General features: G+C 45.4%; 1 long non-coding RNA gene across 1 annotated transcript; it reads right to left on the bottom strand.

Annotated features, from left to right (window-relative positions):
* Positions 1 to 17,704: 17,704 nt before the first annotated feature.
* On the bottom strand, positions 17,705 to 56,086 carry LOC121278433. Its single transcript, XR_005943146.1, has 3 exons — positions 55,935 to 56,086; positions 40,625 to 40,779; positions 17,705 to 18,174 (listed from the first exon to the last, which is right to left on the bottom strand). It is a non-coding gene; the product is annotated as an uncharacterized LOC121278433 (long non-coding RNA).
* Between the last annotated feature and the right edge of the window lie 16,003 nt (positions 56,087 to 72,089).

Here is a 72,089-nt window from a genome sequence, read left to right as displayed (position 1 = left end):
TGGAATCTCACCACCCAGAGCACATTCCTCCAAACTTGCCTTGACCAATGGCTTGACCCCAATCATTGGCAGCCCAACTTCAGGACCTCCTTCTCAATCAGTGTCTAGATGGCCAGATTTGGCCCTTGTCCTGTCCCTCTCTTTGTCACTATGCAACCTCTTCTCCTGCAAGAAGAGAGGAGGCAGGAGGAGGCATTGGTGTAGTGACATTGTCACTGGGCTAATAATCCAGAGATCCAGGGTAATGCTCTGGGGACCTGGGGTTTGAATCCCACCACGGCAGTTGATGCAATTTAAACTCAATAGAAATCTGAAATCAAAAGTCTAATGATGACCCTGAAACCATTGTTGATTGTCGTGTAAACCCATCTGGTTCACTAATGTCCTTTAGGAAAGGAAATCTGCTGAACTTACCTGGTCTGGCCTACATGTGACTCCAGACCCACAGCAACATGGTTGACTCTTAAATGCCCTCTGAAATAGCCAAGCAAACCACTCATTTATACCAAACCACTACAGAAAATTGGATAAGGAATGAAACTGGAAGGACAAGTTGGCAACAACCTAGGCACCGGAAACAACAACAGCAAACTCAGCCCTGTCAACCCCGCAAAGTCCTCCTTCCTAACATCTGGAGGTTTGTGCCAGAATTGGGAGAGCTGTCTCACAGACTAGTCAAGAAACAGTTTGACATAGTCATCCTTACGAAATCATATCTTACAGATAATCTCCACAACACCACCATTGCCATTCCTGGGTATATCCTCTCCCACTGGGAGGACTGACCCAGCAGAGGTGGTGGAACAGTGACATACAGTCCAGCGGGAGTTGTCCTGGGAGTCCTCAACATCAAATCCAGACCCCATGAAATCTCATGGCATCAGGTCAAACATGGGCAAGGAAACTGCCTGCTGATTACCACGTTCTGCCCCCTCAGCTGATCAATCAGCGCTCCTCCATGTTGACATCACTTGGAGGAAGCACTGAGCGTGGCAAGAGCATCGAATGTATTCTGGGTGGGGGACTTCACCAAGAGTGGCTCGATAGTACCACTACTGACCAAGCTGGCTGAGTCCTAAATTACTTAGCTGCAAAACTGGGTAAATGGCAGGTGATGAGGGAACCAACAAGAGGGAAGAACATACTTGGCCTCATCCTCACTAACCTGCCTGCTGCAGATGCATCTGCCCATGACAGTATCGGTAGGAGTGACCATGGGACAGTCCTTGTGGAGACAAAGTCCCACCTTCACATTGAGGATATCTTCTATTGTGTTGTGTGGCACTACCACCATATAAATGGGATTGATTTCAAACAGATCTAGCAACTCAAGATTGGGCATCCATGAGGTGCCGTGGGCCATTATCAGCAGCAGAATTGTACTCAACCACAATCTGTATCTTCATAGCCCCAGCATATCCCCACTCTAACATTATCATCAAGCAAGGGGATCAACCCTGATTCAATGAAAAGTGCAAGAGGGCATGCCAGGAGCAGTACTGGGCATACCTCGAAATGAGGTGTGAACCTGGTGAAGCTACACAGAGGAGAACTTGGACTACAACACTGGCATCCAGCTGGCAATATGGGAAATTGTCCAGGTGCGTCCTATACGCAAAAAGCAGAACAAATCCAAGCTGGCCAATTATCACACCATCAGTCTACTCTCGATCATCAGTAAAGTGATGGAAGGGGTAATTAACAGTGCTACCAAGCAGCACTTGCTTCGCAATAACCTGCTCACTATGATCAGTTCTGCCAGGGTCACTCAGCCCCTGACCTTATTACAGTCTTGGTTCAAACATGGAACTGAACTCCAGAGTGAGGTGAGAGTGACTGCCCTTGACGTCAAGGCAACATTTGACCAAGTGTGGCATCAAGGAACCCTAGCAAAACGGCAGTCAATGGGAATCAGGGGGAAAACTCTCCATTGGTTGGAGTCATACCTAACACAAAGGAAGATGGTTGTGATTGTTTGAGATTAATCATCTCAGTTCCAGGACATCACTGTAGGAGTTCCTCAGGGTTGTGTCCTAGGCCAACCATCTTCAGCTGCTTCATCAATGACCTTCCTTCCAGTATAAGGCCAGAAGCATGGGATGTTCACTCATGATTGCACCAATGTTCAGCACTACTTGTGACTCCTCAGATACTGATGCAGTCCATGTCCAAATGCAGGAAAAACTGGACAATATCCAGGCTTGGGCTGACAAGTGACAAGTAATATTTGTGCCACACAAGTGCCAGGCAATGACCATCTCCAACAAGAGAGAATCTAACCATCACCTCTTGACATTCAATGGCATTATCATTGATGACTCTCCCACCACCAACATCTTGGGAGGTTACAATTGACCAGAAACTGAACTGGACTAGCCATATTAATACATTGGCTACACGAGCAGGTCAAAGGTTAAGAAACCTGTGACGAGTAACTCACCTCCTGACTCCCCAAAGGCTGTCCACCATCTATAAGGCACAAGTCAGGAGTGTGATGAAATACTCTCCACTTGCCTGGATGAGTGCTGCTCCCACAACACTCAAGAAGCTCAACACCATCCAGCACAAAGCAGCCCACTTAATTAGCACCCCATCCACAAACATTCACTCTCTCCACCACCTATGCACAGTGGCTGCAGTGTGTACTATCTACAAGATGCACCGCAAAAACTTATCAAGGATCCTTAGACAGCAACTTCCAACCCCCTGACTGCTAACGTCTAGAGGGACATGGACAGCAGTCAAATAGGAACACCATCACCTGCAAGTTCTCCTCCAAGAAACTTGCCATCCTGACTTGGAAATAGATTGCCATTCCTTCACTGTCACTGGGTCAAAATCCTGGAAATCCCTCCCTAACAGCACTGTGGGTGTACTTACACCACAGCTACTGCAACAATTCAAGAAGGCAACTCACCAACACCTTCTCAAGGGCAATTAGGGATGGGCAATAAATGCTGGCCCAGCCAGCGAAGCCCACATTGTGTGAATCATTAAAAAAAATGAATAATTATTTTGATGATGCTGTACTGCAATCATGCCTTCAAGTGCACAACTAATGTATACTTTGTTGACTGCCAACATTTCGCAATGTTCCTTGCCAAATAACATGTGTTGAATCCACCCCCATAACCCCTGTTGCCATACAGAGATACAGAGTGGCCTGTGTGCAGCACTCCGCAACACAAGACAATCCCATAATTGTCCCACATCGTACCCTTCCATATATGTCCATCTCCAGAATGGTAATGCACTCACCCTTGCAGATCTCATGGGGTCATTTAGCTTTTTTTTGGCACTTTAACCAAGTTCGTTGGATGGCCCCAAAGCTGCTGACCTCCACTGCGTCCATTTGCAGGCTGCTCTTGTCTGGCTGGGAGTGATTCTCTTCCAGTTCAGAGGGCATAAGGACCTCCTACCCATCACTTACAGCCTGAAGTAGGTCTTGAAAGGAGTCATTGTCAAACATTGAGGCCGCCCTTGATCTGCGGCCCTCCCTGCTCCTGGATCTATTCTCTCAGCCATCTGTGGAAATACAAAGAGAATTTTTTGAATATTTTCCTGAATATTTGCTATTCATAAGGGGAAAGGGTCAGCTGTATTCAAATGCTCTTTCTTCCCTGACAAAGTTCCTTCAATGCTTCAAAACATGCAGAAAGTCATACACATTTAAAACCAAACTCTTAACTCCTGCAATAGTTCACAGGGATTTAAATTCTTTCTCAGAAATAGCTTCCAAAGTATGCTTTCTGGTGCAGCCAGACTACGTACCACACTACGGTGCCAGGGTTGCCTTTAAGTGGATGGTGGTGACTGAATTCCAATCACTGAATTCCTGCCCTTTCCAATCGCTGATTTTTAAAAAAAATTCATTCACAGGATGTGGGCTTCACTGGCTGGGCCAGCATTTTTTGCCCATCCCTCGTTGCCCTTGAGAAGGTGATGGTGAGCTGCCTTCTTGAACCACTGCAGTCTATGTGATGTAAATACACCCACAGTGCTGTTGGGAAGAGAGTTCCAGATTGGGTGCGCTGCCGACTCTTCCTGCATGTAATTGGCTGCCTTCCCACCAGGTGGTGGTTAATTGGCTGCTACATGCATTATCTAACGCCTTCCACAGACGGGGTTGGGAGTTGGCGATTCACGCACTCCGGGTCGGACTCCCGCCCACTATTCACTAAGATATTGGACACAAATGTTTGCTAAGAACACGTTAACTAGTGCTCCAAAAATAGCACTGAGAGGAATTTCAACTCCATAGTGATTATCGAGCATAGTCATGTCTTGGCCTTCCCAAATGTGATGCATTTCATTGGGAGGAACGGTGAGTTGGGGGTTGAATGTAATAAAATATATATATAGATTACTATATATTGATAGATAGATACACGCTGCATGCCTATGGCAGCAGGACAAAGGATTTTTGCAAAGTATCAAAATACCTAATGTGCCCATCTGCATAATGAACTGCACATATAAAAAGGGGAATAATATCGATGTTAAGATCATAACATATTTCCAAGGAGTATCACACGTAGTAAACCCATTGTTAAGTATCCTTGGATACATTTCACCACATTTATCTAAATATGTTGTCCTGCCCTGTGCAGGCATATCATATGAACTTTCAGTCAAAACTTCTAAAAATTGGACACAAACAAGTTGTCAGGATGGCTGCCACAATTCACGTGCCTTTTGGCATTTGGACTACAGGTAGTATTAATCCTCCAGCAAATATCAAATTAAGTATTGTTATGATCCTAGGCCAGACCCCAAGGTTTTGGTAAGATTTGGTTAGGGACCAATAATGTTTTGTTTAAGGTAGACAAATTTTGAGATTCAAGACACACACTAAGTAAATAAAGCCATAAGATTCTATGGGTTTAGAACAAATAACAATAAACTTCACTATACAAGGGCACATAGATAAAACAATTTACAATATTTATCTTATACTCTAATATTCAGGGTAAGTACATGTGAATTAACAGGCAAACTGAGGTTGAACACACAGCATCGCACAATAAATGGCAAATACAACCAAGGCAGGGTCCACGGATTTCTGAAGAACCCACCCAGATGTCAATAACATTGTGAGTTAACCAAACTCACTGAAACTCCATCTCTCTCACGAGGGATTCCAGTCTTTACCTTTGAAAATCTAACCTGGGAATTCTCTCCAATTCGGAATTCGCTCTAACCCAAATGCCATCAATAACAGCCCAGCTCACAGGGTTTCAATCTCATCTCCCAAGATTCCGTTCCCCAGATTCCTGAGTCTGCATTCAAGCACAAGGTCAGATCTTCGGTCATGTCAAGCAGAACACTATTGCTCCAAAGGGGTGCCTTTACCCCTACAGCTTGCAGCAAAAGGTCACCAACCTTTGGCTGCCTTCTTCACTTAAAGTCTGCTCTCCTCAGCCCTTTTTCTATTTGGAGCCTGTTTCTCTGCTCCTCTCTTTTTAAATGAACTGAAACCTCTTCCTGTCCCCGTCACCTGTCTGGGACTATTGTTGCGTCCTCTCTCTGACTTCTCTCCCTTTGGAATCTCTCCCTGTCCCTTCTCCCTATCCCTTGCCTAGGACACTAGACTTCCATGGTGCTCCGCTCTCAGTCACATGACCTGAGTTTTAACAACCTTTTTCTTCCTGCACAGGTGCATTGAGCCCAAAGAACATAAAAATTACAGAATAGTGCATGTGCAGCCCATTCACAGTCCATGCATACACAAGAACTCCAATGTCTGGCAGGAGTTGAAACTCCTGGCCCCCACTCTCAATGACAAAAGTATAGTTTTCATAGCAATGTGGACAATATAGGTGAGGGTACCTCACAGCCATTTATGGAATTTACACATCTCATTGTTTAAGGATGGGCCAACACCTAAAGACTGTGCAGTTTCCAGACTGCCAGTCTCCATGTCTTATGCTGGACAAAAGGAAAGATCAAAACTCACTTGCCACTATCAACTTCCCATTGCATCACAATGGCCTCCCCATGCAAACTTTATTGGGTGGGCTGCAGATGTGTTTACCCAGTGGTCATTTGAACAAAACTGGCTTCGGAGACTACCCCTATATTACCACTGGATCCAGCAGATCCATTAGAATAATCAGTCATCAGCCAGTCTGAGAACTTTGAAACTAGTTGCAAGGCATCAACCAGCCAAAGTACTTAACCTGTTCCAGTTTCAAAGTTCACTTGAGAACCAACCTCCTAAATATTCAACTCCAAGAAAGCCCACAATCTGCTGGAAACCATTTACTTTACAAGGTACCCACTTCAACTTTAAATTATTGAATACGTTCAGCAAACCATAGGCCTACCATATGACAGACCAGAAATTATAAATCAGAGGCTAAATTAACTGTAATCTGTCAAAATGTCCTATCTTTATCTATATCCAATCATTGTGTGCATGTGTATGTGAATGAAGTAAAGTCAGGGCAAGTGTATAAGAATAAATAACCTTCCTTATTTTTAAACTTATGAAAGCTTGCTGCTGAAAATTTTCAAAGGTACCTTATTCCAAAGGTAAGAAAATACACAATTCTTTCCAGACAAAACATATTGGTTACAGTAGTAAGATAATACAGAAGTTCTATGATCTGAATTCAAAAATATTCCTTTCATATTTGTTTATATCTATATTTTTTCTTCATTTGCTGACTGTTTCTGCACCTTAGCACATCCCCAGGAAGAAAGTCTTTGCAACTTTTGAAGTGTAGTAACAATTGATATGTAAGAAACCAATTAGTATTCAGCAAGGTTCCAAAACAGAAGATAAATGAATGATTAATAATGAAGTTTTTGTTGTATTGTTTGAGGGAAGAAAGTTCACCAGAGCAGCTGTCTGCTCTTCTTTGATTCTTTCCATGAAATTTTTATGTCCAGATAAATAACTAAACTGGACCTTGGTTTAATATTTCATCATTAAGCAGCTTTTCTTATTATTGCACCTGAACATATTGGATCAGCCATGGGTATTGCAGAGGAAAATTGGAAGGGGATGATTGGCTATTAATGGAGTAAAAATCAGGCATACAAAAAGGAGATTAGGCCATTCAGATATTTGAGCTTATTCTGCCATTGAATTGATCACGGCTGATTTGTACCTCAAATCTAACACGTCCACATATTTATGTCCACAGATTTATTTAAAAAATGGATACTTTATTTTTAAAAAGCAGAGTAGAAAATAAACAATTTTTACCTTGAAACAAGATAGAGTCAAGGTGTTCGGGTCCCTTTCCAAAACTATGTGATACTGTCCAATGCTGGTGGTGGCCTCCTTGGCTGGAAAGGACATTTTTTTTATGACATTTAATTGAATAAACATTAAAAATGCAACAGATCTCTGCTGTAAAGTTAACAGCTACTATTGTTTACATGATTACAGAAACTAATGTACAGTGGCCACCCAGACATAATGTCTGCAGATTGAAATTTCATAAAATGGGTCTGAAGAAAAACTGTCCTCGCACAAGATGATGCAAATGGCCAACATTTAAATTCCATTGTGTATCAATGTTAACATTATCAGGGACCATTTGTATGGACATTGAGGACACCAATACTATGGTCACCTGCTGAAACCAGCTGTGATAAGAAACATTTTATTAACACACACTGTGAGAGCACTCAGAAAGTCAGTCAGTCTGGGAGACCAAGAGACTTACAGAGATGAGATCCCACCCAGCAAAGGAATAACTCTGCTTACAAATTTATCACAGGCAGAGAAGTGGGGCTATCTTTTTACCAGCAGATTTACAGAGCCTAGCCATATCTTTTCCACAAGGGCTTGACTACAAATTCAACTGGAACAAAGCCAGAAGCATGGGGCAGGATTGTCTGGCCCAGCCTGCTGCCAGGATCATCCGGTCTCACTGAGAGTAAATGGACTTTTGGCTGGCCCATTGAATCTCCTGTGGCGTGTCCTACCACAGCGGAGCCAGAAAATCCTGGCCATACTGTTGCAAGGAGTCAATATTTGCAAATTCTTCACCAGAAAGTTCCAATTTCCATTTTCTTCAGTGAACCAAAAGGAAATCCTCAGGCCTGTAGCATTTCCAGCTTCTATCTCAAAAGCCAGTGTAACGTTGACTTTTTGGACTCTTTAAACGTCCAAGTGCATGCTACCTCTTTTGTAACCATTTCTTTTTTATATGTGTGTGAGTGAGTGAGTGGGTGCTGTTGCAATTACATTTTGGGTGTTGAGAAATAAACATATATTATTTCTTTTAATTTAAACTTAATGAGAAAACCTGTTTTGTGTAGTTTCTTTGAGAGTCGCAGCACTGAAGGGGTTAAAACACATCTTTAAAACATTTAAAACATATCTTGTTGTAGTTAGTCAAGATGTGGAAAAACAGAAGTGCCATCCTACCATCTCTCCCCTGTCCATAACAAAGCCAGTTACTTGCCTTGTTTCCATATCCCTTAATACCCTTGCCTAAACAAAACCTATCAGTCACAATTTTGAAACTTTCAATCATCCTCTCCTCAACAGCCTTTTGATAGAGACTTTTTAATACTCTTTGTATGAAAAAGTTCTTTCTGACTTCAGCCCTGAATGGTCAGGTCTAATTTTGGCATTATGCTCCTTTGTTCTCTGACCGCCCCACCAGATTTCTCTCCATCTGTCCTATCAAATCCTTTAATCATCTTAACCGTGTCAATTCAATCGCCACTTAGTCTTTGATACTTTAGGGAATACAAGACTACATAACCTGCCTTCATAATTTAACCCTTTTAATCCCATTATATTTCTGGCGAACCTGACCTGCAACCACTTCAAGACCGATAAATCTTTGGTGCAGCACTCAAAACTCAATACAGTACTGCAGAAGTAGTATAATCAGGCCTTTATACAACTGAAACATATCTTCCAACCTTTCAATTCCAGTCCCATTAAGCTAAAAGCTAGTATTCCATTAGCCTTGTAATCATTTTTTGCCTGTCCACTTAAGTGATTTCTGTACATCTTAAATCTCTCAGCTCATCTACAGACCCTCGGCCTGAATTTTACCTTGGGTGGCCACGCGTGATCGGCGGACCCCGGACCGGTCGGGAAACGGGCACCCGACCGCGATCCCTCCCCCTGACCTCGATTTCACGTTGGCTGGCCAATTAACAGCCAGCATGAACCGTGTGCTGAAAAGCTCAGCGCTGCCGGGGTGGGGGTGGGAAGAGGGTGGGTAATAACGTTTCCACAGGCAGGGGTGGGAGCTGCGAGATAGTTCCCTGAAGGCAGGCAGCTAATGCTAAAATAAAGCTATAACAAGTTGCAAAAAAATCAATGCATTACAATCACCTGAAAATATCGCTGATAAAAATGCAGTTCACAGATATTTTTAATTTATTTCATAACGGAAATTTCATCCCGCCCTTGGCTAAGATTTGATGAGAAATAGAAAGGCTGCCTGGCTGTTTTGCCCGTCCACCAACTGTAAGGTTGGATGGGCCACAGAAATTCCGAGTCCATTGCACCGTTAATGGTCTTACTTGCCCTGTTAATTGTCGGGATGACCAGGCGCGATTCCGACTTATGCATGCACCCGCCTAGTGAAATATTGTACAAGTGTGCTATGATATCAGGACGCTCACCTGATGTCTTCTTGCGTGATTTTATGCTCGATCAGGTCGGGTGCGTGCCCACCCATGGGATGTAAAATTCTGCCCCATCTCCTGGCTATTTAGAAAATAATGTGATTTACCTTTGCTAGGTGCAAAATGGATGACTTCACACTTATCAATATTTAACTCCATCTGCTAAAGTTTCTGCTTCCATCTATGTTAGTTACTGTGCCACCTAATGTAGTATCATCAGCAACTTGGATATACTGCCCACTATTCCTTAATTTAAGTGATTGATAAATATACTGAAAAGCTGAGTCTTGAGAATATATTCCTGGGGACATTATGAGTCACATCCTGCCATGGAGTACATACCCACTATCCGCCTCCTAATATATTCCCTAATCATATCAATAGGTTGCCCCCAATTCAATGCACTTCCATTTTTATTAACCATGGTAGATTTCCTATAGCTATGTAAACTTACCCATCTGATTTTCCTCTCTGCACTATACCTTCAACTGCACTGAAGTGCAACAGTAGGAAAATCTGCCCTAGCACTCCTGACAATATAGCATTCCCTCAGTACCTCGCCGAAGTGTCATCATAGATCATCATAGTGATAAAAGTGATTGGTAGGAGGATTAAAGTGGACATGAGGAAAAGCATTTTCACCCTGAGGGTGGTGGGCATCTGGAATTCACTGCCTAAATCAATGGTTGAGGCTGCAACACTCAACTCATTTAAAAGGTACCTGGATCTGCAACTGAGGTGCTGTAACCTGCAAGCCTTTGGACCAAGTGCTGGAAAGTGGGATTAAAATGAGCGGCTAGTTTCTTTTTTCTCTTTGGCCAGCGCAGACACAATGGGCTGAATGACCTCTTTCTGCTCTGTAACTTTTCTATGGTTCTATGGTTATATCATGCACCTAAATTTGTAGAGGGACTTAGAGATAAGAATTCTAACATTGAGACATTGCGATAAGCAGATTGTTATGTGAGAACACATTGTTTTCTTTATTGCAATTTCAGAATTAAGCAATCCTAGGCCATACATAATAGTTCCAAAGAAGAGTCATATTGGACTCAAAACATTAACTCTGTTTCTCTCTCCACAAATGCTACCAAACCTATTGATTTTTTCCAGAATTTCAGATCTCCAGTATCTGCAGTATTTTGCTTTTATACATAATGTAATATGGATCAGAAGACATAATTCTGAGTGACAGCTGAGACTGATCTGTTGACATTTGTTCAATCCCATTTTATATGAATATAACCTTGTGAAGGCATTGGTGAGTTTTGAATGTGTAGGGATATGTTCGTTTTTAACGGCGTTTCATTCAGTCAACATAAATTTCAATAAATGTTGTTGAATAAAACATGTAGTCGAATACCAGTATTAGATGAATCCAATACAATGTGGTAACATTCTAAATGAATCCATGATCTCCATTCCCCGCTGCTACTGGGGATCTGTTTAAAGTCCCTCATTGGCAGGAAAGGTTTAATTTTGCCATCCACAAGCAGATGGCATGGAAGCATATCTAAATAACATTGTTTGTGTGGGGACAAAGTTGAATATTCATATTAGCTGCATGATTTATTCATGAAAAAAGTAACATGTACCAAATTGAACCCATGAACTTAATAACACCATTCCTTGTAAGAGACCTTTCAAAATGGCAAAGATCTGGAGAAAAATGAAAAGTAACTCACTCAACATAATAGAGTATTGAAGAGAATTCCACAGTGGTGTGGTGTTTGTGGCTGGAGTATTTGAACTTACAAAGGATTTCCTGAATTTAAATTTTTCTGAAGCTTAAAGCAAGTATATTATTTAATTTTGTCAAAAACCTTCTTAGCATTCAGGAATATTGTTACAAAGAACACTTTTGAGTTCCTTCGTGCTGAGGAAAATCAAGAGATATGGGACAATAATGGCAAGTACAGGGCACACTTCTGTCCATTCCAATCTATCATGCACTCCACCTATACCTAAAGGGCAAATGAAAAATATGTAAACATTGTTCAAAAATGGCTTCATTTGAACAAGTAGAAGACATCAATGATGATATCCAGCTTCTTCTCAGTATGTAAATAAGCTATTCATCCATAAAGGAAGATTTTATTCAGTCACGTACTGTGCAAAAGAGTTAAAATTTTCCGTTTATTGTAACTGTTTATAATTCAGCAACTCAAATATTTATTTTGGCGGGATTAATGTTTCACACTACATTTTCATTGTCCTTTATGAGAAAATCAATAAAACTTGTTTATCAACACGAAAATCACATGAGTATACAGGTTTCCCTAGACAACTGAAAACAGAGCTACAATTGCCATTAGATCTTCAGGGTGCCTGAAAATATAGCTTCACATTGTCAAGGACTAAATATGGTCCTCAGGGCCAATGAACCTGTAAACATAATCAGAGAGCATAAATGTCGACGTAACACCAGCTATCAGGCAAAATTGACATAATCTGGAAATGCCAGAGAAAATTGATGTATACTTTCCAGATCAATGCACCAAATCCAAAATTTGAATGTTAACAGGAGTCTAATGCCACTTGTCCCTCAGTTAGATCACCAAGGATTAGCTGCATCTTGTTAGATTGCCGGATAGAACCAGAAATAATTTTTCTATTTGGCTGTACAAAAATGAAATCACCGCTTGCAGAAATTATTGTGGCTCCAGCTCACGACCTCAACACACTAGATTCATCATTTAACTACACACTGAGATTCACACACACCATGGGCTGAATTTTACAATCTGAAAACAGGGCTGCTGTAGTCCTGCAGTGGCGTAATATATGGCGTAATGACGTAAAATTGCAACCCTGATGTCATCGTGCGGTCGGCAGTAAAACAGTGGGTGGGCGGCCTCCAAAATCAGCAGCCCCCTTGACATTTTGAATTTTCTAATTAATGCCCACTAAAGCTTGTTAGCAGTCCATTCGATGTCTCCGAAGCCATAATATGTAGCCTGCACCTCAATTCTTTTCATTGATACTGAGAAAGGCAGATAGAAAAGCTAAAGGTGGTCAATGCCTGACTTCTGCAGGAGAAGCAGCTAACAGGCATTTCACTGGCAGATCTTTGATGTGCATGAACCTTTTACCGTTATCAAGGGTATTACTCAGTACAGTGTCTGCAAAACTGTTGACACTGGAAGCTAACATCATTGCAGAATTGGTGCTGAGTCCAATCTGGGCATAGTGTATTCTCTTGGAGATACCTCCTCCAGGATAGAGGAGAGGGGGAGGAGAGGGAGTAAGCCAGCTGGACAGGAACAGGAGCCATGTGAAGTGGAGGCTGGAGACTCCTGCCCCTGCTCAGCTGGCCTTCCCCCTCTTCTTCTCCTCCTCCTCTTCATTGAAGAAGATGGAGGACAGCCTGATAAGGAGCGAGAGGCCGCTGAAGGCAGGCTGCAGCAGGTACAGAGATGTGATCAAAGGCTACATCTTGCCAATTATGTGTATAGGTTCCATATGACATATCTACGGATGATGGAGAGACAGTGTCAGCAGAGACTTTGCCTTTTGCAAGCTACTGTGACATTTCTATGTGACATGCTAGCCCCAGAGACTGCATCCAATTATGTGGGTGGCCACCTGATGCCTGTGTAATTGAGTCACAGTTGTGCTAAACTTCTTTGCATCAGGGTCATTTCAGGCTGCCTGCATGAGTGGCATAAGCCAGCCTGCATCATACCACTGTATTACGGTTTTTACAGATGCCATGTTTCACCGAGCCAAGGAAGTCATTTCCTTCATGACTAACAACATCAGTCAGATGGAAAGAGCCAAAGGCTTTGCAGCCATGACAGGTTTTCCAAGGGTGTAAGGTGTCACTGACGGCACCCATGTTGCCAACAAGGTATGAACAAGGCAGCTAGGGGCCTTTATTAACAAAATGGTTACTGCTCAAGCAATGTCCTGATCGTCTGCGACCACCAGCAGCGTACCGTGCAGTTGTGTGCATGGTACACAGGGAGTACCCAGGACCCTTACATCCTCAAACACTTCCAGGCGCCAGGGATGTTTTGTGGACTAGGCACTTTGCAAGAGTGGCTGCTGGATGACAACGGGTACCCTCTGAAGAAATGGTCTGCTCGAGAAGAGATCTCAATGCCTCGACTGCAGTGTGGATGCCTCCAGTACACGTCATCGAGAGTGTCCCTCATGGATGGTGCTGTGCGTTCCACAACCTGGTGATATAGAGAGACGATCCCCTTTTGGAGGATGTGTCATGGGAAGCCATCTGTTCCTCTGATGAGCAGTTAGAGGAGGGGGAGAACTCTACAGCTGGATGTACAAGGCTCTGCCAGGGACAGTCTGCATGGGCGTGAGACAAGGAGGGCTTTAATCCTGAGAAGATTCCAATAGTTGAGTCAACCCAGATGTCATCATCTGCCCCAGTGTTCATTCTCCATCCTCCTTCATCACAAGAAAACCAGATAGTCAGTCTGGCCGCATTCAAACATCCAAACCATCTCATTTGATTGGATGCACATTAGCGCAATCATTGAAATCCAGCTCTGGCACTCTCACGTTCAGAGAATAAACCAGCGATCTCTGGAAGATACTGAAACAATAAATCTTTTATTTACACAGAAACTCGCTAACATGTGCAAATAATACAAAATATGACTTCCCCCTTATGCAACCAAGCATGACCACTATGTGGCTTTCTTGAATCTTTTCTGGATGCTGTGGCATGATGCTCCCCTCTCACTTCATTGGAGCCAGGCTGCTGAGCCTTATGGCCCCCTTGTCTGGGATAACTTTGGCGGTTGTTCTCTAGTCACCTGAGGCTGTGAAGGTCCTGACTTGGTGGGATTCCCCTGCATATTGGCAGGAGGCCACTCTGTTGACACTTGAAGGTTTTTGTGACAATGGCAGAGGGGTGGAGGAGAGGCTGCCCCCATCAGATGTGCCCTGAGAGGTGCCCCCAGATGCTGTCAGGTGCTGCTCACCTTCTACTGTGAGGTCCATTTGGCCCTCCCTGCTTTCCTGAAAGTGACCAGGAGCTGGATGTGACTCCAGGCTCCTTGACACCCCTCTTGTCCTGGCTCTGGGCCCCTGAGCTCAGAGACAAGGTGATGGATTGTAGGTCAGACCGCATGTCCACAATCATTCTCCTTCCAGGAAATAAAAGCACACAACACATGACCTGACCAAGGGAGGACATCAATGCCTGCATAATATCATTCGCCTTAAGGAGGCAGTGCCAGCCATGATTGGAAGCTGAGCGGGAAACACCATAGCCAGAGGTAGAGCAGGGATATATCACCGAAAGGTACGTGGCCACTCCGGCTTCCTTATAGATGGACAACTATTCCTGATCTCTTATCCCCCAAAGCCTTATACACAAGCTGCGGGTGGTGTCATCATACACATCCTCCTTTAGTAGCCACACATGCTGCACCCTAACCCTTCCAGATCTATCATTGCAGGTTCCAAGCAGCCAGATTAACCTTGCTTCCTCAGAGGAAGTAGAAGAGGACCAAGACCCCTGGAAGGGGTGGAGAAGAAGGAGGAGGATGAAAGGTAATGAGACCTTTAAAAATTATAGATAGAAATTAATGCACTGCATTAATGGTTACCATTGTCACTTGTACCAGCTTAGAAACCAGTACCACATGCAATTTAGAGGGCTTTTCATTGTGTGAAGCACCAGGAACTAGTAAGCAGCAGCTATATAGCGTGGAAAGGACACCACAGGAGCCACCTTTTTGGGTGGGTGTGGGAAGGGGGAAGGTCCCATATTGCTTTTTTTGTAGAAAAGTCAGATGAGGACCTTGCAGGACCAAATTTTAGAAGAAGGTTAATGGGTTTGATAAAACAAATGCTTTGGACTGGCAGTCTGAAAGCTTACATGTCACAACTGGCGAGGATTCCACCTCGGCCTTAGCCCATGCCTTGAGGCAGAGCCTAGAATTCATCCTTTCCGGTGTGGATCGACTGGTCAATTCTAACCAGTGACCTGTGGAACCTGACATCGGGCAGCACCTGATGACTAAGGTCACAGCTTTGAATGCTGTTATTGAATGACAAACAGCTACAATGGAACCTCAGCTGTGGTGGCTTTTGGTTCTTCAACTGAACAGGCTTGTGTATCTCCAATGGCCAGAGATCACTGACTGGCTGAACAGAAGCCCCAAGGTATTTGCACAGGAATCATGGAGCACGAACCTAGTGGTCTCTCTACAGATGCCAGCATTGCTGCTCCCCCACCTGTCACTCCCCTACTCAAAAGTTTTGACATCATTTGGCATGCAACCATGTTCATTTGCACTCATTTGTAATGATCTGCATTCCTAAGTGATTTTTCAATCATCATTTGACATCTAATAGCAATCAAGTGGAATCACTGACCTGAAAGGAAATTACACAGTGCTCAAACCACATCAACTGCAAATATTTATTTGCCTTCAAAGTGGTCAGAAGCATTCAACTGACATCAATGGTGTTCAACTGACGTGGAATGAAGCTGAAACAACATCATTAGCATCAGCAAAGACTTTCTACTGACACAAGCTGAGGTTGTGGGAAACTTAGTGATCACCATTAACAATCACCAGGGGCAGGATTTTGAGGTCGTCAAGCAGGCGTGATGGGCAGGCCTGGGCAGGGACGGGAAACAGTCCACCAACCACAATTGGCCCTCAACTACAATTTCATGTGGATGTGTCAGATGAAGGTAAGAGCGCAGTGCACAGAGGTGAGAGTTTTGGATTGTGCAACCTTTCTAGTGTAGTCCCCTCATTGATGGAAGCCTTGAACCTGGAGTCCCCATCGATCATTGAAAGATGATGGCACCATGATGCAGACCTGCATTGTCTCATCAGGATGCCTGGCATGCATAGTGACAGTGTTATGACTTTAAATAATGACATGTCCTTGTTCTCCCTTTTAGGTTCAGCAGCAGGCAATCGCTCTGTGGATCCCGAAGGGCCACCCCTGACACCAAAGGACCACCGGGCTTCACTTGTGCATGCGTCACACCTGCTCACTGAAGCAGGCAACAGTGCAGATACCAGCACCTCGTGGGCATTAGATTGGCAGCTAGAATGTCAGTCCACATTGGTGATGGCACTTTACACTCTCTTTAGATGCAGGCGGAGGCAGAGAGTGCCCAGGTCGCCAACAGTCAGAGGCCTGTTGGAGACCAGGACGATTCTCAGTCGAAGGCAGATGATGAGCCTCTGGAGTCGTCCATTAGGCAACAGATGCTGGATGTCCAGCAGGATGTGCGGGAAGATTTAGAGGAGATCCATGAGGGTCTGCATGCCATGGTCTCCGTTCCATGGAGGAGTCCATGCGGAGCATGAACACTGCATTGAACCTCATGGCTAAGTGCACTGCCTCCTCAATTGAGAGAGTGGTGACTCTCATGGAGAGGCAGCTCCAGGGACTGAATCAGGGGTTCCTAGGGTTGTGCTCGGACCTGCAAGCTCTCACTCAGGCACTGACCTCAGGTGGTGCACAAGCTGCTTGTCCCTTCAGGACGCTCTTGATGACAGCAGCAGCTCCTCCGCCCCTCTGCCAGTGACCGTAGCAACTGATGAGGCAGCGAATACTGGGGAGATGCCAGCCATGGCACTAGCCGCCCCCTCCCAGGCAGGGGCAACACAGGCTGCACTGTCTAGAGGACGACCGCCAAGGTCATCAAGGCCAACAGGACAGCAGGGTCAGCAGGCTGTCTCCAATGCCGGTGCCAGCAAGGGGAGAGCATCAAGATGTAGCACTCAGAAATGTAAATTAAATGCACCATGAGCACAAGAGAGAGACAGTTCACGGGTCATTTTCTGTTCATTTATGTTTGGTTCATCTTTACTTGTCTGGGAATGATGACGAGAGAAGATTATATATTATTTTTGGTTTGTCAAAATTAGATAAATTTTGTTTTTGTCGTAATGGCCTGAGCATGCTTCACCTTTTATTTTTTTGGTGCAGGGTACGCCTGTATATAATTCTGGATGTGAATGGCTCTAAACTTTATTGCATAGGAACTGAGTGGACTGTGAGGTGAATAGTTTATTATTTTAAAATAATATTGGTTCTGGCATGTTTACATTGGTTGTTTTTGATGTATCTAACAGTGATGATGATAATTGAATAGTGGTGAAATTGATTTTATTGTTTTCTTCATGGAAAAGGGATTGAAATGATTAAATGCAGATGATGGACAGCCTGAAGATCATCACTAGGAAGGTTCATCATATGGCAGCAGTGCTCTGGGGTCAGATGGTGGAGGATTTCTCTCAAAAGTGTTCCTCAATTAAATGACAGTAAGCATCCCTCCTAGTTGTGGACCGTCTATATGGAAAACTCTGCTGCTTCCCTTTGTCCAGCAGTTGCTGATCTCTTGTGATCATCAGATTGCGGAGCATGGAAAAAAATCAGTTGAGTACTGCAGAGCACCTACTGACTGGTCGCTGCTTCCAGGCCTCTGTGTGAAGAGCCCAATGGCTCATGTAGCGATATTCTTGGTAACTGAGTGGCTGTCATGGTGGGAGTACTCAGCTAGCATCTTGGTGTTTCTCAGGGGACTCATGAACAATTTCATCAGGGGATATCCTTTGACACCTAAAGGTCAACCATACACATTGCATTAGGGCTCAAATATCTGTGCGAAACTGCCTCACTATAAACACATTGTGACAGCTTCCTGGATAGTAAGCTTTCACCTGTATGATGCATGGCTGGTCATTGAAGAGCTGCACATTGAAGGAATAGAATCCTTTCCTATACCTGAACACCTCTCAAAATTAAATAAGAAACTTTCATGGGAACATGTGCTGTCAATGGCTCCCTGGGCCATTGTTATCCTGTCAAACCCAAGAGTTCTCTCCCTCTGGTCTTCTCTGGCAATAAGGTGTGATAATATAATTATTTCTCAGAGCCATTGGAGCTGCAGGGACCTCCCCAATGCTGAAGCGCACAGAGTATTGTGACATATGACTGATATCATCTGTGGGAGCCTGGAGGGTTCCAGTATTAAATGCTACTATCACCTTGACTGCCACTAGCAATGCAGCACTGTGACCTCAGGGCTTTGGTTCTCAAGGACATAGAACTCTGTGATGGCCATTTTGGTAAAGCACAGCCTCTTCATGCATTGGCCTTGGTCATATGAATGTTGGAATTAGTGATCTCTGAGGATCCTGGGTGGAGAGGGCCCCCTGCTGAGAGTCCACCTCACCCTCTCTACTGCAGCAATTAGGGTGGTTCTGTCTGGCTAAATCTCCTCCCCCAATTTCTCATGCAGAGCATGATGTCCAAGCAAGATGTCCATGACTAACCATTGTCTTTCTCCTGATGACTCCCATGTGGTGTCCAACAATATGTAGCACAATGCTCACTCTTCTTAAGTAAAGTTCTGAGAGAATATCCAGGAAAAATGTTGATAGGGAGTTAGTCAGTGAAGACTTGACAAGGTGTCCCAGAAAGTGTCCCGATATGTTCCAAAAGTCCTCTCCAAATATAGTCCAGTCAGTCAATCGCACACAGCAAGTGACCTTTTGTAGTAATTATGGCATTATGTAGTGTGTAATGTACCTTTAAGGAAGATCACATGATCTGTGGTAACCAATAAGAGAGTAATGTGGGCTACCTCAGCAGTAAGTATAAAGTTAGAGTTGGAGTTGAAAGCACACGTCTAGTTTCTGCTGAGTATATTGAAAATAAACTTAAAGTTTTCACCCAAGAAGTGTCTGCTGATCAATTCTGTCATTAATAGTACAACTCGGCCACCCTACAAGTTAAATCAAGTTAAAAAGAAATCAGCACTTACCTCGACCAGTGATTGCAAGTAGCAAGCTCCATTAGAATTGAAGGACTTATCCCCTCTAAAAATGCTACAGTTTGGGAGAATTGATCCTTTTGAGCCAGTCACAAACATTGGTCTCAATACCTAGAACACCACATATCCTTTTTTCAAATGAAAGAGATTATGGGGAAAAAGAGGCAAGCGATTCTCTTGAGTTCTTGTGGGAGCAAAACCTACAGTGTGATTTGAAGTTTGATGGTACCCAGAGTCCCAGATTCAAAGAATTTCAATGAATTGTTGAACGTCGTGAAAGGTCACTTTCAACCCAAGCCCTCAGTCATAATGCAGAGGTTCAGGCTTAATTCATGAAATAAAGCCCTGGGTGAGACAATTGCATGCTGTGTGGCAAATTTGATGCAGCTAATGGAACATTGAGAGTTCAGTATGACTCTGAATGATATGCTCAGAGATTGTTTAGTGTGTGGTGTGGTGAAAAAATTATTATCCAAAGTGAATCTGGATTTCAAGAAGGCATTAGGGATAGCGCTGGCCATGGAGAGTACTGTAAGAGATTTATAAGCAATACAGGGTGTGTAAAATGGTGCCATCCTCCAAATAGGGCAGGAAATATCACCTGAAAGTGGCGCAAAAAAGCAAGAATCTGCAAAGAAGCAGGAAACAGCCATCGCTAGCCAAAGAATAAAGAAAGATAACTTAGCAGTGAAATCAAAGAATAATTTTAATAGAGGTGGAATAATTTTAATAGAGGTGGAAATAATCAGTCTTTGAACGATTGGCACTTTAAAAAATGGAATGCTATGATCACAGAAATGGACATATGATGAGGTAATGCAAGGAAAGATTCAAGCAGGCTTGTAAACAAAAGAAGAAGCCCAGGTGTTGTGGGGTGGCTGAGTTGCACTATTAATGATAGAGCTGATCAGCAGACACTTCTTGGGTGGAAACTTTAAGTTTATTTACAATATACTTAGCAGCAACTACACGTGTGCTTTCAACTCCAAGTCTATCTCTACACTGACTGCTGAGGTAGCCTGTGCTACTCTCCTATAGGTTACTACAGGTCATGTGATCTTTCCTAATACATATTATTCTTAAAGATACATTACACACTAAATAAAGCCATAATTACTACATTCCTCCCCCTTTAACGCAGCTATACATATTATATTTACAAGTACATATTTTTCAAGTCAGCATAATATTTACACTGGGTAAGGAACATGCAAGTTCAGCTTTTCAGATGGTTTCCTAATACGAGTGGAATGTCGCAGCTCCACATATTCAGATTCTTTGTCAGGTGCCTCCTTTTCCCGAGTTCCCCGAACATCAGGTGCTTTGGTGGGCACTTGCAGTTCTGTATCCTCAACTCATATAGGAACATCAGACATGTCAGGAAACACAGAGCCAGTCATGGTCACTGGTGGAACCAAATCTTAGTGATTGTCTCTCTCTTTCTTAAATGGTCCACGTGTTTTTGAATGATCTGGCCTTCCACCTCCACGTAGTGAGAAAGAGGTCCAGTCACCGCACGTATTTCACCTGATAACCACTTTGGTCCTTCTCCGAAGTTTTTTCATGTATACAGGCTCTCTCATGGTAAATTTCCTCTCACGACTATGCCAGTCGTGTCTAGTTTGCTGGCTCTGCTGCCTCCTTTCCACCTTCCCCTCTAAATTTGGCATTATTAAGCTCAATCCCATCCTGAGACAGTGTTAACAATAACTCTACAGGGGTGACAGCTATTGTTATGTGAGGGGTAGTCCTGTAATGAGAAAGAAAGTGTGCTAGCTTGGTTGCCAAGGAATCACCGGTTACCTTTTATGCCTGTCCTGAACTTTTGAACTACCCTTTTGGCCAGTCCGTTTGAGGAAGGGTGGTATGATTTAGTTTTCACATGAGTGATACCGTTGAGGCTGATAAACCGTTGAAACTCAGCACTCGTAAATTCTTTGCTGTTATCGGAAACGACTTCTTCTGGCAGCGCGTGAACGGCAAAACTCTGATTTCAACTCTGATGCAAATTTCTCAATTATAACAGCCGACATTGGTGACTGCATCTCATATATGTCCAACCATTTTGAATGGACATCGACAATGAGCAGAAACATCATTCCCAGGAAAATTCCAATGTAGTCAATGTGTAACCACATCCATGGGTGTAATGGAGCTGTCACTGGCAACTTTTGTAGTTGCTGACATTGTACACAGTACTTTACTAAACTTTCTATTTCACCATCTATCCCATAGCTGCGTGCTATGGCCTTCAGTCGGGAAATTCCTGGATGTACACTGTGTAGTTCAATAAAAAGTGGCTCCCTTCCCTTTGGAGAAAATATCACTCGTTCCCCACAATAAGATGCCATCCAGGTTGGTTATTTCATGTCTTCTGTTGAAGTGCTGTTTCATTTCAACAGATACGACTCCCGTGACCAACCATGTAGCACTTGTTTTCATACTTGAGATAGGACTGGGTCCCAACTTGTCCAGTTTCTGATCTTTCGAGCACAAAAAACAGCGCAGAATCTAAGAAATTTAACAGTAAAACAAGTTCCTGTGGAACTGGGACATGCTCATCATTTTCTTGTAAAGGCAAATGACTAAAGGCATCGGCGTTTGCGATTTGATTGCTAGGCCTATGTATGAAAGTGTATTTGTGTGCTGCCAGAATTAAAGCCCATCGTTGTATTCTTGCTGAGGCTATGAGGGGTATAGCCTTGTCCTCACTAAACAATCTAGCAATTGTTTGTGCTCTGAAACGATTGTAAAATGGCGGCCGTGTATGTAGTGGTCAAATTTCTTGGCACCAAAGATGATGGACAGGCCTTATTTTTCTATCTGTGAGTATCCCTTTTCCTCTGTAGCGAGTATTCTCGATACATAACCTATTGGTCATTCTGTGCCGTCGTCCATCTGATGAGAGAGCACTGCTCCTACTACATAGGGAGATGCGTCACATGTCAGTACCAATTATTTCATCTGGTTATAATGCACTAATAGATTAGACAAGTGCAACAATCGCTTCACCTTTACGAAAACTTCTTTCTGGGGTGCCTCCCAAGACCAATGTTGGTTCTTTTTGATTAGAGAAAGTAGGGAGGCCAGCACTGCAGGCAAATTGGCTAAGAACTGCCCATAATAGTTGATAGTTCCGAGGAATGATTTGAGCTCTGAGGCGTTCTTTGGCACAGGTGCCTCTCTTATGGTTTCAATTTCTCCTCAACCGGATGGGGGTCGTGTGAATCTACCCGGTGACCCAAATAGATTACCTCCCTAACTTGGAACATGCACTTTCTTTTTTTAACACATTCCGGCTTGCAAGAAATGTTTTAAGACTCCTTCTAAGTTTGCCAAATGCTCTTTATCAGTGAATCCTGTCACCAATACATCGTCTAAATAGAATACAACCTGGGGCAGTCCCTGCAGTAAACTTTCCATTGTTCTCTGAAAGATGGCACAAGCAGAGGAGACCCTGAAAGGCAATCGTGTATATTGGTACAACCCTTTCTGGGTATTAATTGTGACAAATTCCTAGGAGGCATTACCCTGCTGCTGCTTCATGCCAGGCGCCATATTTAAAGTCCAGCTGTAAGCACACATCTCAGTGCTTCCAGATCACAACTGCTGCATAGAAGTCATGGCCCTGAAACTGAAGAAGACTATAGCCCCTAGCTTCAGCGATGCATGCTTTGAGTGCCTTTGGATGCTGTGGAGGCCTGTCGGGATGTCCTGTACCCCCACTCTGGCCGCAGGATGGGCATTAACAGCACTAACATGGCTTGGGAGGCAGTGGCAGCGGCAGTTAACGCCAATACTCTTCAAGAGAGCACAGCCTCACAATGCTGCAAGAAGATGAATGATCTCCTCTGTTCTGCCAGGATAAGTCACTCTTCTCATCACTCTTAACTCACACTCACAAACCCATCACACATTCACAGGGCCTTCACTCACTGCCAGTTCAAGGAACATCACCATTCACTCTCTCACGCTCACCGTCATTATCCTCATCATGGGACCACTTACCACCAACACAGGCCAGACATACTTATCATCTGGCCTGGCAGGCATCTTTCTTACACCCTCTCCATCCCTATTCATGCAGGACAAGCTGGCATACAAATAGAGGTAGAGGTTGCAGACCAGTGGCAGAATGCTCGAAATCAAGGTCCTCACAAACTTTGAAAACAGAGCCATCCAGCAGGCCGGCGATGATCTGGACCATTCCAGTGCTGACACTGAGGTTGATGCTGCTCTATCAAGTGAGGGTCCAGGAATGCAACATCTATCAGACAACCATGTTGTGAGTGATGTGTCCTCTTTCACAGGCCACTGTCATGCAGTAATTATCTCTCTTTGCTTTCACAGGCACATCTGGGGAACAACCGGCAGAGTCCACTCAGGGCCTCCAATCAAGCCCCAAAGAAACCTCTGAAGAGGAACCTGGAGGCAACCTCCTTGAAGTCCTGTCACAGCGCTCACCCACACCCTCCACCAGCACAGAGACACACACCTCGGTGGGACCTAGCTTTAGAATAGCCCCGTGATCACAATCTGGTGAGCAGCTCTGAAGAAGAGACAAATAGACTTGAAATGTTAACTCTCTTTCTCACCACAGATGCTGTCAGACCTGCTAAGTTTTTCCAGCATTTTTTGTTTTTGAGCAGATTGCACTGTCTGATCCACAGCAAGCGGAGGCAGGGACTTTACAGGTTTCTGGCACTCGGAGGACTGCTGTTGGCCAGAACTTTGCTGAGTCCGAGTCAAATGACAAGCCTCTGGACTCGGTCATGTCTCAGTTGCTGAAGCTGTGAAGGCAAGCTTGGGAACATCAGGAAGGGATGTCCACTGCACTCCTCAGATTGCAAGGCACGATGGAGGGGTCTGTCTGCCTTCACTTTGAGGTTATAGCACAGGGATGTCAATGCACCAAGGATAACATTGGTAGGATGGCGGCCGCCATGGAGATCTTGGTCCAGGACTTCGCTCCTGCACTGCTGCACAGGCTCAACTCCATCGCTGATGCCATAATTGGCCTCCAACAGTGTGTACACGGGATGCATGCAGGGCAGCTCGATCTCACTTCAGCTACCCCTGCTCCTCAAGGAGTCAGCTTGGGGCCCCGGGCACCCACAGGGATGTATCCACTCCAGACCTATCCATCCAGGTGACTCCAAGAGTGTCTAGCCCATCCGACTTCCCTTTTCCTGCGACCTCAGCAGCACCAGATCCACAGGTCGTGGATGGTGCCACTGCCACACAGCAGGACCCTGAAAAACAGGCTGGGGCCCTCCAAGTCTCGGCTTTCCAGAGGACGCCCACCAAGGTTATCACAGGCAGAGCGACGCAGTCAGCAGGCTGCCTCCACCTCCGCTGTGGATGCCCAGACAGTGCCAAGATGGAGAGACAGAGTTAGGACAGTTGAGGAGAATTAGTTGCACAGCTTGGGCGCGGGTGTTAATCACTTGTATATACTGTTCACTATTGTAAATAAACTCCCAAGAATGTCTCCCTGCCTTTGGCTCCTTATTCTGATGAGCAGTGTTCTTGTCACTCAGATGTGAAACTTTGCTGCACAAGATAAAGGCAGGTGTCTCAATCCAGGGCCTCTTCCCTGTGCTCTGTGCAGTCTTCACACCACAGAGATGGTCTGGCCTCACACTCCCTGGAAACATTACTGATGTCTGCACCTCGATGATGCTGGTCATTGCTGCTACAGTGTTGTGAGCAGTTGTCACAAAGTTCTCATATTCTCTCAGTGTACTCTCAGCACCGTTAAGGTGGGGCTGGCCCCTATCTCTTCAGCATCTGTGACCAGTAATGCTGTGCTCCAGCTCCTGAAGGGCTCAGATGCTGAAGGTGGATGAAGGATCAGATGCTTCTAAAGTTTCATGGCTGCGTTTCTGAGATGGCCCTGATCACAGAGCGCAAGCGAGCTGCCCTCAGCCAGACAGGAGTCAGACATTCTCAGAGGCTATATGAAGATCTATGGAGTGCCTTCATTGCATGTCATCATCATCCGCCCTCAATTGAGCAATTATTAAGGCCTCCAATGTGTCTCCATGACAGGGGCATTCTCACAGAGGGTATTCACGCTGCCATAAGCCAGACTGGAGTCAAAAGTTCACAGATGCAATGTAAGGTTCTATGGGGTTCTATGGGGACGACACTGCATGTCGTCAAAACCCTCCACACACCTAGCAGCTACGAGGGCCTCCTGAGCACGCCTGCCTCATCTAGCTAGTGCAAGGGCCTCATCCCCATCATCGTCGCCTCAGAGGACCACCTCACTCTCATCCCAATCAGAGTCCTCATCATTGGAGGAGGCATGTAGCTCCTCCAACTCCTCCTCAGCCAGCTCGTCTCCCCATTGGAGCGCCAGGTTGTGAAGGGTGCAGCAAACAACGATGATGTATGGCACCCTCTGTGGACTGTATTGCAGGGCTCCACCAGACCATTCCGGGCACTGGGACCTCATTTTCAGCATTCCGAAGGCTTGCTCCACCAAGTTGTGAGTTGCAGCATGAGCCTCATTATAGCTTCACTCTGCTGCAGTCTGAGGCTGCCGCATGGGTGTCATCAGCCATGTCCTCTGCGGGTAACCCTTGTCCCCAAGGAGCCACCCCTGCAGCTTCTATGGACCCTGGAAGACTCCCGGGATCTGTGACCGACTGAGGACGTAGGCATCATGCACATTCCTTGGAAACCATGCACAGATCTGCAGGAAGTGTTTCTGGTAGTCACACACCAGCTGCACATTCAGTGAATGGAAGCCCTTGTGGTTATGTAACCAACCACGTGTTGTGACGGAGATCTGACCACCACATGAGTGCAGCCAATCGCACCCTGCACCTGTGGGAAACACGAGGTCTGGGCGAATCCAATCGCTCTTGCATCCTGGCAGTCCCAGTCCCGGGCGAAAAACACAAAGTTGTGTGCTCTCACAAAGTTGGCATTTGTGATCTCATGGATGCATTTGTGGGTGGAGGGTTGTGAGATCCTACAGAGATCACCTGTGGGGCCCTGAAAAGAGCCAGTGGTGTAGAAATTGAGCATCGCTGTCACTTTCACAGCCACTGGGAGTGAATGCCCTCCAACTCGCTGTGGTGCCAAATCCTGCAGTAGCAGGCCAGTTCCCTAGACATTCAAAGTCTTCGGCGACACTGGTTCTCGGTCATCTGCGTGAATGAAAGGCAGCTTCTATAGATCCTGGGTGTCACTAGGCACTGACCAGCGATGGCTTCCTATGGTTCTTGGGTGGCATGTGCAGGAGCCCCAGACGCCACTTCTTCCTGAGGTTGCTGCTCCTGCCTCTGCGCAGCCAGGAGTCTCAGTCGCTCTCTCCTCCATTGTCTTCATGCTCCATATGCCACAAGGCATACAGCTAGTTCACCAGGCTCCATGATCCTGATGTACTCCTCCTGCAGGATGAAAAAGAGAGACACGTGATTAGCATGGGTATACTAAGAACTTGTCCTGGTTAAGTGTGATGGCCCCTTAGCACTTCCTGGAAAGTGTTTGCTACCACTTCGGATGGCCAGATATTAGTTAGCTTAAGCCATGAGGAGACTAGTCCAAACTGGGATGCTGACATTGCAAGTGGCTGTGAACGCCTCCAGCAGTGACTGCTCCATGGCCAGCTTTAGCAAGGAGATTGTACAACATATGCAGCTGTCCAACTGTTCTGCCATCTGCTAAAATGCTCATGGCTTTGCTATCTGTGTCAGGGCGGTGGTTGGGGAATGGGGTTGGTCGGAGTGGTGTGCGGGGAAGCTCTGGAGTACTTGGTGGCACTTTGATGCCTCTCCGTTGCTTAGGTGGGCAGATAAGCGAGGAGCCCGACCCCAATCATATCACTGTGGCTGCATCTGAACTGTCTCAGTTGCAGAGGAATGGTCACTTCATACAGGTTTCCTAATATGCGACCACTTCCCTCGCCTACCCTACCATCCCCACCCCGAATGCTTGTGCGCTATATTCAACGGCAGGGCTGCCCATGCCCTCCCCCTGCCAGCAGTCACCTCGACGGCAGGGCAGCCTGACCGCACCCTCCCCCGATGCCCTTGAAGCTTGAAGCCCAACAGGAGATCCTGGCCAGCACTGCACAATGTTACTCTGTACTCACCTCTGAGTTCCCCTCAAAGTGCAGCCCGCCAAGTGCACGCCTTTTATATGCTGTTGTGAAAGGCGTCAGCATGCTTTCCCGCTGAGGTGGACAGAGGATCCAGCAGGTGGATGGAGGCAATGCCGGCAGGCTGGCCTGATAGCGATATGCTGATGTATTTCAATGACGTTTGATGGCGGGAAACAGGGCCCGCTGCCGGTGGGCTGAGTGGACAGTCATGCATTGGTTTCCCACCGTCGTAAAACCGATCACATCCGATGCCAGCTGGCACAGAAAATTCTGCCCCCTAAATCTGTAATTTTCTCCAGTTCAAACCTCTGAGACATCTACACTCAACTAATTTTGGCTTCTTGAGCATCCTGATTTCAGTCATTTCAGCATGGTTAGCCACATGTTCTGCTGTGTAAGCCCTAATCTCTGAATTGCCTTAGTTACCCCTATCCGCATCTTCACCTCTCATTCCCCCTTAAGACTCTCAATAAAACCTATTTCTTTGACCAAGATTTTGTTCATCTGACCTATTATCTCCTTGTGTGTCTCCGTGTTATATATTGTTTTATATTACTCCTGCATCTTGGGATGTTTTATTACATTAAAAATCTTCTATAAGTATAAATTATTATTGTTTGCTGATTTTTGTACTGTAAAATAATTAACAATGCTCACATAATTGTGTCATATTCCACCTTAAAGTTAAACAAGAGAACACATAATGCTTTCAGAAAATCTATATCAAACAAGTAATGCACAACTGAAGGCATGTCGTAGCACAAATCACTTACTTGCCTAAGGATTTCATTTGAACAATGTAGCAGCTATAAGTTTTGACCAGTGTTCCTTTAATTCATCTACAATTTTATGGCTCAAGAAACAAGCTTACTTTGCTGCAGTGAAACTGAATTTGCTAAAGTAGTTTATTGCTTCACTCACACTTACATATTCCTGTAATAACATCAAACGTTTTTAAGTTTTCCTAACCTGTTCCAAGAAAATATATTTTGGTAGACAGGTACAAACTTTGGAATTAAGGGTGAATGAAAGGTGACATCCCAAAAAAATGAATGTAAAGAAATAGAGGCTGAATGCCATGAACTTTCCTGTTCCTGCATCTATTGGGAATTAAGCTTCCTTCGATAGATCTCCTGAATAAACAAGCAAAATAATTAAGAATGGCTTTATATTCAGAAGACAGCCACCCGGCAGTAACAATTTTCTCCACCAGGTAGCTATTGAGGCATCTATCCGTTGCCATGTGAGGAAAAAGATGTGATGGTTTTTGGCCAGACGTAGGGTGGGGTGATCAGGTCACTGACCTCGTATTGCCTGTCTCAATGTGAACCATTCTGATGGTTCGGCCTGGTGCATATTTCAGTGACAGCCTTATTAATGGGAGAGTGGAATTTCTTGCAGGCCTAAGGCTCATGTGAGGAGAGTGTGCACCTCTTCAAGCAAGGTGCCATTCAACACTGCCACTACATGGGTTTTGGAGAGCAAGCCATCACAGGCAAGATAGCCTTAATTATCTTGCAACAGCAGAGGTGCTTGTGGAGCAGGTGAGGGCATGCAGTCAGGTGCTGTCACCCTCGCGTGGGAGGAAGGTGCTCAAACAGGAGGTATAGTGATCTGGAGGAAGGCAATATCATGTCTTGCAACATTATGGGTTCCTGTCTGCAAGTGCTTATGTGACCTGACATGATATCAAGGGTCTTTTCCTCTCTGACTACAGCAGTTTCTTCCCTCCCCTAGCGTTCCAAACACTTTCCTCTTCTGATCTATGTGCTTTCCCACCTATAACAAAGGGACACTGTACTAACTCCCCTTCTTATTCCAATCACACATTTACCTGTTGCTGCTGCCCTCACAATTGGGCAAGTCCATTGCTGTGTGCTACTTCTGCTGAAAATACCAGTGAGGTCCTATTGCCAACATAGGACCCCAACTTACATACTTAATTGAGGCCACTCTCCTGCCATAGGTGGGTGACTGGGCCACCATAGCACAGACTCTGAGGAAAATGGCATTTGACGGGAAGCAAAGTGATATGAGGAGAAACATTTTTGTTTAGCAATAGATTAGGGTTTGGATGCACTTCCTGAGAGCATTGTGGAAGCAGGTTCAATTGAAGCTTTCAAAAGGGAATTAGACTGTTATCTGAAAAGGAAGAACACGCAAGGTGATGAGGAAAAGATGGGGGAAATGGTACTAGGAGAGGTGCTCAAGAGCCAACGTAGGCATGATGGGTCAAATGGCCCCCTTCTGTGCTGTAACAATTCTGTCATTCTGTGAACAGGGCAAGAACAATGTAGTGACTACAGCACCATGATTTTCACGTAGCCACTGTCCCATTCCTGCCAGATGAGCAGGATAAAATCCTTCCTATAAGTTGTGAATGTTTAATAGAGTCATCACATCTGAAACTTACATTACAGCAGTGACAATTCAAACATATTCTGGGATCTTCAGAGTTTGTGAAAGGTTATAGGTAAATGCAAGGGTGGAATTTTTCACTGAGCAGTGGGAGGGAGCGGGTGAAGTGGGTGAAGTGGGTGTGCACCCAACCCGCTTGAGCATAAAATAGCGCGTGATGACTTCGGGCGAGCAATATTTTGGCAGGCACGCACAGGTGCCGGAGCCGCACCCACCATTAATTAAGAGGCCAGTTAAGGCAATTAGAAAGGCAAGTCATGCCAACTTTTCCTTGCCCATGTGATTTTGCATTTGTCACACAGGCAAAACGGGCAGGCGACAAGCCGACAATTTCAAAAACGTCATCCACGGGCGGGATAAAAAGGGTCAGCTAGGCTGCCAAACAAATGCTACCACCTCATGCCAGGACAGCTGCCTCCATCCTGGATGGCTGCAATGACCTTTTCCTTTGACCACAAAGTCCACTGAGTGCCTTTGCAATAAGGTTTCGAGCCACCCATGTCCAACATTACACACTGGCGTACCCTGCACCACATTAAATAAAAAAGGTGAAGCATACTCAGGCCATTACAACAAAAGAAAATTTATCTCATGTTGGCAGTCAAAACAAATTAACAGAACCTTCTCCTGCCTTCAACCCCAGACCAGTAAACATAAGCAAAATATTACACAACAGAAGATCACCCGTGACCAGTCCCTCTTGGGCTTATGGTGCCTTAAACTTATGTTTGCGAGTGCTACGTCTTGGTGCTTCCCTTTCGCTGGCACCGGCATTGGAGACAGTCTGCTGACTGCTGTCCTGTTGGCCTTGGCAGCTGTTGTCTGGCCAGTGGAGCCTGTGCTGGCCCCGCCTGGGAGGGAGTGGCCAGTTCCACGGCTGGCATCTCCCCAATCACTGCAGCCCCATCAGATGCCACAGTCACTGGCAGAGGTGCGGAGGAGCTGCTGCCGTCACCCAGAGTGCCCTGAGAGGAGCCCACAGAGACAGCAGGCAGCTCATACCACTCTGGCCTCCCTGCTCACCATTGATGGATGGGCACCCAGATAGGATACAGGGTGCCTCATCCATCTCCCACACTGGCACTAACCACCTGAGGTCATTGTCTGTGTGAGGGCTTGCAGGTCCGAGTGCAACCCCAGGAACCCCTCATTTCTCTCCCTGGAGCTGCCTCTCGATGAGAGTTGTCACCCTCTCAATGGAGGAGGCAGTGCGCTTGGCCGTGAGGGTCAATGAAGTGCTGATGCTCCGCATGGACTCCTCCATGATGGAGACCATGGCATGTACACCCTCATGGATCTCCGACAGATCCTCTCACACATCTTGCTGGACATCCAGCATCTGCTGCCTAATGGACGAATCCAGAGACTCATCATCTGCCTTCAACTCATCATTGTCCTGGTCTCCAGCAGTCCTCTGACTGCCAGCGTCCTGGGCACTCTCTGCCTCCGCCTGCACCTCAAGTGAGTGTGAAGTACCCTTACTGCTGTGCACCGACATTCTAGCCGGAGATCTAACGCCCACCAAGGTACCAGTATTGGCGCTGGTGCCTGGCTCAGAGACAGGGTGTGACGCAGGTGCATCTGGAGCCTGGTGGTCCTCTGGCATCAGGGATGGGTCTGCGGAGTCCTGCAATTGGGTGCATGGTGGAAAACCTAAGGGAGAACAATGACATGTCACTAGTTTAAGTTATCACTCCTTCACTGCATGCCAGGCACCCTGGTGAGACAATGGAGATCAGCATCATGGTGCCAACGTCTTTCAATGATCAATGGAGAATCCAGGTTCGAGGCTCTCATCAATGAAGAGACTACACAAGGATGTTTGCATGATCCAAAACTCTCACCTCTGTGCTCTGCACTCTTACCTTCATCTGACACCCTAGCCTCTCCTCAACGAGTTGACCGAGGTGCATGGCGCCTCTCCAGCTCCAAGGCATCCTGCTCGTATTTGGTTAGGATTAGGAGTTTAGCTGGGCCTCTGCCATCCACGACCTTTCATTTGAATCGAAAATTTATAATCTCCTGTTGACAACACTGAAGATGTCTTTGTCACTGGTAGCCTTCCAGGGCCTGAATGTGCCGGTTTTAAACTGGCCACTGGTTCAACCTTGGACCCAATGGCTGACAGGTTCCATCCTCCTCCCGCCCCTTCCCGACCATTGGGGAGCCGCCATTCACCCTCGGCAGGCTTTAATTGGCTCACCAGCATAAAATCGTGGTCGGGGCCAATCGCGAGTGGCAGAACCTTTCCCAGCCACTCCCGGGCCAACAAGGGAACATTCCTTTCGAAATGTTGAAAGGAGGTGGGAAGACGCATTTGGTGGTGGAGTCACACTGGAGGTGGCGGAAATGGCAGAGGATGATCCATTAGATGTGAATGCTGCAGGGGTGGAAGGTGAAGGCAAAGGGAACCCTATCGCGGTTCTGAGAGGGAGGGGAAGGGTTGAGAGCAGAAGTGTGGGAAATGGAGTGGACATGGTTGACAGCCATGTCAACCAAGGTCAAGGGGAATCCATGGTTGAGGAAAAAGAAAGATATGCTGGAAGCACTGGGTTGGAAGGCAACCCAGTAAAAAGGTGTAAAGATGGCAAAATGCCAGAGGGAGGGGTGCAGGTGGAATGAGGACTCTGAAGATGGGAGAAGGGATGGGGTGCATGATGGGTGGGGCAGTGTAAATTTCAGGTCACAGAACTGGGTGTGGAGGCAATGGCAATGGAAGAGCGTTTAGCATGAAACCAAGCGCAAAATTCTTTGGGGTGGAAGCAGAAAGGGAGGAAGCTGAGCCCTTTCCTGAGAACTAATGTTTTGGTGCCAGAGAGGGGAGGGTCAGATTGTGTAAACACAGCAAGGAGTGAGATTGAAAGAATGTATGGGATCATTGGAATGTAAAGGGGAAGAAGGATCTGGAGAGACAACAGGTTTCAAGAATTGTTGAAGCTTGTGATCCTTGACATCTGAAAGGAAGGAAATGTTTTTTGTTAAAGTGCTAAATGAGATCAGTGGTGAAATGGAAGTGGCCCTCGCCAACTCTGAGATAGAGTAAGTTGGTGATTCTGAAGAGAAATTTTGAGAACTTGCATGTGGTGGCATTTGGCCTTGACCTTAGATCTGAGGAAATGGTGAGTGCAGAGGTTTGAGCAGATATCTGTAATCAGTGGCAATCTGAAATTAGAAAGTTGGAATCCACATGGAATAAGACAGAGAAGAAGACAATTTCTGAGGAAAACGATGTGACTGTGAAAGCAAGTTTTGTTAGATGCCTAATCAAACATGAGAAGAGAAACAGAAAACAATGAAGGTGAACAGGGTAAAAGATGCAAGCAGAAATTCTGTCAGAGAATAGTAAAATTTCTCCAAAGTGGGCATCCCTAGAAAAGATGAATTATACATTCATACAATAGGAAAATACTGCGGATGCTGGAAAACTGAAAGAAAATAAGAAAATACTGGAAATACTCAGCGGGTCAAGCAGCATCTATGAGTGAAAAACAAAGTTAGTGCTTCAGACTGATAACTTTTCATCAGAGTAGAAAAAGTTAGAGATGTAACAGGTTTTAAGCATGATAAAGTCAGGGAAAGGAGGAGGACAGAACAAAAGGAAATGTCTGTAATGGAGTAGAAAACAGGAGAGATTAAATGACAAAAGGGATGATGTTGAAAGGCAAAAGAGGTATAATAATGGGACAATGAAATAGTCAAAAAGGAGCTGAAATTGACAAAATCAGAATGGTGAACAATAAGCTATATGTTGAATAACAGGGCCCATGTGCTCACAGTCTGTCATTGTTACTGCAGGTTTGTCAAAGGAGAGATGTGGACACACAGATTGTTACTGTACATTACATGCATATTTCAGTGATAATGGAGTAAAACTTGCAATGTTCACTACTTGTAGTAAAACCATAAGTGCAAGTGAAAGTTAAACTTTGTTACAAATAAGAAAAAACAGAGAACATGTTCATTCCTTCTGTAGTAGGTTGTTCGCACTGATGCAAAGAAAAATGCAAATAGACATACCTATTAACATAAATACTCTACTTTAAAGTTGAACGGCCTGATGCTGAACAATTATGATTTCCCTACCAAACAGATCCCTCTCCTCCCTCCCTTGGCGTTTGTGTACATTCATCTGCCCTTCGTTCACTCATGCCAAATCCATTAAATATTAGAGTTTGGCATATTTTGACAAAGGACTCTTGATAAACTCCCAGAGAAAATAATGTGCGTTGGATGTCTTTTTACTTCATCTGACATTGATCAATTACTCAAAGATTGGTCTCAAAAACTGCATAAAGGAGTTCTGTAGTACTGTGTCATTTGTTCTGCCAAAAAAAAAATGATTGCATGAAACAGCAGCCAGGGTTTTTCACTCCCGTTTGCGGCATACGTCATAGTGGGCTGGAGCGGAAAATATTAGGAGATTGAAAAATTCAGTTTCAAGTCGTCATAAAACCAGTTTGCGATCGTCTGATCCATCCCTAAATGGCAGACCGTGTTTCCCACCGCCACATGTCGGGAAGCTAATTTCAATACTTTAGCATCTCATTATAAGCCCTGCTTGCCAGAATCATCCCGGCACATTGGATCATGAGCTCATGTCGGTGTGATTGCCCACTAATGTGTTTCACAATGGTATATAAGCGATGTGCACCTAGCAACTTACACTTCATTCGGGACTTCAAGGTTCATTTGTCTACCTTGCTTCGAGTAGCACTCGCAGTCATCAGCACCTGGCATTGCAGGCAGAACCACATTGCTTTTAAGGGAGCTGACAGCAGGTCTCTATCTGCCCGACCAGCCATAAGGCAGGGATAGCTTTTCGATGGCTGTAGGGTCAAGGGTGTTTGTTGTTCTCTGCAAGTGGCCTCAAGATGGTGAAGACTGAGGAGGCAGTCTCCAGAAGAGATGAGGCAAGATGGAGATGTGAGGGTGTGTGTGAGAGAATGAGTGGTGATGTCCCTTGATCTGGCAGTGAGTGAGATGCCTGTAAATGTGTGATGATCTTATGAGTGTGTGAGTTTAGAGTGATGAGATGGTTGCCTTACCCTGGCTGCAGGGATGGGATCATTCATCCTCTTTCTGCAATGGATGGCCAACCTCTTCTCTGCAGCATTGGCACTGATCACCACTGCCAATGCCAAGCTGGTGTGGTGAGATTGCTGGACCTCCTGTGGCCAGAATGGGGGTAGAGGACATCACATCAGTCCTCCAAGAGGCATTCCAGGGATGGGTCACTGAACCCTTCTTGGCTTTCGGGACCATGTCTTCATTGCAGCATTCTTGGGCTGTAAGCATTGAAAACTGTGCGCGGGGCTGCGGTTTAGCTATGGCACCCAGAGTGAGGAAATTATAAGGTAACGGCATGGTGGGCGATTCAGAGGCTGCGCGCCAGTGATACTGCATGTTTCCTGTGCCTGATTAATTAATGAGGCAGGAAGCAGCACAAAAATCAACCCTTGTGGCCAACGGGAAAAATGTCTTTTTTCACATCTGCCACCACATTTAGTGCAATTCAGGGAAAATTCCATCTCACATGTTTACTGCATTGCATTCCATTTGACATTTAATCCATCCAAGCTTTGGGTGTGTTAAATTTATACTATATGTGTGGTCTCTGGAGCTCCAGGACACTGCAACAGATGCTGAATAAACATTCAGACAACACTGGTTCTCCAAAATTCCACCATATTAGTTCCACAGGGACAGTGCATAGTAATTGCAAAGCAACTCATCCCAGGATAATCCGTGAACAGCCAAATTTCTAAGCTTAAATACATTTTCTTTCAGTTTCCACAAGGAACACATTTTTGACAGAATGACCCCTAACCTCCTACCCCTTGCATATTTCCAATACATAGATGACACCTTTCCTATATTTGAATCTGCAGCTGCAAAGTAAGAATTTCCTTACACACCTTATTGCACTTCATCCTGTGCTCTATATGGAGCAGTCTAACTACTTCCTTTTCCTCAAAATACTCGTTGAGAAATCCGCTAATGGGTTCTCCACTACTGTCTACTGCAAGCCAACCTTCACTGGTCAATATACTCATTGGGATTCCTACAGCTCCCCGTGCTGCAAGGTTGGCCTTGTCAGCATTGTTATAAATAGGGCCAGAGCCTTTGCTCACTGTACAATCTTGATGCCAAAATAGAACTCATCAAAGCTATCCTGTGGGACAATGATCAGGTCATTGCTCACTGTGTATCATAGATTCTCATGAATGGGCCTAAGGCCACCACTTTCAGGCCTGAAAAGTGCCCAGTCTACCTCAAATTATCCTGAAAGGTTAAAGCATCTCAAGAATTTGAGCAACAGATGAAGCTAGCTTTTTCACACTGCTACAATGCAGTGGCATCATGAGTGGTATTTTCCACTAACTACCACATCAAGCCAAAAAGACATAACACACAAATGAGTAATGTGGTATTTGAATTTCAGTGCCAGTGGGATGCCTGGTACATAGGCTGTATGTCCCAATAGCTGGTGGATCATACTGAACAACGTATACCTTCAGCTGTTCATAATGGGCAGAGAACTGATCATACTTAACCAACCTGTGCTTACAAAACTCAGAACATAATGTCTAACGTTAGATGTGATTCTGAAATTGGGCAGCACCAGCTGAACAATCCCAAGTGTGCTAAGAACTACACTAACAACCAATTTAAGATTCAGTTGGGCTCGCAATGTAGCTCACTTCCGCTTGATGGAAGCTACACATATTCATATGCAGAGGTCTATCCTCTGTAGGCAAAAGGAATATGTCCGAACATTGCACCCTTTTAGAATAAACAAAAATGTGGGGGCAGTAGCTCCCTGGTGCATTTGCCATGGCAATGTTCGACCAGTCAGAGCCAACTTGCCAACCAAATAGCACTTCTTTTCTCATGTAGTATAAATTGTTGTTCCCTTTGAAATTTGGCATTCTTGTATCAGTCCCGGTGGGCGTGTGATGAAAAGCTTCAACAACAGGTCCCTTTTATCAGTTACACTCCGATATTCTTCTGACCAGCTTCCACCCTCCATTTCTAAATACCCAGGTTGATCCAAAATGTTGCTGCTAATGTTCTATTTCACATCAAGTCCTACTTGGCAATACCTCTGTTCTCAATTATATAAAATAAAGACAGAAAATGCAGGAAATATTCAGCAGGTCTGGCAGCATTAGTGGCAAGAGAAACAGGTTTAAAGTTTCAAGTCAATGACCTTTCATCAGCTTATGGAATTTAAATTCAATTAACTCAAAGCTGGGATAAAAAGTTGCTTTAGGCAATGATGTTCATGAAACTACCGGATTGTAGTAGAAATCCATTTGGTTCACTAATGTCCTTAAGGCAAGAAAATCTGCCATCCTTACCCAGTCTGACTTCCATCTGACTCCAGACCCACAGCAATGTGCATGACTCTTAACTGCCTTCTGAAATAGCTTATCAAACCACTCAGTTGTGTCTATGAACATACGAATTTATGAATTAGGAGAAGTAGGCCACTCGGCCCCTCGAACCTGCTCCACCATTCAATAAGATCTAAATGTAACCTCAACCTCAAATCCTGCCTACCCCGATAACCTTTCACCCCCTTGTTAATCAAGAATCTACCTTGCTCTGACTTAAAAATATTCAAAGGACAGAATTTTACATCCTGCGGGTGGACACGCGCCTGACCCAATCGATGATGTCAGGCAATCATCCCAGTGTCATTGTGCATTCACGCAATTTTTCAGTTGATGGCACAAGTGGGTGTCAGAACCACGCCCGCCATTAACTAACAGGCCACTTAAGGCCATTAAGAAGCCAACTGACGTGATTTTCCATTGCCGGTGTGATTTTGTGCTCGTTGCGTGGGAAAAATGGGCAGACAGGCAGCCCACAATTTCAAAAACCTCTTCCAAAGGTGGGATAACAAGGGTCAGCAGCATTGCCAGTGTGAGTAGTGAGGAGATTGGCAGATAGTTTGCTGCTGGTGACCTAATGGTACTTGACAGCTTCATCCCTGCTCAGGGCTTCATTGCTAGTATTTCCAGGTTTCATTTCATGACTCCTTGGTGTCTCCAAAGGCCCCCAAAGGATTCAGACTATGTGGACTGTTCCAACTATCAGACAGCCTTCCTTACACTGGTAATGGAGATTGCGATCTCCAGTGGTGGCAGCTCCTCAATGCAGGAAGAGGGGGCAGAAGAGAGAGGAGGCCAGGTGTCCCAATGCAGCTTCAAGGGAGGACACAAAGGGATGCAGGGCCAGCAGGGAGTCCAAGGCAGCTATGCAGCTACCTCAAAATGTCTGAGATGCATTGCCAAAGGAGGCTCTGCCTCATGAGGGAGACAATGACCTCTATTTGTCGGATGATTAGGCCTGAGATCAGCTCCGACTGTATGGCTGGAAACCCCATGCCAGTGGCTCTGAAGGTTTCAGTGACCCTCAACCTCTATGCCTCCGGTTCTTTCCAGGGGTCAGTGGGGAATCTTTGTATAGTCTCCCAATCAGCTGTCCATAGTTGCATCAGGTGACAGAAGCTTTGTTCAGGCAGGTTCTAACCTTGATTCTTTACCATATGGACGAGGCCAGCCAGGCTGAGCGAGCCAGAGGTTTTGCAGAGATTGCTGGGTTCCCCCGCATCCAGGGTGCCATCGACTGTACATGTGGCCATCAAGGCACCAGCCACTCAGCCTGATGCCTTTGTCAACAGGATAGGATACCACTTGATGAATGTGCAGAGAGTTTGTAACCACAGGATGCTGATTCTGAAAGTCTGTGCAGTGTACCCTGGCAGTTCCCATGAAGCTTAGATCCTGAGACACTCTCAGGTGCCAGGGCTCTTCAGTGCTCCAGCCCAACTGGATGGATGGCTGCTGGGTGATAAGGGCTATCTGTTGAAGAGGTGTCTCATGACGCCTCTCCGCTGCCCAAGAGCAGAGGCAGAGAAGCATTACAATATGAGTCATGGCTCCACAAGGGCAGTGATAGAGAGGACCAAAGGTCTTCTAAAGATTTGCTTCCGATGTCTGGACCATTCAGGGGGAGCACTGCAATACCGCCCAGAGTGGATGCCACTGATGGTGGTTGCATGCTGCGCTCTCCACAACCTGGCACTGTCGAGGGGGGACCACTAGAGGAAGAGGATCTTGATGCAGCTGCACAGGCCACAGGTAAAGAATCCAATAGTGAGTCAGGAGTGGAGAATGGTGAGGAGAATGCTGAGGGCATGAGGGCAGACCTCGGTAACTTCCAGGGAGGCAGGGACACCAGGGATGCCTTGATCCAACGCTCCTTCAGCGCGGCTACCAAAGATCAGCTTCAACCGCATGCCAGAGCTGCCGCCTCCATCCCAGATGTCTGAAATGACCCTTTCATTTGCGCCCAAAGTCCAGCCGGTGCCTATACAACAAATGATCGAGCCACGCACGTCCAGCATACTCTGCACCACATTAAATAAAAAAAGTGAAGTATTTGCAGCCCATTACGACAAAAGAAAATTTATCTCATGATGATATTCTTGGCAAATTAACAGAACCTTTTCTGGTCTTCACCACCAGACCAATTAAAATAAACAACAAATTGCACAACAGAAAATCACCCGGGTCCAATCCCTCTTGTGCTCATGGTGTCTTAAACTTACATTTGTGAGTGCTAAGTCTTGATGCTCCCCCCTTGCTGGCACTGGCATTGGAGACAGTCTGCTGACTGTGCTGTCTTGTTGGCCTTGGTGGTCGTCCTCTGGCCAGTGGAGCCTGTGCTGCCCCTATCTGGGAGGGACTGCCAGTGCCATTGCTGGCATCTCCCCAGTCATGTCAGTCTCATTAGATGCCATGGTCACTGGCAGTGGGGCGGAGGAGCTGCTGCCATCATCCAGAGTGCCCTGAGAGGAGCCCGCAGTGATGACAAGCAGCTCGTGTGCCAACGTGAGATCACTGTGGACCTTCCTGCTCACCATTGATGGATGGGCACCTAGCTGGCATACTGGGTGCCTCATCCATCTCCCACACTGGGACTGACCACTTGAGCTCAGTCCCTGTGTGAGAACTTGCAGGTCTGAGCGCAATCCCAGGAACCTTTGATTCTGTTCCTGGAGCTGCATCTCCATGAGGGTCGCTGCAGGGCACCTACTCGCACAGACTCCTCCATCACAGCACGCATACCTTCATGGATCTCCACCAGATCCTCCCGCACATCTCGCCGCCGAATCGATGACTCCAGAGGCTCATCATCTGCCTTCGACTCAGCAATGTCTTGGTCTCCAGCAGTTCTCCGACTGCCGGTGCCTGGGCACTCTCTGCCTCTACCTGCATCTCAATCGAATATGAAGTGCTCTCACCGCTGTGCATCGACATTCGAGTGGAAGACCTAACGCTCACCTAGTTGCTGGTATATGCGCTAGCAGCTGGTTCAGAAAGTGGGTGTAACGCAGGTGCTTCTGGAGCCTGGCGGGCCTCGGACTTCTGGAATGGATCTTCGGGGTCCTGCGATTGGGTGCATGGTGGCAAAGTTAAGGGTTAACAATGATATGTCATTAATTTAAGCCATCACACTGTCACTGTGCATGCCAGGTGCCCTGGTGAGACCATGGAGATCTGCATCATGGTGCCATCATCTTTCAAAGATAAATGGGTACTCCAGTTTTGAGCCTCCCATTAATGATGAGACAACACAAGAATTTTTGCACCATCCAAAACTCTCACCTCTGTGCACTGCACTCTTACCTTCATCTGACACCTGAGCCTCTCCATGGCCGGTTGACCGAGGTGTGTGGTGCCTCTCCAGGTCCAAGGTGAGTACAGCATCTGGAAAGGATTAGGAAGTTAGCTGGGCCTCCATCGGTCTGCAACTTTTCAACGTTATAATGCGTGGTCTTCTCCTGAAAGGAAAGAGGACCATGGATTAGTCCACTCTACTTGCAGTGCCATTGCAGCCTGGCCAAACGCAGCTGAGGAACACCTCACAGGGCACATCTAAGTCATGGCCCTTGAGCCACAAGGCACTCAGTCCAAGCAGCCAGGTCCAACGTGATTGACAATTGGCACTCAGACTCTAATACCCCTGATCTCCATGTGGGGACAGTCAGACCTTAACACTTCAACACACTGATCAATGCCAACACGGTACTCACCCTTCCTGAGCACAGCAGGTCATTAAACGTCTGGCGACATTGGACCCAGGTGTACCGCACCAACATCATGGCTGCTGACGAGCACTGCCATCTCCTCCCTAGCTCTTTTTGTTAGGTGCATTGGCCTCCTCCTTCCATCCTTGGCGACAGGAGTATCCCTTCTGGCAGCCACTTCCTCCAGGAGGACCACGAGGCACTCATATGAAAACCAGGTGGCCGAGTGCCCACCTGTCTTGCCCTTCTACCTGGTGTCTGCAGCTGCATTATTCTCCACAATTTATACTCGCCTGCTCGCAACACAGGAGCTCTCTTCATCGTCGGCAGCCCTCCAGTGCCTGACTGTGCTGGTTTTAAGCTGGCTGGATCGCCATTGGACCCGACGGCTGACAGGCCTCCACCTCCGCCGACCAGTGGAGAGCTGCATTTCACACTGGGCAGGCTTTAAATCAGTCCACCAGCATGAAATCACGGCTAGGGGTCAATTGTAGGCGGTGGCCCATTTTCCAGTTGCTCCCGGATCCACCTGCCACGCCCACCCGATGATTTCAATTATCTTCCCCATGACCCTGCTTCCATCACCTTTTGAGGAAGAATTCCAAAGACTCACAACCCTCAGGGAAAAATAAAAATCTCCACATCTCCGTCTTAAATGAATGACTCCCTATTTTAAAACAGTGGCCCCTAGCTCTAGATTCTCCCACAAGAGGAAACACCCTCTCTACATCCACCCTATTAAGACCTCTCAGGATCTTAAAGATTTCAATCAAGTTGCCTCTTACACTTCTAAATTCCAGTGGATACAAGCCTAGCCTGTCCAACATTTCCTTCATAAAACAACCTGCCCATTTCTGGTATTAGTCCAGTAAACCTTCTCTGAACTGCTTCTAACGCATTTACATCTTTCTTTAAATAAGGAAACCAGTACTCCAGATGTGGTCTCACCAATGCCCTATACAACCAACGCATAACCTTCCTACTTTTGTAATCAATTCCTCTCACAATAAATGATAACATTCTATTACTTTCCTCATTACCTGCTGTACCTGCACACTAACCTTTTGTGATTCATCCACTAGGACATCTAGATCTCTCTGAATCTCAGAGCTCTGCAATCTCTCACTATTTAGATAATAAGCTTCTTTTTTATTCTTCCTGTCAAAATGAACGATTTCACATTTGCCACAATTATGCTCCATTTGCCACATCTTTGCCCACTCATTTAACCTCTCTATGTAACTTTGTAGCCTCCTTATGTCCTCTTCACAGTTTACTTTCCTACTTATCTTTGTGTCATCAGCAAATTTAGCCACTATTCCTTCGGTCCCTTCATCCTAGTTATTTACATAAATTGTAAATAGTTGAGGCCCCAGCACTGATCCCTGTGGCACACAACTCATTATATCCTGCCAACCAGAAAAAGACCCATTTATGCCAACTCTCTGCTTCCTGTTAGTCAGCCAATCTTCTATCCATGCCAATATGTTACCCCCTACACCATGAGCTTTTATGTTCTGCAATAACCTTTGATGTGGCACTTTAGCAAATGCCTTCTACAGAAAAATTAAAGGAAAATAAAACTGATGGACCACCCGGCATCTACCTAGGCACAGGAGACAACTCGGCCCAGTTGGCCCGGCAAAATCCTACTTATTGGCATCTGTGAATTTGTGCCAAAATTGGAAGAGAAGTCCCAAAGACTGGTTAAGCAATAGCTTGATGTAGTCACACTCACTAAATCAGACCCTACAGTCAATGTCCCAGGCACCACCAACACCATCCCTGGGTACATCCTGTTCTACTGGCAGGACAGACCCACCTGAGCTGGTTGTGCAGTGGTATACAGTCAGGAGGAAGTGACCCTTGTAGCCCTCAACATTGACTCCGGGCCCCATGAAGTCTCATGACATTAGGTCAAACAAGGGCAAGGAAATCTGCTGATTATGACCTCCAGCTGTCCCTCAACTGATGAATCAGTACCCCTCCATGCTGAACAGGACTTGGAAGAAGCACTGAGGGTAGCAAGGGCACAGAATGCACTCTGGATGGGGAACTTGAATATTTGTTACCAAGTGTGTCTCAGTAGCACCACTATTAACTGAGATGATCAAGTTCTGAAGGACATATCTGCAAACTGGGCCTGTGGCAGGTGGTGAGAGAATCAACAGGAGGGAAAAACCTACTTGGCCACATCCTCACCAATTTACATGCCACAGAAGCATCTGTTCATTACAACATTGGTAGGAGTGACCAGAACACAGCTCTTGTGGAGACAAAGTCTCTTCTCTACAGTGAAGATTCCCTCTATCATTTAGTGTGGCATTACGACTGGGCTAAATGGTATAGGTTCAAACAGCAGCTCAAAACTGGGCATCCATCATGTACTGTGGGACATTAGCAGCAGCAAGAATTGTACTCAACCATAATCTATAGTCTCATGGCCCGGCATATCCCGTTACTATCAAGCTAGTGAACCAATTCTGGTTCATTCAGAAGAGAAGGCCAGGAGCAGCACCAGGGATATCTATAATTGAGATGCCAATCTTGTGAAGCTACAGCAGAGGCAGCATGCTGTAGACAAAGCTAAGTGATCCCACATTGAATCACTCTACTCACAAACAACAGTGACATTTTGGAAGGTGTCATTGACAGTGCTATCAAGTGACACTTACTCAGCAATAATTTGCTTATTGATGCTCAGTTTGTGTTCCGCCAGGGCCTCTCAGCTCCAGACCTCATTACAGTCTTCATCCAAACAAGGACTAAAGAGCTGAGCTCAAGAGGTGAAGTGAGAGTGACTATCCTCAAGGCAGCATTTGACCGAATGTGGCATTGTGTAACCCTAGGGAAATTGAACTTAATGGGAATTAGGAGGAAAAATCTCCACTAGCTGGAGCACAAAAGGAAATGGTTATGGTTGTTGGAACTCAATCATCTCAACTGCAGGACATCACCGCAGGAGTTCCTCAGGGTAGTGTCCTCAGCCCAAACATCTTCAGCTGCTTCTTCAATGATTTTCCCTTCAACATAAGATCAAAAATGGGGATGTTTGTTGATTACATAGCGTTCAGTTCCATTCACAACTCCTCAGATACTGAAGCAGTCCGCCCACATGCAGCAATGCTTCAACAACATTCAGGCTTGGGCTGATAAGTGGCAAGTGACATTCATGTCACACAAGTACCTGGCAATGGCCATTTCCAAGAAGAGAGAATCTAACCATCTCTCCTTGACATTCAACGGCATTACCATCAGCAAATTCCCCACCAACAACATCCTGGGGTTTACCATTGAGCAGACACTGAACTGAACCAGCCACATAAATACTGTGGCTACAAGAGTAGGCGAGGAGTTGGAAATTTTGGGGCAGGTAACTCAACTCCTGACTTCCCAAAGCCGGTCCACCTTCTACAGCGCACAGGTCAGGAATATGATTGAATATTCTTCACTTTCCTGGAAGAGTGCAGCCCTAAGACACACTTAAGAAACTTGATACCATACAGGGTAAAGCAGCCTGCTTGGTTGGCATCCCATCCAAACCTTAAACCTTCACTCCTGCCACGACTGGTGCACAGCGGCAATAATGTGTACCATCTACAAGATGCATTGCAACAACTTGCCAAAGCTTCTTTGGCACCACCTTTCAACCCTGACCTCCATTGCCTAGATGAACATGGGCAGCAGATGCATCACTCTGATTTCCCCTCCAAGTCACACACCAGCTTGACTTGGAAATATATCGCCATTCCTTCACTGTCACTGGATCAAAATCCTGAACTTACGTCCCTAACATCATTATGGGTGTACCTACAACTTAGAGGCTGCAGCGGTTCAAGAAGGCAGCTCACCACTGCCTTCTCAAGGGCAAGTACAGCTGGGCAATAAATACCACCCTTGCCATTGGCACTCATTTTCCATGAACGAATAAAAGAAAAAAACTGGAAAACATTATAGATCTAACAGGTTTAAAGCAAGGACAGAGGCGGGGGAGGGGGGAGGGGATGTAACGATAAAAGGTTGGAAGACAGGTGAGCTCAAATAATAAAAAGATGATATTGCAAGGCAAAATGAGTGTAGAACAGAGAAAGTAAAGAAACAAAAGCATCTAGAGAAGGGGCATTACATGTAAATGGGAAAGTGTAGAATCTTTCCCAACAGCTGCTTTCCAAGGCAAACCAAAGAAAGGGAGTGTAAGTTATGATCTTAAAATTGCAGAACTAAATGCTGAGCTTGGAAGGCTGTAAAGTGCCTAATAAAATAAGAGGCACTGTTCCTTGAGCTTTCATTGAGCTTCATTGGAATACTTTAGGAGGTGAAATACTTTAGGAGGTGGAATACTTAAGGAGGTGGAATACTTTAGGAGGTGGAATACTTAAGGAGGTGGAATACTTAAGGAGGTGAAGGAAGAGAGTCCAGAATAGGAATAAGGCGGAGAATTAAAATGACAGGTGACTTGAATCTCAGGTCACACGTGTGAACTGAATGGAGGTGTCCCACAAAGCAGTCAGCCAGTCTGCCTTCAGTCACCGTGTTATAGAGGGGACCACTTCTTCAACAGCATTTGCAATGATGTGCATTGCAAATGCAAAGTCTCAAGTTTAACATTCTCATCATCTTGTCTGAAATCTTTCATAGCCTCTTGATTCCCTTGCAATAATCTCCTCCGGCCCTACAACACCTCCCTGCATTCTTTGTTCCTCTGACTCTGGCCTCTCATGAATTGCCTCTTCAAAGTCCTTTAAGACTCTTCTTAAAAGCCTTCTCATTATCCAAGATTTATGGTCATGCCTTCTTCTTTGACTTAGCATTTTTTTGATTACCCTCGTATGAAGTGCTTTGGAATGTTTTTCAACAGTCAAGGAGTTATATCATTGCAAGCTCCTGTTGCTTGATCCCAATCATCTTTTGAAAGACTTGATAAAAATTATTTTTTTCAAATAAGTGAATCTATCTTTAAGCCTTCAGAAGGAAGTATTCAAATGAGATAGCTTCTGTAGATGGTGAGAGAAGGAAACTGGGCATGCTATGAATCTACTTATACCTGGGAATTCAGAGATGTTGGAAGCCAGGTTCTGCCTGTGTGAGTTGTCTCAAATATTGAAACCAAAAATGTCTATAATGTAACAAAAAAGAGTAAAGAAACCTCAAAAGTGTAATAGTAATGACATTATTTGAATATAATTCATTGACATATTAAATTTAAAAGGAGTGCAGTAGTGTCAGACCACAATAATTTAAAATGTCCATAAGCATTTAGAAAGGTATAAATGGTGGGTTAGAATTAGTTTCATTTGTGGCTGAAGCAAAAGCAACATGTGTAGCATTGATATCCACCACAGTGGCTATAGAAGATCACTACAGTCTCAGTGGATCTTTAGGGCCACTATGCTGGGGAACTATGAACATTTCCATTATGATAGAATAATTGTCAACATATAAAGGACTTCCCTATTACAGACTGAAACATGTGCTAGAATATTACTGATCTCAGTCAGGGATTGGGTGTATAAATTAACAACCTTCCAATTCTTTCGAAAAACTTTACTTCTGGCAGAACGTGTTTCTTTTTAGTCACTGTCAGCTGTATAAGTGGTATAGTACTTAGTGTTCTCTCAGTAATGCACCTTTGACATACCTCCCTATTGCCAATAAATACATATACTTCTGCAAAAATCTTTGCACTTGTATGTGTGGTACTCTTCATTCCCTTCGTTGGAAAGGCTGTGAGGATGCAATATCGCTGGAGCTGCTGAACTACCCTGGTCTTGGCAGTTTAAATGGGGAATAACTATTTCATTCATGGTTCACTGTCAGAGCTAGTTTGAAACATTAAACTTACAAAAGACAAGAAACAGATGAAGGCTGGAATTGTTTCGGCTACAGATGTTTCCTTTTGAATATCATTAACAAATCCCAGTAAATAAATCAGTTCATTGATTAACAGTGTTTACCAGCAGAATGAAAGAAGGATATCTCCTCTGACCTTGCAGAGTGAATGAAAGACATAATTTTCAAATTCACAGTGGTTGTTTATTTTTGGAAAATAAGAAAAATATGTTAACATGTTTTTTTTTTCCAGTCAAAAAATCAGAGATCATGGCCCTGAAATTTTGCTTTGGGGAACTGCAGACAAATCTTTGATGTATTCATCCAAATTTCCTTTCCTTGGTATTTTAGTCGAAGCAATGACACATTCATTTTGTCCAATAGCAATTCCAGCATAATTTAAGTATCATGTTCACTTCCTGCCTCTGTTTTACTGAATTACTGAATAATAATACAAGAAAGACTTTATAATGCAATAATTTTAACTACAGCATTCCTTTCTTGTCAATGGCAGTTACCACAAGTCTGGGCTTAATCTATCAGGCCCTCATTAGGGGGAATCAGATGCCTATTTTCGTCATCCATCCCTGGCAAGGAGGTATATGATACCTCCCTGAATGACCATCCTCCCTTATTAATAAGGGAGCAAAATATCAGTCCAACCAGCCAAAGGGAAAGGAATTTGGATTGTACGTAAGCAGCAGCAATCTGCTTCTTGCCAGGGTGCTTTAGCTCAAAAAGTATGCCCATGGAGGCTGGAAAATTATATAATGGAGGTCAGGCATCATTTCCCCCCTTTTCCCTTACTCTTCCCTCCCGTTCTCCTCTCTGCCAATCCATTTTCTATTTATATCCTCTCCCCATCCTCCCCATCTTCTCTCTGGTCCCCCAATTTTCCCTCAAACTTCACCCTCACCTTCTTCATGGTTTAAACTTCCTGTGTTCAAAGACATTGACCAAAATTTCCTATCTCTATTTAATTTTTTTATGTCCAAACTAATAATGAACATTGATCATGCAAGCTTATCATTTTATCATTTCAGAGTCCACCAGTGGAGGTATTACTGTATTACCATTACTGGGAGTATGTCATTATAGTGTAATAAGTTTACATTATAAAAACATAAGAAGTAGGAGCATCAGTAGGCCATTTGGCCCCTCAAGCCTGCCCTACCATTCAATAAGATAATGGCTGATCTGCCTCAGGTCTCAACTCCTCTTTTGTGCCAGCTTCTCATAGCCCTCAACTCCCCGATATTTCAAAAATCTATCTCCCTCCTCTTTAAACACTTTCAGTGATCTAGCTTCCACAACACTCTGGGGTAGAGAATAATAAGGGAGCAAAATACAGTCCAACCAGCCAAAGGGAAAGGTTTTATCTGCCCATTACCGCCCTTCTTCCAAACTGGATGATTCTGCCCCACATCTAGAGTACAGCATACAGTTTTGGCCTCCTTATTTAAGAAAGGATATAAAATATGTTCGAAGCAGATTAGAGAAGGTTCATCCAACTGATACCTGGGATGGTGGTGGTGGCGCAATTATCTTATGAGGAAAGGTTGGACAGGTTGGTCCTGTATTCATTGGAGTTTGAAGATTGAGGTCGAAATATATAAGATTCTAAGGGGACTTGACTGGTGGATGCTGAAAGCATGTTTCCCCTTTTGGAAGAGACTAGAACAAGGGGACACAATTTAACAATGATGGGTCTTCCATTAAAGACGGAGATGAGAAGTAGATTTTTCTGAGCGCTGTGAATCTTTGGAGTTCTCTTCCCCGAAGCAGTGGAGGCAGTGTCAATGAATATTTTTAAGGCAGAGGTAGATAGATTCTTGACTAACAAGGGAGTCAAAGCTTATTGGGGGTAGACGGGAATGTGAAGTAGTGGGTGGGAAAAATGACTACCCTTGAAATCAAGGCTGGCTCTGACAGAATGTGGCATCAAGGAGCCCTGGCAAAACTGCAGTCAATGGGAATCAGGGGGAAAACTCTCCTCTGGTTGGAGTCATGCCTAGCGCAAAGGAAAATGGTTGTGGTTGTTGGAGGTCAGTTACCTCAGCTCCAGGACATCACTGCAAGAGTTCCTCATGGTAGTGTCCTCAGCTTAACCATCAGCTGCTTCATCAATGACCTTCCTTCCATCATAAGGTTAGAAGTAGGGATGTTCGCTGATGATTACACAATGTTCAGCACCATTTGTGACTCCTCAGATACTGAAGCAGTCCATGTCCAAATGCAGAAAGACCTGGACAATATCCAGGCTTGGGCTGACAAGGGACAAGTAACATTCGTGCCACACAAGTGCCAGGCAATGACCATCTCCAACGAGATAGGATCTAACCACCGCCCCTTGATGTTCAATAGCATTACCATTACTGAATCCCCTACTATCAACATCCTGGGGATTACCATTGACCAGAAACTGAACTGGAGTAGCCATATAAGTACTGTGGCTACAAGAGCAGGTCAGAGGCTAGAAATCCTGCAATAAGTAACTCACCTCCTGATTGCCATAAGGCACAAGTCAGGAGTGTGATAGAATACACCCAACTTGTATGAGTGTAGCTCTCACAACATTCAAGAAGCTTGACACCATCCAGGACAAAGCAGCCCACTTGATTGTTTGTCAATGTGCTGCTATTCACTCCCTGCATCACCAACACACAGTAGCAGCAATGTGTATAATGTACAAGATGTACTGCAGAAACTCACCAAGGCTCCTTCAACAGCAGCTTTCAAACCCACGACTACTACCATCTAGAAGGACAAGGGCAGCAGATAAATGGGAACACTACTACCTGGAAGTTCCCCTCCAAGTCACTCACTATCCTGACTTGAAAATATATTGCCGTTCCTTCACTGTCGGTGGGTCCAAATCATGGAACTCCCTCCCTAAAAGCACTGTGGGTGTACCTACACCACATGAACTGCAGCGGTTCAAGAAGGCAGTACACCACCACTTTCTCAAGGGTAACTAGGGATGCGCAATAAATGCTGGCCCAGCCAGTGAAGCCCACATCCCGTGAATGAATGAAAAAACCATAGTGAGTTCAGGGAAGCACAAGTAGCTCTGAAGACAGGTCATGTGGACTCGAAATGTCAACTTTGTTTTTCTCTCCACAGATGCTGTCAGACCTGCTGAGTTTTTCCAGCATTTTCTGTTTTTCTTACAGGGAAGGCACATCTCCCTTCAAGACTACCTGTCTGCTCCCTACAATACCTAACACAAAACTGCCTGATGTCAGTACTACCTCATCATGTGCCCCATAGATTAGCATATCCATTTTGTGAATCTGTTATACTACAGCTCCCCTAAGTACACTATCTCCTTTTTAAGAACAATATATAATGCACTCTTTAAATATTTACATTACTGTCTCCTTCTCGCCACACAGAGTCCCCCAGCTACGACAGACTGAGTCCCTGTGGAGCCTTCACCATCCATCCCAAGCATGTCCTGATGACTGCTCCACCTGGTCAGATAGAGCCAGAATTCTACGTCCCACGGGCGGGTGCGTGCCTGACCAGTCCGGCCGCAAATAGTGTGAGGTAATGTCGAGCAAGCGTTCTGCCGAAAATTAAGCAGGCAATGAAGCCCATTAAGGAGGCACTTGAATGCAATTTTTCATGGCCTGTCCACTTATATGGTTGGCAGGTGGGTCAATTGGCCAGCCAACCTTGACATTTCTGCTCAAACCATGGTGGGACCAAATCTCCATGGGGAATAAAAATAAAAAGAGATACCTGGCTACTGATTTTTGGAGGTCTGCTTTCAGGCACTTGATTGTGCTGCAAGGACATATTTTGCAACATTTTTGTTTATTCAGTGGAGGTCTGCAGCCCCCTGAGGCAGCTGCCTACCTGCAGGGAGCTCAGCGGAAACATTCACCAGCACGAGTGGTAACATCAGCGCCCGCTCTCTTCCCGCCCCCACCGGCAGTGCTGAGCCTCTCTCTAGACATGTTTCACACTGGCTGGCCATTAATTGGCTTCTCCAGTCCTTGAAACTGTTGTGGAAATTCCTAGCGGAATGTGACACTGGTATCCAATTGAAGAATCTCTTTGACTTTCAGTATGATGCCCAACTGTACACAGGCATTCCTGCTCAGTAGAGAAATGGTTTGGTTGCGAATTACGTAAAGGTCTCTATCACCTGTCACCCCTTGTGACATAGTGTGGCAGTAATGTGACCTTAACACATAGGTTTGTTAATTCTGGCTCCTGAAGTTTCATATTGAAAGGCTGAAGAGGAATTGTGCAGAGCCACGTGAGGTGATCAGCTAGTAGAGATACCCCTGCGCCTGTGTCAAGTTTGAAGCATTATGGGAACCCTCTGTCCTCTAAATTGATGGACCAGAAGTCCTGGGAATTCTGGCGAACTTCACCTAGGCAAGTGTGCGATAGGTGTTATTTCCTGCTGGTGTCTGCAATTGCCCCATTTGTTGGATTCTGTAACTGAGCAGAATCACTGGAACTGTCCCAGCCTGCCGCACCTGAAACACTCAGCACACCATGCTGGGCGATCCTGCCGTCTGTGCCACAGTACAGACATCTCAAAATGGCGGCAGACCTATTTTGACCCTTTTGCACCATTTTGGTGGGCTTCAGTGTGGACAATTGCCAAGTTTGGGCCCGTAGTATTCAGCAGCAAGTGAATGGCCCCCTCCGAGGCCCGGGAGACATGGGTAACAATGATCTGATTTGCATCCGGTCTCACAAAAGAAGACAAAGAACTGACCTGGATTGATTGTAGAAAGTTCGAGTGGCATGTCTTCCAGCAGCAATCTGTCTATGAGTCTTTGAGGCTTGAAAATGGGCAGGGTGGGCACTGACTGTTCCTGCAGTGCTGACATTGCTATCCCTCCTCAGTGAGTAAGTTGCCAAGATGTTTGAGGAGGCATCTTACCGAACCAGGATCGTGGTCATTTTGGGACCTTGGGTGTTCATCATCTGGCACCAAAAATGGACTAAATTGGTGCCTCCATTGCTGCTGCCATGTTCTAGAATGTGCTAGGCCAGGATTCTAGCAAGGAAGAGCTGTATGCATATCAGGATATCAACTTTAAAAACTATTTTATTTACACTATTTACAGTATGTACATAGTGAGTTACAGGGAAGGCACATGCCCCCTCAAGGCTACGTGTCTGCTCTCTACAGTGCCTAGCACATGACTGCCTGACATCAGTGCCACATCATCATATGCCACACAGATTAGCATATCCATTCTGTTAACCCTTTATACTACATGAAGCACTATTGACTTTTTGTCAAAAATTATTAAATTGTCTTTGCTACCATGCAAGTTGGTAGCATTTCTTGCTATGTATGGACCAAAGCATCTTTACATGCAGATGTATGTATTTTACGTGTAAACATATTAAGATTCATTAAAGAATTAAGTTCCATCCATATTTTGAGAAATCGTGTACTGCTGTTTAAAATACTCAGCTGCTGCAGCAAAAGGCTAGTGGGTGGCAATTTTAAAGCATGGCAACTGAGAAACCGATTCATCCAAACCACGTGTTCTTAAATGTATAGACAGACCTTACAGCAATTCTGCTAAATCAACTCAGTCCTGTAATTTTCTGCTATCAAAAATCCTTTGAAGATCAGTAGCCTAAACAGCAGTCATTCATTGTCAATAATTAGATCAATGTTCTGGGTGCTCGTCACAATGAACATGGTTCATAAGATGATGATCCAGGAATTAAAGCACAATGCTTCAGGAATCGTCTGTTGCTATAAAATCTAGATAACCAGCGATGCGCAGCAACCATCTTTCACAAGGATTAGCTGGCAGTCAGCTGATTTTTTTGCTCTTTATTACAACTGCAGCAGATTGCACATGGATTAGCCTCAAGAAACCCTGGTTTTGATATTTTAAACATTCTCTGCCTGAAAGTGGAAGGATAAAGAAGCAAAATGCGCTCTCTTGCAAGAAGGGTTAATAAAGAGATGATTAATCTTCCTAAAATTGTAGGAACCTGGTACATTGGTAGTGGGCCAGTCTCACATTGCTTTTCAACACATCACCATGGTGATAACATGCATACACCATGGAATCCATTCATGCTGATCCACAGCATATTTCTTACTATCTCTAGAACATAAGAGTATTAGTTGGATATCACATGCTCGATATGGATTTGCAATGATGACACTGTTTAGTTCATTATTTCATACAGTGTCAAAATTCCAAATTTGATTTTGAGCTTGGTCCAACCTGACATGGTCACATGCAAGTTTACTGAAACCATTCGTCTCAAAATGTCCAGGCCTCTGACCACATCCCCAGACAGCCAACTTCATAGGAAATTAAAATCCACCCTCTAATGTCTTAGTGATAGCGAAGTGGGCTGGAATTTCTCCCATGTTTTACACAACATTTATCAAAGGCTGTACTGATCAATAAGTGTGTTCTCTGTTGGTCAAAGAATAAGTTAGCTAATTAGTTAATATCAGAAATGACTTTATAATAAAACATTTAAAAAACTATTATTTCTAGTCACTTTAATGAAAGAAAAGCTCATAAGGCCACATATTGCTTCCAATTAGAGTGTTCTTCTGTCCCAGTAATGTTATATTTTGTTCACAGTATATCGATCTTCATTAAATAATAGCAGTGCATAGAAATATAGTAAAGAACTTTGTATCAATTAAACACTCCAACTAATCTACATTTTAGCTGAGGCTACAACACTAAGCCACTCTTCAATCTTATGACATGTTCTGATGTTGCAATGGATTCATGCTATTCATTTCAAAAAGTTTCATATTCTAATAGGTTTTTGGTCTCAAACTGAGCTTCAGCTGATTGTGTAATGCTGATTTGATCTGAGCACTGTCATTTTCAAACTCCAGCTAACGCTCTCTTAAACATTTTCAGCTAACAAGTGGTCAGCAGTAGGAAGGCCTGCTTACCTGTACTATTTAGTGGAATCATCAACCGCTCTCAGGTTTGTTGCTGATTGATTTTGGGTCTTGCCCTCATCTGTTAAAACTGCTCACTATTCCAGGATCTTTCTGAAATGTGAAGATAACTCCAAATTTCTTTCTTGTGCAGCAGACTATCTTCTAAAAGCCCACTCCTCTATCCCCACAGCCCTCATCTCCAACAATAATTGTGAGGAGCTCATGACTTCTTTGCCACTAAGATTGACAGCAGCGATCAGCTGTCTCTGCTGTGCCCTTCACTTGCACTAGACCACCTGGCCAAACTTCCTCTAAAGCTTCCCTCTGCCCTAGCCCTGAACTCACATTTTCTCTTCTATCTCCCCTCATGCCCTCTCTGACATCATACATACAAACATATGAATGAGGAGCAGGAGTAAGCCATTCAGCCCTTTGAGCCTACTCTACCATTTCATAAGATCATGGCTGATCTGATTGTGGTCTCAACTCCACTTTCCTGTCTGTCTTCCATAACCCTTGTTTCCTTGTCTATCAAAAATATGTCTAAGTCAGCCTTGAATAAATTCACTAACCCAGCCCCCACTGCTTTCTAGGGAAGAGAAATCCACAGACTAACAACCCTTTGAGAGAAAAAATTCTCTTCATCTCCACCTTAAAAGGGAGAGCAACTCTTATTCTTAAAGCATGTCATCTAGTTTTAGTTTCTGCTGCAAAAGGAAACACCCTCAAGTCCCTTCAGAATCTTATGTTTCAATGAGATCATCTCTTATTCTTCTAAACTCCAATAGATACAGGCTCAAGCCTTCCAACTTTTCTTCAAATAAGATAACCCCTTCATCCCAGGAATCAATTGAGTGAACCTTCTCTGAAATGCTTCCAATGCAATTATATCCTTTCTTAATTAAGGAGACCAAAACTGTGCAGAGTAATCCAGCTGTGGTCTCACCAAGGCCCTGTACAACTGTAGCAAAACTTCCCTACTTTTATATTCAATTCCCCATACAATAAACGACAACATTCTCTTTGCCTTCTGAATCACTGTCTGTACCTACATGCTGTATGTGGTTTCCAGCAATCCACCAAACTAATTTAAACCTTCCCAATTGGCACTAGCAAACCTTCCCATTACAATATCTATGATGGATGGATCTGAGAGTGTTAAGATTTGTTCTAGGAATTTTGTAATACACACAAACTATTTGCTGGAATTTCCTTTGGGATTCTTCTGATCTTCCTCCTTAATCTCAGAGGCACAACAGCAGAAATCCCAGGGAAATTGTGCAAGTGTCTTTTTATGCCATTTCTCCAGAGTTCCTTTGTCTACCATAACTTTGGTAGATGATCAATCAGGAAAAACATTGCTGAAATTCTAGACATACTCCTTTAGTGTCACATTATAACACCAAAAGTAAAAATACATTCTTTGTTATGTTGCAAAATCAATTCTAAATAACAGTCGAGGGCATGGCTGCTGGTGACCATAATGGAAAACTGCTGGTGGTAAAAGAATATAAAACATGCAATGGAAAAAGTGGGAGAGGAAAGTTCATCAATGACAGAGCCTCCATTTTATTAAGTTGAAAACATAACTGAGAATCAAACATGTCATGTATTTAGCATTATCTGCTGAACAATGCTGCGGTCTTGTAAAACACTTACAGGCATGTCCTAATCTCTATATAACGTGAAAGCAATGTATTGATAGTTTAAAGCCATCCAAGAGAAATGCAGAAATAATTATACTATCTGAGAGCAACTGCAGGTCAAGTCACAGCTAAAACAGAGATTTCATTGCACTCAGTAAATACTTGCTTTGTATCTGGTCTTAAACAACTGAAATAGGACAATGGTTGTGTGTTCAATGGAGAATGACTAAAATTAGAAATAAACTGAATTAATTTACTTACACCACAGCTTCTTGGTGATCTTTTGAAATGGTAAGCATGCATGAAAAACATTAACTGTTCAGAGGCACAGATGACCTACTGAACTGCACCAAAGCATGGTCAGATAAGGGGACACATGAAGGGATCCAGGTGGGCAATCCTTATCTGTACACTGAGAATCATGAGGAGAGACAATCTGTATATTGGGAACAGTCCTGTCAGCAATCACTGGACAAGTAAGGTCCAAAAAATCAGGAGTGCCTGAACTCTCCACTACATACCTGGGAGTCAGAGAGGCGGCGGACCTGCAAGGAAGCAACCCAGAGCAAGGGAGTATAAATCAGAACCGAGGCTTGAGACCTACACCACTTATCAGGGAGTCAGAGAGACAACAAGACCAGTCAGTTGCTTTGAAGCAGCCGGTGCTGAGTTTGAAAGGAGAGTGAAAAAAAAACAAATAGTGACATCACAGGAAGGCTGTAAGCTCATTGGTTGGCAAGAAACTGCTGTTAAGGACTGTCTTTAAATTGATGTAAATTAGAAAAGCACATTACGTTTAAAGAAGAAGCTATACTTGGATTTAAGTGAAAAACACCAGGAATAAGGGAAAGTCAGGGCGAGTATAATAATAAAGTAATATAAATAAACCAAAGTAAAATAAAAGTAAAACATTGCAGGGAAGCTCGATCAAGTGAAATGTGTGTCCTATAATATGTGGGAAGCCATGAATGCTACCAGTTCCCTAGATGACCATATGTGCAGGAAGTGTTGCTAGTTGCTGAACCTAGAGCTCTGGGTTTCAGAGCTCAAGCAGCGGCTGGAGTCACTGCGGCACATCCACGAGGCTGAGAGCTTTGTGGCCAGCATGTTCAGAGAGGTGGTCACACTGCAGCTTAGGAGCCTGGAGGCAGAAAAGGAATGGGTGACTGCCAGGCAGTTTAAGAGAGCAAGGCAGGGGTCCTGCTCACAAATCAGTTTTCTGTTTGGAAGCTCGTTAGGGTGCTGGTTCCTCAGAGGAGTGCAGTCAGAACTAAGTTTGTGGCACCATGGGCGACTTGAGCAATTTAAAGACAGTCCCTAACAACAGTTTCTTGCCAACTAATGAGCTTACAGCTTTCCTGTGATGTCAGTATTTGTTTTTTCTCACTCTTTCAAACTCAGCGCAGGCTGCTTCCGAGCAGCTGACTGGTCTCGTGGTGTCTCTGAATCCCTGGAGTAAGGGGGTAAGGGATCTGCTTCCTTGCAGGTCCGCCGCCTCTCTGACTCCCAGGTAAGTGGTGGGGAGTTCAGGCACTCCTGATTTTTTGGTCCTTACTTGTCCAATGACTGCTGACAGGACTGTTTCCAATATACAGATTTTCTCTCCTCATGATTCTCAGTGTACAGATAAGGATTGCCCACCTGGATCCCTTCATGTGTCCCCTTATCTGACCATGCTTTGATGCAGTTCAGTAGGTCATCTGTGCTTCTGAACAGTTAATGTTTTTGACTGTGAATGCTTATCATTTCAAAAGATCACTAAGAAGCTGTGGTGTAAATGAATTAATTCAGTTTATTTCTAATAAAGGAGGGGAGGAAGAAGAAAGGAAGAGCAATAGTGACAGGGGATTCATTAGTTAGGGGAACAGACAGGCATTCTTGAGGTTGCAGGCATGACTCCACGATGGTATGTTGCCTCCCTGCTGCCAGAGTCAAGGCACCAAAGTCACCAAATGGCTGCAGGACACTCTTCTTGGGGAGGGTGAGCAGCCAGAATGTGCGGTCCACATTGGTACCAATGATTTACGTAGGAAGGTGGATGTGATTCTGCAGACAGAATTTAGGGAGCAGGGTTGAAAATTAGCAAGCAGGACCTTAAATATAGTTATATGTGGATTACTTCCAGTGCCATGTGCAAGGGAGTGCAGAAATAGGAGGATAAATACTGTGGTTACAAGAGCAGGTCAGAGGCTAGGAATCATGCGAGAAGTAACTCACCTCCTGACTCTCCAAAGCCTGTCCACCATCTACAAGGCACAAGCCAGGAGTGTGATGGCATGCTCCCCAGTTGCCTGGATGATTGCAGCTCCCACAACACTAAAGAAGCTTGACACCAACCAGGACAAAGCAGCCCACTTAACTGGCATCCTATCCACAAATATTCACTCCCTCCACCACTGACACACAGTGGCAACAGTGTGTACCATCTATAGGATGCACTGCAGGAATTCACCAAGACTCCTTTGGCAGCAACTTCCAAACTCACAACCACTACCTTCTAGAAGGACAAGGGCAGCAGCTAGATGGGAACATCACCACCTGGAAGTTCCCCTCCAGGTCACTCACCATCCTGACTTGGAAATATATCAACGTTCCTTCACTATCACTGGGTCAAAATCCTGGAACTCCCTCCCTAACAACACTGTGGACATACCTAAGCCACATAGCCTGCAGCGGTTCAAGAAGGCAGCTCACCACCACCTCCTCAAAGGCAACTAGGGATGGGCAATAAATGCTGCCCATATCCAGCGAAGCTCACATCCCATGAATGAATAAAAAATAAATAAATAAAAATAAGGCAGATGAATGTGTGGCTGGAAAGATGGTGCAGGAGGGAGGGCTTTAGATTGTTGGGGCACTGCCTCTGAAGAAGATGGCACCTGTACAAGCTAGACGGGTTGCACCTGAACAGAGCCGGGACTGAATTCCTTGTGGGGCATTTTGCTAGTGTTGTTGGGAGGGCTTTAAACTAACTTGGCAGGATTGTGAAAACCAGGAGATAATATTAGAGAGGAATACCAGGGTGCACAAAATACTGGGGGAGACAGATAACATTAGTATAGAGAATAGTAAGTTAATAGCTGAAGTTGGAGTAAGGGAGAAAGTCATGAATCTGAATCAGGTTTACTATGCATGTATGTGAATGCATGGAGTATAGTAAATAAGATTGAGGAGTTACAGGTGCAGATTGCCATGTGGAAATATGATGTTGTGGCGATAACAGAAACCTGGCTTAAGGAAGGGAAGGACTGGGTGTTAACTATTCCTGGGTACAATGTGTTCAGAAAAGATAGTAAAGGAAGGAAAGGAGGAGGGGTGGTGGTACTGGTTAAGGAGAGCATTACAGTGCTGGAGAAAGAGGGTTTCTTAGAGGGTTCAAGGACGGAATCAATTTGGCTCAAGCTAAGGAACAAAAAGGATGCAATTACATTGCTCAGTGTAGACTATAGACCACCAAATAATGGGAAGGATGTAGAGGAATAAATCTGCAGGATAATTGCAGAGAGATGCAAACATTATAGAGTAGTTATAATGGGGGACTTTAATTACCGAAATGTAGACTGCGACAGTGGTAGCGTAAAGGGCGGAGAAGGGCAGAAGTTCCTAGATTATGTTCAGGAGAATTTTCTACAGCATAATGTGTCCAGTCCAACAAGAATGGATGCACTGTTGGATCTGTCAGTTCTTGGAAATGAGGTGGGCCAAGTAGATCAAATGGGGGAACATTTAGGAGACAGTGATCATTGTATTGTAAGGTTTAGGATGATGGTAAAAAAGGGCAATGTGCAACCCAGAATATGAATAATTAACTGAGGGAGAGCCGACTTCAATGAATAGAGCTGGGCCGGATAGACTGGAACTAAAGACTGGTGGGAAAAACTGTAGCTGAACAATGGGCTACATTCAAAAAAGATATGCTTCGGGCACAGTCAAGGTATATTCCCTCAAAGGGAAAGGTAGGACAAACAAATCCAGAGCTCCTTGGATGAAAAAGGAGATAGAGGTTAAAATGAAGGAGAAAAAGTGTGCTTAAGACAGGTGTCAGGTAGAAAATGCAACTGAGAACCACGAGGAATACAGAAGGTTCAGAGGAGGATTGAAAAAGTGCATTAGAGAAGCGAAGAGGGGTTATGAGAAAAGATTGGCAAACAACATAAAGGGAAATCCATAAGTCTTCTATTGGCACACAAGAAGTATGAGGGTAGTAAAAGGAAAGGTAGGGCCGATTAGGGATCAGAAAGGGGATTTACACATGGGCGGGCGCGTATCCAACATGATTGGGCGTGAAAGCACACGAGATGATGTCAGGCAAGCATCCCGACATCATCCTGCACTTGCACAATATTTCAGTCGGTCGGTCTGTGCGAGTATTGCAGCCATACCCACCATCAATTTAGAGGCCTGTTAAGGCCATTAAAAGGCGTAAAAGATATCATGTTGTCGGTGCAGTTTTGCGCTTGTTGCTTGAGCAAAACGGGCAGGCGGGCAGCCGATATTTTACAAAACCTCATCCAAGAGCAGATAAAAAAGGTCAGCAGCATTGCCATTGTGAGTAGTGAAGTGTTTTGGAAATAGTTTGCTGCTGGTTGTTTTTTGGCAGTTTCATCTCTGTTCAGGGCTTCATTGTTTGCATTTTCAGGCCGCATGTGAGGGCTCATTGGTGTATCCAAGGCCCCCGGGGATTTTGACCATGTGAGCCCTTCTAGGCATCAGGCAGCCTTCTGTTACGCTGGTAATGGAGATTGTGCTTTCCGCTAGAGGCACCTCCTCTGAAGAGGAAGAGAGGGGCAGAAGGGAGACGAGGCCAGGTGTCTCTAAACAGTTGCCAGGGGAGTGACCTGTAGGGGGAGAGGCACAGGCACAAGGGGTGCAGGGCCAGCAGGTAGTCCAAGGTGGAAGGAGCTGCTGAAGACACCATTATCCTGCTACCAGAGTTTACAGACAGCGATGCAGCTATCTCAATACGTCTGAGATGCAAAGCCAAAGGAGGCTCAGCCTCTCAAGGAAGACTGTGACCTCCATTTGTCATATGAAGGAGTCTGAGATCAGCTCCAACAGTGTGGGTGGACATTCCATGCCAGTGGCTCTGAAGGTCACTGTGGCCTTCAACTTCTGGCTCTTTCCAGAGGTCAGTGGAGGATCTGTGTGGAGTCTCCCAATCAGTGGTCCACAGTAGCTTCAAGCTGGTGACAGAAGCTCTGTTCAGGCTGGTCATGATATGTATTCATTTCTATATGGATGAGGCCAGCCAGGCGGAGCAAGCCAGAGGGTTCACAGTGATTGCTGTGTTCCCCCATGTCCAGAGTGCAATCAACTGCACACATGTGGCCACAAAGTGCCAGCGGTTCAGCCGGGTGCCTTTATCAACAGGAAGGGATTCCACTCCATGAATGTGCAGATAATTTGTAACCACAAGATGCCTATTCTGCAAGTCTATGCAAGGTACCCTGGCAGCTCCAATGACATATACATCCTGAGACTCTTCCAGGTGCCAAGGCTCTTCAGTGTTCCAGCTCAGCTGGATAGATAGCTGTGGAGTGACAAGAGCTATTGATTAAAAAAGTGACTTTCGATGCCTCTCCACCACTCAAACAGAACAGAGACAGAGAAGCGTTGTGATAGGAGTCATGCCTCCACAAGGGCGGTGATAGAGGGGAACATAGGTCTTCTGAAGATGTGCTTCCGATGCCTGGACCATTCAGGGGGAGCACTACAAAACCCCCAGAGTTGGTGTCACTGATCGTGGTTACATGCTGCGCTCTCCACAATCCGGCTCTGGCAAAGAGGGACCCACTGGAGGAAGGAGATCTTGAGGTAGCTGCACAGGCCACAGATGATGAGTCCAGTGGTGAGTCAGAAGAGGAGCACGGTGAGGAGAACGTTGAGGGCGGGGAGGCAAGCCTCAGTAACCTCCAGGGAGGCAGAGACACCAGGCAGAGACGCCTTGACCCAACGCTCCTTCAGGTAGGCTGTGAAAGATCCGCACCCACCTCATGCCAGGGCGGCTGCCTCTGTCCAGGATGTCTGAAATGCCCCCGTCATGTGAACCCAAAGTCCACTCAGTGCTTGTGCAATAAGGTTTAGATTCACCCACGTCCAGCATTACACGGTGGCATACCCTGCACTAAAAATAAAAAATGAAGCATACTCAGGCCATCACAACAAAATCAATTTTAATGTTATTGTCACATCAAAATCACATAGACATGACCAATATTGGTGTTGATGTCCACGCCAGTAGATATATAAACCAAACATAACTGAATGGAAGATCACCCATGACCAGTCCCTCTTGTGCTCATGGTGCCTTAAACTTAAGTTTACAAGTGCTATGTCTTGGTGCTTCCCCCTCTCTAGCAGTGGCATTGGAGCCAACCTGCTGACTCTGGTGTCTTGTTGGCCTTGATAACCTTGGCGGTCGTTCTCTGGCCAGTGGAGCCTGGGAAGGAGTGGCCAGTGCCATAGCCGGCATCTCCCCAGTCATCGCAGCCTCATCAGATGCCACGATCACTGGCAGAGGGATAAAGGACATGCATCCGTCATCCAGAGCACCCTGAGAGGAGCAGGTTGTGCGCCAACGTGAGGTTGCTCTGGACCTCACTGCTTTCCATTGATGGACAGGCACCTAGCTGGGAGACTGGGCATTGGATCTTCGGCTACACTGATGGTGCACAATGGTGAGGGTGCCTCACACTCGCTTGTGGTGTAGGCAGAGGCAGAGAATGCCCATCTCCGACACTGGAACTGACCACCTGATGTCAGTGCCTGTGTGAGGGCTTGCAGGTTCGATCACAACCTCAGGAACCCCCGATTCTGTCCCTGGAGCTGCCTCTCCATGCGCATCGCCACTTTCTCAATGGAGGAGGCAGTGAATTTGGCCATGAGCATCAACACAGTGCTTATGCTCCGCATGGACTCCTGCACAACAGAGACCACGGCACGCAAACCCTCATGGATCTCCACCAGATCCTCCGCACATCCTGCTGGACATCCAGCACCTGGTGCCAAATGGACAACTCCAAAGGCTCATCATCTGCCTTTGACCCAGCATCATCTTGGGCACACTTTGCCTCCGCCTGCACCTCAGCGAGTGTGAATTGCCCTCACCAATGTGCACCTACAATGTAGCTGAAGATCTAATGCTCACCGATGTGCTGGAATCTGCACTGGTGCCAGGTTCAGGGTACAGGTGTGGTGCAGGTGCAAATGAAGCCTGGCGGTCCTCTGGTGCCAGGGGTAGCCCTTCAGGGTCCAGAGAAGGGGTGCGTGCTGATGAATCTAAGGGAGAAGAAGGACATGTCATTAGTTAAAGTCATCACACTGTCACTGTGCATGCCAGACACCCTGGTGAGACAATGGTGATCTGCATCCTGGTGCCATTATCTTTCAATTATCAGTGGGGACTCCAGGTTTGAGGCTCCCAGCAATTAACAGACTACATTAGAATGGTTGCACAAGCTGAAACTCTCACCTCTGTGCACTGTGCCCTTATCTTCTTCTGACACCCCTGCCTCTCCATGACTGATGGCACAGGGAGCATGCCGGCTCTCCAGCACTAGGTTGCTCTGCTCGACCCTGGTCAGCAGCAACAGGTTAGGCCACCTGTCCATGACCTCTCCAATTGTTTATGGCTTGTCTTCCCCTAAAAGGACAGAGGAGCATTGATTAGTTCACTCTCTACCTGCAGCACCATTGCAGCCTGACCAACCCCACCTGAGAAGCACCTTGCAGGTCACATCTGAGTCATGGCCAACGGTCCACAAGGCACTCAGTCCGAGCTGCCAGGGCTCACCCACTTGGCCAGCTCCAGCGTCATTGACAGTTGGCACTCAGACTCTAATAACCTCTGAGCTACATGGGGGTACAGCCAGTCCTTAACACTTCACCACACTGATTCAAAATGGTACGCACCCTCCCTGAATGCAGCAGGCCATTGAACCTCTTGCAGCACTGCATCCATGTGCACCACAAAACGTCATGGCTGCTGACTGTGCTGCCACCTTCTCCTAGGCTTTCTTTGTCAGATGTGGTGGCTTCCTCCTTCTGTCCTTGCTACAAGGGTGCCCTCCTGGCAGCCACCTCCTTCAGGAGCAGGGCGAGACATTCGTCCAAAAAGCAGGGCCTGAGTGCACACACAACCTGCCCTCCTGTCTGGTGTCTCCAGCCACTGCCGAGGCTATAGATACTGTTTCCGCAATGCAGACTGTATGCTTCTCCACTGGCAGCCTTCAAGAGGCTGCCTGTGCCATTATTAAACTGCCCGCGGGTCGCCATTGGAGCTGGCACACGACACGCCCCTGCCCCTGCCTGATCCTTCCTGATCATTGGGTAGTCGCATTTCACACTGGACGGGCTTTAATTGGTCAGCCAGTGGGCATGGACCTTTCTCAGTCGGGGGTTTGTTTCCTGCTGCTCCCAGGCCCACTGATTGCGCCTGCCTGCCAAGCTGAAAGTCCAGACCCCAGGGGCATGGCTGTCGTGTTAACTGAATACTTTGATCTGCCTTTACCAAGGAAGCAGTCGCTACCAAGGTCATGGTGACAGAGGAGGAAGCTCTATCACTATCACTGAGGTGTTCAAAATTGATAAGGAGGAAGTGTTGGATAAACTGTTGGTACTTAAAGTTGACAAGGCCGAATGAGATGCATCCAAGGATTTTGAAGGAAGTAAGAGTGGAAATTGCAGGGGCACTGGCCATAATCTTTGAGTCTTCCCTAGACTCAGGGGAGATATCAGAGGACTGGAGAACCACAAACATTACACCCTTGTTCAAAAAATGTCATAAGGATAAGTCCATCAATTACAAAGCAGTTAGCTTAACTTCGTGGTGGGGAAGCTTGTAGAGACAATTATTCAGGATAGAATTAGTAGTCACATGGCAAAATGTGGGTTGATTGGGATGGGCCAGCATGGATTTCTAAAGGGGAAATCAAGTTAAACTAACTTGCTGTAGATTTTTTGAAGAGGTAACAGAGAGGGTAGGCCAGGGTGCTGTTGTTGATGTGGTGTACATGGACATTCAAAAGGCATTTGATACAGTGCCACACAACAGACTTGTGAGAAAATTTATAGCTCATGGAATAAAAGGGACAGTAGCAATGTGGATACAAAATTGGCTGAGTGATAGGAAACAGAGGGTAATGGTCAATGAATGGAGGAAGGTTTGTAGTGGAGTTCCCTGGGGGTAGGTATTGGGACCCTTGCTTTTCCTAATATATATTAATGATCTAGATCTTGCTGTGCAGTGGACAATTGCAAAGTGCGCAGATGGTACAAAACTTGGAAGCATTGTAAACTGTGAGGAGGACAGTATAGACTTCAAAAGGACATAAACAAGTTGGTGGAGTGGGCAGATAGGTGGCAGGTGAAGTTCAATGCAGAGAAGCATGAGGTGATGCATTTTGGTAGTAAGAAAATGGAGAGGCAATATATATTAAGGGGTGCAATCTTAAGGGTGTGCAGGAGCAGAGGACTCTGTGTGTATATGTGCATAGCACATTAAAGGTGGCAGGACAGGTGGAGAAAGCAGTTAATAAAGTATACAGTATTCTGGACTTTATTAATAGGGACATAGAGTACAAAAGCAGGGAGGTTATAAGAAGTTTAAATAAGACACCAGTTAGACCTCAGCTGGAATGCTGTGTACAGTTTTATGCACAACACTATAGGAGCGATGTGAACGCTTTGGAGAGAGTACAGGAGAGGTTTACAAGAATGGTTCTAGGAAAGAGAATCTTGAGTTACAGATTGATTGGAGAGGTTGAGACTGTTCTTCTTGTAGAGGAGAAGGCTAGAGGTGTTCAAAATTATGAGGGGGCTGGATAAAGTAGATAGGGAGAAGCTGTTCCCGCTCATAAAAGGATCTAGAATGACAGGGCACAGATTTAAAGTGTATTGCAAAAGCAGCAAATGTGAATGCACTGCCTGGAAGTGTGCTGGAGGCAGGTTCAATCAAGGCATTTAAGAGGGCATTAGATGATTATTTAAATAGAAACAATGTACAGGGGTATAGAGAAAGGACAGTAGAATGGCACTAAGTCACAATGCTTATTTGGAGAGCAGGTGCAGACACAGTGAGCCGAATGGACTCCTGTGTCGTAATAATTCTGTGATTCTGTGATAATGTATATTCATAATGGACATGAAAGGAGCAATATTTCCACTATCAGTTGACTCTGTATCAAAAATCTAGGTGTTACAGTGCACGACTTTTCAGCCATCAACTTTAAATTATAAGCACAGTGTTCTCAAATTCCAATATGAGCCCCCCATGGGTGAGGCTTACCTTTGACAGTATAAAGTTTGAAATTATTGAAAAGAACAACAAGCAAAGAAAAAGAAAGGCTTGCATTTGTCTAGCCCCTTTCATGACCTCAGATGACCCACAGCGTTCTACAACCACTGATGCACTTCTAAAGTATATTCAATGCCATAATACAATGTTCATAATAAGCAATGAAATAAGGACCATTTGCACTTTACCCAAAATGACTCTGGGGCCCCTGATCCGGAAATCTCACTCCCAAACCTGGCACAAACAATTTCGCTGGGGGTGGGGGAAATGGGGGCGGGGTGGATTTCACACATGTATGTTTCGTGGAACTGGCAGCACATTTAAAAGAGCAGCTGGCTGCAGTCAGGAGCGATTTTTATCATTGCCATTTCCAGAACCCAACTCGTGTGATGTACAACCTGGTACAATAGTCGTAAAGCTAGCAGAAGGTCTTTGGAGACATCTGTAACATTTTTGCAGAGTGTGCAAAATTTAAACAAGTGCCACAGAAGGTCCACCAGCACAAACACGGGTGTGTGACTGAAGCCCAAAGGAGTTAGAGAGTGGCGCTAGTGGCTTTAGCAGGGTATATCTCTTTGGCCCACCTGCCTTGGGCTTAAGGTCACCTGTGTACAGGTGATGAGAAGGTGATGAACCATCGCATGTACGAGCCATGGAGGCACTTGAGTGGGGGCAACATGCAGCCGGAGAGAGGAGACAAGGCTAGGAGTTAGAGGCAGTGCAGCACTCACCAAAGAGGTGGAGGAGATTCTACCCGACAGTAAGGGTATGCCGATTCTAAAGGTCATATGTGGACATGACAGAAAACCAGTTTAGACAACGGTTGAGGTCATCTGAGAAATGGTGCAGAGATATGTGCATGGCACAACAAGAGCTGGCACCTGCAGTCCAGCATGCCCTGCCAGTAGCACTTAAGGTGACAATGTCTCTAAATTTTTATGCTGCTGACTCGCTCCAGTGGTCAGCCGAGACCCCTGTGAAATTTCACAATCAGCCACCCTCAGGTGCACCAAGGCCATTACAGATACTCTCTTTGCTCAGGTCGGGGAGCACATAAAGTTCTCAATGGATGTGTCGGTGCAGATACAGAGGGACAAGGGCTTCACGGGAATAGCGGCTTCCCTCAAGCACAGGGAGCTATCGACTGCATCCACAACACTACAAGGTCACCAAGTCATCAACTGGAGACCTTCATTAACAGAAAATCCTTCCACTCTTCGTGCAGGTCATGTGGGACACCAAGGTGTTCCTGCATGTCTATGCAAGGTATCCTGGAATCTGCCACTATTCTTTTATACTGAGGAGTTTTCAGTTGCCTCAACTTTTTCATACACCAACACAGGTCCGTGGCTGGCTTCTGGGGAGAAGGGGCACCCATTAAGGAGGCGGCTGATGATCCCCTTTAGGCAGCCATACACGGAGCCCAAAAGGCACTGCAACAAAGAACCATGTGCAGACCAGCAACACATTTGAGCAGGCAACTGGCATCTTGAAGATGTGCTTTAGATGCCTTGATTATTCTGGAGGATCATTACAGTATTCCCCTGCAAGGGTATCCAGAATTGTTGTTGTGAGCTGCATGCTGCACAATATAGTGCAGCAGAGGAACAGAAGCCAACACTATAGTTATGACATCTGAGGAGGATGACATTGAGAAAGATGAGGAGGAGGAGAAGAAGCAGCCATCCAGGGTAATGGAGATGACAAGGAGGAGGAGAAAGAGGGTGGCAATGGGAGATTGCCTGAGGGGCAGGCCCTTGTACCCATGGCAGAGTCTTCGACACAGCACTCATGGTTGAAGTGCACCTGATAAACTGGATTTGATATTGAGTCTGCTCATTGATCCTTACTTAACATGAATGAAAGTCACTGTAGTCCCAGAGGACCATAGGCTGCTCTCTCATTAGAGAGAGCAACTGGTGGTGAGTTTAATCTGAGGATCATCACACCTCAGACGAGGGGTAAGGTTGATGGATGACCTCAGCCGGCATTGAACTTGCACTGTTGGTGTCACTCTGCCTTGCAAAGCAGCCGCCCAGCCAATCATTGATGGACAAGAAATGCTGTGAGGAGGATCTCAACCCACAACACTTGGTGCACTATACCCTTAGGTCTGGAGAAGGAAACAGCCGTCCACTGCTTAATATATGTGGGCACACCCTTACTCCTTATGATGTCAATGGGAGATGAGCTTCAGCATTCAGTCTTTAGTGTCAATGGTAAGAACCACTTTCATTCTGTAAACATTCTCATTGAGGGTATTAGTGTACAAAAACAGACCGAAAGATCTTTGGCAATAGTGAGGCATATTTACAATATGCTTAATTGTGATGTTAACAAAGTAACAGTGCCCTGCACTCACGAATTTCCTAAGTAGTGTCACCCGCCCCATGTTGCTCAGAGGAGATGGAGGTGGGCTGCCCACCTCTTGTACTATATGGCATTGAGAAGCCTGGTGGCCAGCCTTGCCTTGCATGAACCCGTTGGGGACCTAGCTCAGAATGTGGCCTCTGCATTTCTGCAGGGGCAGCCGTTGTCACTGGGGCAAGTAGCAAAGAGAAGGGTCTGGTGGAGGGGCTGTAGAGTTAAAAGAACATTAGGATGCTCAGATGCTGTCAAATCCCCATCCTCCTCATGAACCTCCACAGCCCTAGGTTGACTTTCAGGTAGGCTAGGTGGGCCTGGCGGCTGGTGTGCAGCAGTCATCCATTCCAGCACCCTCTGTACCATCAGTGTGAATGTTCTGTTAAGAGAACACAGCTACCCATGTATTCTATGGATATCAGCACTCATACTCTGAGTGGACTGCTCCAGGCTACTGAGTGAACCTTGTACCTTTTGCAGGGAGGTACACTGCTCTTGGACCCACTCCAAATGATGCTGCATGTGTCTCTCCATGAGATTGGCCATTCTGTCATAGTCGGAGCAAATGCAGGAGAGCCCCAGAGACAAGGTAGAGCTCCTTACTGCCTTGGACACTCCATTCACAATGCTTGAGCTGGCATTGCCTTTGGAATTCTGGCAGCTGTCCACACATCTGCTGCTAATGCTCCAAGTACTGTGCCCCATAAGCTTATTCCTGAGGCCCTACCTCACTCTTACTGGAGGATCGTCATGACTCTCCTCCATCCTCCGAGGGAGACTGTGCACAGATGTCTCCAACTCAGGCACCTCTTCCTGCACTCTGATGTGGTGCGCTTCACCACTGTCACTAACCCTAAATGCACTACATCCCTCTGATATGCTAGTACCTGTGCTGGCAGAGTGTGGGCTGGTCAGATATGACGCTGCCTCTTCGGCCTTAACATTTCCTTCTTTGCAAGGTGAATAAACAGCAGTAATTTTTACATTATCCTATGGAAGGCCCAGGATGGGACATCTAAGCAACCAGTCAGACAAGTATTACAGTTAGTGCTCGCCTGACTCCTGATAGATGTCTCCTCTCAGGACCAGCAACACTCTATCATATACTTTCTGTCTCACATGTCTCGTCCCAAACATGTTCCCCACGCAAGGTGGTGCCTCCACATCGCAACTGCTTCTGGGCCAACAGGCCCAGCTTCATCATACGCCTTCTCCCCCTCCTCAGAGAGGATATCTGGCTGATCAGGGCAGTTTTCCCCGAGGTTGGTTCAGCAAGCTGGAAAATTCCACAACTGGACACCTACTTCAGAAGTGAAAATCCAGGCCCCTGCATTTAATTATGTTGATTGAAGGATAAATATTGGAGAGGATATCAGCGAAAACTCCCCTGCTCTTGACTGAAATAGTGCCATGGGAACATTAATGTTCACCTAGGAGGACAGACAGGGCATTGGTGCAACACCTCATCCAAAAGATGGCACCTCTGGCAGTGCATCACATCCTCACTGCACTAAAGTGTAGATTTTATACTCTGATCTCTGGAGTAAAATCTGAACTCCCAACTTTGTGAGCTTGTAAGAGTGTTACCCAGTGAGTTACAGCTGACAAGTGTCAGGAAGAGAGCTGTTAGGACTGCTAACATTATATCCTTATATAAAAACAAAAAAACTGCGGATGCTGGAAATCCAAAACAATAACAGAATTACCTGGAAAAACTCAGCAGGTCTGGCAGCATCGGCAGAGAAGAAAAGAGTTGACGTTTCGAGTCCTCATGACCCTTCGACAGAACTTGAGTTCGAGTCCAAGAAAGAGTTGAAATATAAGCTGGTTTAAGGTGTGTGTGTGGGGGGCGGAGAGATAGAGAGAGAGAGAGGTGGGGCGGGGGGTGTGGTTGTAGGGACAAACAAGCAGTGATAGAAGCAGATCATCAAAAGATGTCAATGACAATAGTACAATAGAACACATAGGTGTTAAAGTTAAAGTTGGTGATATTATCTAAACGAATGTGCTAATTAAGAATGGATGGTAGGGCACTCAAGGTATAGCTCTAGTGGGGTTTTTTTTTATAATGGAAATAGGTGGGAAAAGGAAAATCTTTATAATTTATTGGAAAAAAAAGGAAGGGGGAAACAGAAAGGGGGTGGGGATGGGGGAGGGAGCTCATGACCTAAAGTTGTTGAATTCAATATTTAGTCCGGAAGGCTGTAAAGTCCCTAGTCGGAAGATGAGGTGTTGTTCCTCCAGTTTGCGTTGGGCTTCACTGGAACAATGCAGCAAGCCAAGGACAGACATGTGGGCAAGAGAGCAGGGTGGAGTGTTAAAATGGCAAGCGACAGGGAGGTTTGGGTCATTCTTGCGGACAGACCGCAGGTGTTCTGCAAAGCGGTCGCCCAGTTTACGTTTGGTCTCTCCGCCATTTCCGCCAACTCCAGCATGATGCCACCACCAAACACATCTTCCCTTTGCCCCCCTTATCGGCATTCCGTAGGGATCGCTCCCTCCGGGACACCCTGGTCCACTCCTTCATCACACCCTACTCCTCAACCCCCTCCTATGGCGCCACCCCATGCCCACGCAAAAGATGCAACACCTGCCCCTTCACTTCCTCTCTCCTCACCGTCCAAGGACACAAACACTCCTTTCAAGTGAAGCAGCATTTCACTTGCATTTCCCCCAACTTAGTCTACTGCACTCGTTGCTCCCAATGTGGTCTCCTCTACATTGGAGAGACCAAACGTAAACTGGGCGACCGCTTTGCAGAACACCTGCGGTCTGTCCGCAAGAATGACCCAAACCTCCCTGTCGCTTGCCATTTTAACACTCCACCCTGCTCTCTTGCCCACATGTCTGTCCTTGGCTTGCTGCATTGTTCCAGTGAAGCCCAACGCAAACTGGAGGAACAACACCTCATCTTCCGACTAGGCACTTTACAGCCTTCCGGACTGAATATTGAATCCAACAACTTTAGTTCGTGAGCTCCCTCCCCCATCCCCACCCCCTTTCTGTTTCCCCCTTCCTTTTTTTTCCAATAAATTATAAAGATTTTCCTTTTCCCACCTATTTCCATTATAAAAAAAAACCCCACTAGAGCTATATCTTGAGTGCTCTACCATCCATTCTTAATTATCACATTCGTTTAGATAATATCACCAACTTTAACTTTAACACCTATGTGTTCTATTGTACTATTGTCGTTGATATCTTTTGATGATCTGCTTCTATCACTGCTTGTTTGTCCCTACAACCACACACCCCCCCCCACCTCTCTCTCTCTCTATCTCTCTGCCCCCCACACACACACCTTAAACCAGCTTATATTTCAACTCTTTCTTGGACTCGAACTCAAGTTCTGTCGAAGGGTCATGAGGACTCGAAACGTCAACTCTTTTCTTCTCTGCCGATGCTGCCAGACATGCTGAGTTTTTCCAACATTATATCCTTGTTTACAAAGGAGGGGAAGGAATAGACAAAACAATTATAAGCCAGTCAGCCTAACCTTGGTATTGGGAAAACTATTGGAAAAAAATTCTGACAGTATAATTCGTCATTTACAAAGGAATGAATTAATTAAAGATAGTCAGCATGGATTTGTTAAGGAAAGGTCATGTCTGACTAACTAGATTGAATTTTTTGAGGATGTAACAAGGAGAGTCAATGAGGGTAGCACATTTGCTGTAGTCTTCATACATTTTAGCAAGTTTTTTGGCAAGGTCCCACCCGAAGGACCTTCAGAAAACTAAAAGCCCATAGCGTGCAAGAGCAAGTGGAAAATTGGATCCAAAATTGGCTCAGTGCAAAAAGCAGAGGATATATGTCGAGAGGTGCTTTAATAAAGGGATGACTTTCCAGTGGGGTTTTACAGGGCTCAGTCCTAGGTACTTTGTTTTTCGTGCTATATATCAAAAATTGAGAATAAATGTATGTGAAATGATTAAGAAGTTTCCAGATGATACAGTGGTTGGTTGTGTGGTTGATAAAGAGGAAAAAAAACTGTAAACTCCAGGAACATATCAATGAT

The sequence above is a fragment of the Carcharodon carcharias genome, chromosome 5, assembly GCF_017639515.1.
Source record: "Carcharodon carcharias isolate sCarCar2 chromosome 5, sCarCar2.pri, whole genome shotgun sequence".
NCBI classification, from domain to species: Eukaryota; Metazoa; Chordata; class Chondrichthyes; order Lamniformes; family Lamnidae; genus Carcharodon; species Carcharodon carcharias.
This window is presented reverse-complemented; position numbering and strand designations above follow the sequence as displayed.